The 72,089-nt window shown below is 39.0% G+C and overlaps 1 pseudogene; it reads right to left on the bottom strand.

Annotated features, from left to right (window-relative positions):
* Window positions 1-18,196: 18,196 nt before the first annotated feature.
* On the bottom strand, window positions 18,197-38,053 carry LOC135086395 (uncharacterized; annotated as a pseudogene).
* Between the last annotated feature and the right edge of the window lie 34,036 nt (window positions 38,054-72,089).

Below are 72,089 nucleotides of genomic sequence, written 5' to 3'. Positions count from 1 at the left end.
CTATCGCATGATATAAAATATTTGCCTATTAATGTTAAGCTACCCACGCTTTCACTTGTTTTTTAAAGAAGAGGTGTAAACTAAAAATTAAAAACTTAAATCGATGTAATTTTTCGAGAAATGGGTCAGGCCCCAAATTTGAAGTATTTTCATCGATAAAATTGTCCATAGATTACGCCCTTAAAGTTTGATCACTACATGCCCGGCGGACACACTGTATAGATAGATGATAGCTAGCGGCCGCCCGCGACTTCGTACGCGTGGATCCCGTTTTACCCCCTTCATCTATCTTCAGCGGTTAACTCCAGTTCCCGTAGGAATTTTGCAATATCCTGTTGTAACTAAGCTTTAAGTTTACTAAGGTACCTGCATGCCAAATTTCAAGCGTCTATCTTACGCAGTTTAAATTTTTTCATACATATGTTTTTTCCCGGTAACTCCCGTTACCGTGGGAATTTTACGATATCCTGTTGTACCTAAGCTTTAAATTTACTAAGGTACCTGCACACCAAATTTCAAGCATCTAACTTAAGCGGTTTAGATTTTTCATACAAAAGGATTTTTCCGCTAATTCCCGTTCCCGTGGTAATTTCGGGATTTCCTTTCTTAGTGCACCTCTACAGTACCTAAACTACGTCCCTTCTAAATTTCAAGTGCCTACGTTTAGCCGTTTAGGCTGTGCGTTGATCTGTCAGTCAGTCAGTCAGTTTCTCCTTTTATATATTTAGACTAGCTTTCCGCCCGCGGCTTCGCCCGCGTGGAATTTTGTCTGTCACAGAAAAACAATATCGCGCGCGTATTTACTCACCGTTTAGACCTGGACTACGATAAACATTTTAAAACCAAAATCAGCTCAATCGGCCCAGTCGTTCTCGAGTTATAATCAGACTAACGAACATCAATTCATTTTTATTTATATAGATAGATAGATGATAGCTAGCGGCCGCCCGCGACTTCGTACGCGTGGATCCCGTTTTACCCCCTTCATCATCTATCTTCAGCGGTTAACTCCAGTTTCCGTAGGAATTTTGCAATATCCTGTTGTAACTAAGCTTTAAGTTTACTAAGGTACCTGCATGCCAAATTTCAAGCGTCTATCTTACGCAGTTTAGATTTTTTCATACATATGTTTTTTCCCGCTAACTCCCGTTCCCGTGGGATTTTTACGATATCCTGTTGTACCTAAGCTTTAAATTTACTAAGGTACCTGCACACCAAATTTCAAGCATCTAACTTAAGCGGTTTAGATTTTTCATACAAAAGGATTTTTCCGCTAATTCCCGTTCCCGTGGTGATTTCGGGAATTCCTTTCTTAGTGCACCTCTACGGTACCTAAACTACGTCCCTTCCAAATTTCAAGTGCCTACGTTTAGCCGTTTAGGCTGTGCGTTGATCTGTCAGTCAGTCAGTCAGTTTCTTTTTTATTTATATAGAAAGATAGATGATAGCTAGCGGCCGCCCGCGACTTCGTACGCGTGGATCCCGTTTTACCCCCTTCATCTATCTTCAGCGGTTAACTCCAGTTCCCGTAGGAATTTTGCAATATCCTGTTGTAAGTAAGCTTTAAGTTTACTAAGGTACCTGCATGCCAAATTTCAAGCGTCTATCTTACGCAGTTTAGATTTTTTCATACATATGTTTTTTCCCGCTAACTCCCGTTCCCGTGGGAATTTTACAATATCCTGTTGTACCTAAGCTTTAAATTCACTAAGGTACCTGCACACCAAATTTCAAGCATCTAACTTAAGCGGTTTAGATTTTTCATACAAAAGGATTTTTCCGCTAATTCCCGTTCCCGTGGTAATTTCGGGATTTCCTTTCTTAGTGCACCTCTACGGTACCTAAACTACGTCCCTTCTAAATTTCAAGTGCCTACGTTTAGCCGTTTAGGCTGTGCGTTGATCTGTCAGTCAGTCAGTCAGTTTCTCCTTTTATATATTTAGATTTAGATAGAAGATTAGATGATAGCTAGCGGCCGCCCGCGACTTCGTACGCGTGGATCCCGTTTTACCCCCTTCATCTATCTTAAGCGGTTTAGATTTTTTTCATACAAATCGATGGTGGAAATATCAATTACTGTAAGGGACAAAACACGACTTTTCAGGAGAGCCAAAAAACGATTTTTTTTTCTTTATACCTCAATATCTTTTTATGTGATGTTACGATTTAAATAGTTTCTATGGCAAAGTTTCTTAGAATTTTCTGTTCTTTCATAATATAAACGCCAAATTTTCGAAAAACGGGTAGTTTAAAAGATAGCACGTCCCTTACATTAAAGAAACGAGCTTGACTGTACCTTACAATGTTGAAATTTCATAGTATGGAATGTCATGTATGTTGTAAGGTACATTTAAGAATAAATACGACAGTAATATTATTGTAACTTGACAATTTTAACATTGAAACCTGATGTAAGTAAAGGTTGCATTCGAGTTTTCATTAACAAAACGAAGAGAATAGATAGAAACAAGACAACTTAGTGTTCACAAATGCAGTTGGAGGCATCAAATACACATCACCAACAAAACATTTAGTCACTGATGATGCGTACGTCTGCATTTGTGAACAAGTTGTCTTGTTTCTATCTTTTTCTGTTCATTTTTACGCAGTTAGGTTTTTTTTTCAATCATCGTTCGTTCGTTTTAGCCGAATGACGTCCACTGCTGGACAAAGGTCTTCCCCCAAGGATTTCCACAACAACCGGTCCTGCGCCGCCCGCATCCAGGCACCTCCTACAACCTTCACCAGATCGTCGGTCGACCTAGTGGAGGTCTGCAGCACATTACGTCTTCCAGCTCGTGGTCGCCACTCAAGAATTTGTCTGCCCCAGCGGCCATCAGCTTTGCAAGCTACGAGCTCCATCCACTGCCACTTGATTTTAGCGATTCTGCGGACTATGTCAGTCACTTTGGTTCTCCTGCGGATCACGTCATTTCTGGTTCAATCACTACGAGCATAGCACGCTCCATCGCCTTTGACCTTGAGTCTTCTTATGAGGCCCACAGTAAGCGACCACGTCTCAGATACATAAGTTATCAAAGACTTTTGTCTTGAGACAGTGCGATATTTCAGACGTGAGAATATCGCGAAGCTTCCTGAACGTTGCCAGCCGAGTTGGATTCGACGATTGACCTCTTCCTCGAAGTTGGACCTACCTAAGGCTGGTTTTAGTGTCACGCGGATCGTCAGTGCGGATCGCTCCGCACAGCCAATCTGTATGAACTGCTAGGGAGCGAGCGATTCCTGCGGACCGCATTACTCTAAAACGCTTCCTCGAAGTTTACAGATCGGCTGTGTGAAGCGGAACCGCACTGGACGGTCCGCGTGACACTATAACCAGCCTAACTGGACTGTTTGTACTAGGTATATATAATTGTCAACAACTGCCGAGTGTAGAGTATCCAACCTTTAGAGTGCGAATCGAAGGTGGGTTATTTACTCACCGTTGATATTTATGCCGAATCCGTTCCAGTCCAGAAGCAGTTCTCCAGGTGGTGAACAGTTTCGGAGTTTTCAGTTCCCCCTGTCTGCTGCTGCAACTGGTTTCGAGTCTTGATCCTGAAGACGGAACGACATTGTGGCGTTTTCGTACAAGCCTTTCAACACTTCGATGTATCGATATAGTCAATTTGACACCGTTGGAGAAACTGTAGTAGGTACTGCCCAGGTCTCGATCGAAGCTTTCTCATAGTCCACAAACGCCAGGCAAAGTGACTGACTATACTCCTCGGTCTTCTGTATAATCTGCCGTGGCGTAGGTATGTATGTGGTGTACTAAAGCCTTTTCGGAAACCGGCTTGTTTGAGAGGCTGGAAGTCATCGAGCTTACGAGCGAGACGATTCGTAATGACTCTCGAAAACAGCTTGTAGACATGGCTCAGAAGTGAGATGGGTCTATAATTCTTCAACAAGGTTTTGTCGCCTTTTTTGAAGAAGAGTATCACCACACTTCTGTGCCATACCTTAGGCGTTTTTCCTTCGAGGATGACGGAATTGAACAGCTTCTGAAGGCCCTTCAGCCCCTCGGTCAAAAACCCAACTGCGTAAAAATGAACAGAAAAAAGATAGAGACAAGACAACTTAGTGTTCATAAGTGTAGTAGGAGTAGGAGGCATTAAATGCATATCACCACCAAAAAAAGTAATTGATATCCTATAAGCATATTAACGTAAGGGCCTAATTATTATAAATCTAAAAGTTTAAAATGAAGTAAGGTTCAATGAGTTCAAAAGTTAAAACCAACAGTTTAGGGTAAGGGCTGAATTGTATTATTAAAAGGAATTTCCGTCCTTTAAATCATTTATTTCCCCAAAAGTCGTATCAGACGACTAAAAATGTTTAAGGTAAGGGACATTTTTTTAAAGATATCAACATTTCAAGTATACCAATCGATAGAGCCGAAAATTCTGAATCCGTTGGTATTTATAACTCATTTTGGCCAAAATGTCCCTTACATTAATTGATACTTCCACCATCGAAATGTTTTTCCCGCTAACTCCCGTTCCCGTAGGAATTTTGCAATATCCTGTTGTAACTAAGCTTTAAGTTTACTAAGGTACCTGCATGCGAAATTTCAAGCGTCTATCTTACGCAGTTTAGATTTTTTCATACATGTTTTTTCCCGCCAAATCCCGTTCCTGTGGGAATTTTACGATATCCTGTTGTACCTAAGCTTTAAGTTTACTAAGGTACCTGCACACCAAATTTCAAGCATCTAACTTAAGCGGTTTAGATTTTTCATACAAAAGGATTTTTCCGCTAATTCCCGTTCCCGTGGTAATTTCGGGATTTCCTTTCTTAGTGCACCTCTACGGTACCTAAACTACGTCCCTTCCAAATTTCAAGTGCCTACGTTTAGCCGTTTAGGCTGTGCGTTGATCTGTCAGTCAGTCAGTCAGTTTCTCCTTTTATATATTTAGACAATACAGTTTTATGGCTCTTTATTCAAGTTAGTCGAATAATTCCATCATAAATGGGAATTGGGAAATCCGTAACCCTCTTCCACACATTATTCATCATCCATCATAATTTCAACCTTAGGACGTCCACTGCTGGACATATGCCTCCCCCAATGATTTCCACAATGGCCGCTTGGTGGTGGCCTGCATCCAGGGCCTTCCTGCTACCTTTATGAGGTCGTCGGTCCACCTTGTGGGTGGACGTCCTACGCTGCGCTTTCCGGTACGTGGCCTCCAGAACCTTGCTGCCCCATTGGCCATTACTCTGCGTATTATGCCACTTTAGCTTGCTAATCCGTTGGGCTATGTCAGCGACTTTAGTTCGTTTATGGATCTCCTCCTCATTTCTGATTCGATCTCGTAAATAAACATCGAACAACCTCTCCATAGCACGTGCAATTTTGAGCTTATTTATAAGGCCTATATTGAGAGGTCACGTTTCCGAGCCGTATTGCAGATCCATTATGTTCACATCTACCTATAGTTTTATATGCCAACTAACGTAAACAAAAACTGCTGATACATGGTGCAGATAATGTGATAACATTTTGGTGTACTGCATAACTGCCTATTGGATTCTTTCGGAAAAAGTAAGTATGTGAGTGACTTTGATTATTTTGAACACTCTGTTCAAGATAAGTGAATTAGGCTTAAATATCTTTTTTGATTGTTTTTCGAACGAAGAAAATAATCGAAGACATGAATGGAAGAAGGTGATTAATGTCGGATTTCAGATGATTGGATAAAGGTGTTATATTTCAAACTTTATGTTTGAAAAGAAGGTGACCTACTTGATGAAGGTGTTATGTACGTTATCTTTTTAAAAAGATAAAGGGAAAGGAACTCACACCTCTTTAAAGAAGCCAAAAAAAAAGAATATTTTTGCGAAAGTATAAGACTATTCAACAGAAGAACTGGAAATTATTACAGTTCTATCAAAATTGAAACTATCCCGCTACCTACTGTAATCGATTATGACAGTCAAAATGATTTAAAGATCTATTCAGGACTACTCTAGAAAGTAAAAAAATCTTTCATAACCATTGAAGTCAAGGGTTCTTGCTTGAAGACGTTTTTTAATCATGTCTGTCAGTACTATAAGTGCAAAGAAGTAGGTATTAGCTAGGTAAAGGGTAGATATCTACCTAATCTACCTTACACCATAACCAGTACACCAGTAGTGAATATTATAATGTCAATAATCGACTTAGGCTACCTAGTTCCTACAAATGTAGCTTCTAGTTTGAAAGGTTTTGGCGTGAAATGAGGTAATAGGGGGCTGTAGTAAGTTAGACTAAGTATATTTTTCAATTATTAACCTTTAACCCATTTAGACCGATAATTATTTTTGTAAATAAAAATTGATTTTTCAGCAAAAACTTACAAAGGGAAGCCTAACAATCATGAAAAAAATATTTAAAAAAATAATCCATAAATAGGGGGCCGTGGGGAGCCCGTACCATATAGGGTACAGTAGGTCTATAAGCAAGCAAAACATAGTTGTCGTTCAAAGAAGATTTTTATTTATTTTTGTATGATATAAAATAAAAATAAAATCATATAATCACTAGTATCACACTTGGCATATCTTGTAAGACGTTTTCTGTGATACTAACCACATTTGGTTCTTTTTTCCTAGCCTAACAATCATGAAAAAAATATTTAAAAAAATAATCCATAAATAGGGGGCCGTGGGGAGCCCGTACCATATAGGGTACAGTAGGTCTATAAGCAAGCAAAACATAGTTGTCGTTCAAAGAAGATTTTTATTTATTTTTGTATGATATAAAATAAAAATAAAATCATATAATCACTAGTATCACACTTGGCATATCTTGTAAGACGTTTTCTGTGATACTAACCACATTTGGTTCTTTTTTCCTACCTTCTCCGAAGTTAGTGAGGATAGCTGAAGAAGACCTGGCTTCTTCTGATTTGTTACGTTTAGTGCTATCCATAATCGCATTTAGCAACACGACGCGTCGTACCATCGTCGCGACGATGGAAATTTAGCAAATCCATCGAAGAAAACTCTGAGGGTTATTATTTACATTGACACTATCTTTATCGCCTAAATCTTCGTCAGTCTGATCATCATTAGCGGTCATCTGACAAGACAGCAGTAGAAAAATACCAAAATTGCTTTATGTTTGCTGAAATTATCAAATTTTTCATGATTTGTGGCAATAAAGCGAAGCATCATTTGCCTAAAACAAATAAAAATAATAAAAATTAAATTATATTTTTCGCACGATTTTCTCATGCATAGACCTACTGTACCTTATACGGTACACCTATTTTAGACTGGAATAAACCGTATAAAAATAATCTCAATAATATTTTTTTTGTAGTCATGATATCTATTGTACTCTATTTTTAAAATAAAATTGATAAATAACATAATTTACCATGAATAATAAGAAATTATACCTTCTTAAATACATTGTAAATATTTTTTTTTGTTTTCTGTCGAGGAATTTCATAAATATTTCCGAAACCACTTGTTGAAACATATTTTTAAATATTTTTATGTAAAATAATCACTTTAAGCTTACTGTCACAATCATTTTTACAAATTAATAACAGTTTGGTACTTTGAAATATTTTCAAAAAGATACCTAAAAGGCTAAATGGGTTAAGTGCATTAAAATCAATAATCCTTAAATAAAAATATTTGAAATTTTGCATGTCCATTACTCGCTTGGCCGCGCGTGCCCGCAAAAAGTATTTATGTAGTAATATTCGCCACCATAGGTACCTACTTACGACTACATAAGGTTTGACCGCTACAGTTTGCAACAGTAGCCAGAAAAAAAAAATGATTTTTCTCCATACAAATTTTCTTGTCATATTTTTTTTAAGCATGAAAGGCTCGTTTTATCGAAAAATGCATAATGACAAATGTTGATCAGCATTCAAAATGCTATCCAAAAAAAATTTTGTTTTGGTGAAATTATGACTTTCGATCGTATGTCCACCTATTTTTAAAATCAAACTACTGTGCGTCATCAGGAGCCGAGCAGCATCGCCGTGTCAACATCTGCACGGTAGCAGCGTCTCAACTAACGCAAAACGGTCAGTCGTTCTATTTTTGTTTTGATTCTGGGGCTGAATGTTCTCTGATTAAAGAAAGTGTAGCTAATAAATTTTCTGGAAAGCGTGTAACGTCCATGGTCACCTTATCGGGCATAGGTAATGGGAATGTGAGTAGTACAGTCGACAGCACATAAAGCTATACATTTTCGTTGCAAAGTCGCCCCTATCGCAACTATGTAAGATACCACAGTGTTTACGTTGACGTGCTGTTGACCGTACATATCAGATATTGTCTGAAGTCCGTATTGACACTTATGTGATTGAATTGTTTTTCATGTAGTTCCTGATGGTACTATTAATTATGATGTGATGATAGGGCACGATTTGATTGATCGAGGATTTTCTGTTGAGATGTCTAGTAAGAAATTAACGATAAAAAAAGAACAAATAGTTTATTTGTGTGAAGTAGGTAAGGAAGTCACTAATTTTCAGAATATTAACACTGATGCTACTGACAGCGTACGTAGTGAAATCGCAAAAGTTTTAGATAAATATTCTTATTTATTTGTGAACGGCACACCGACGGGGCGTGCGAAAGTTGGTGAAATAGATATACGTCTTATTGATCCGAATAAAACCGTACAACGTAGGCCTTATAGGTTAAGCCCCGAGGAAAGGCAAATTTGTCGGGATAAAATTGATGAACTATTAAAGGCCAATATTATTCGACCTAGCTGTTCGCCATTCGCCAGTCCCATACTATTGGTAACAAAGAAAGATGGCTCTACTAGACTGTGCGTCGACTACCGTGAGTTAAATCGTAATACAATTCCTGATAGATTTCCTTTGCCATTGATTAGTGATCAGATTCAACGCCTACAAGGAGCAAAATATTTTACAATATTAGACGCAGCTAGTGGTTTTCATCAAATCCCAGTAAAAGAGGATTCTATCGAGCGCACTGCTTTCGTAACGCCGGATGGTCAGTACGAATACTTGACTATGCCGTTCGGATTGCGAAATGCACCTTCTGTGTTTCAAAGAGCGATGTACAAAGCTTTAGGAGATCTTGTTAACACGTTTGTAATCTGTTATCTTGATGACATAATGATTGTCTCAGAATCCGTTAAACAAGGGCTAGAAAGACTCAATATAGTTCTTGAAGCTTTAAAAAAGGCGAAGATTTCTCTAAATTTTAATAAATGTTCGTTTTTGCAATCAAAAGTAGAGTATTTGGGGTTTGAAGTTTCGTGTGGAGAGATTCGACCCAACTCACGAAAGGTTATTGCATTAACTAAATTACCTTCACCTCAAACTGTTACACAGTTGCGTCAATTTTTAGGCCTTGCGTCATATTTTCGCCAATTCATTCCGAAGTTTTCTGAGCTAGCATCTCCACTATATAGATTAACATCGGGCAAAGGTAAAATCGAATGGAAACCCAAATATGAAGAAGTAAGACAGAAAATAATTTCATATTTAACCAAAGAGCCGGTGCTCATGCTTTTTGATCCTAACTATCCTATTAAACTTCACACAGATGCAAGTAGCGACGGCTACGGTGCCATGCTAATACAAAAAAAAAAATGGTAAAGCCCATGTGGTAGCTTATTTTAGCAAAAAAACGACTAAACCAGAATCACGTTATCATTCTTATGAATTGGAAACTCTGGCCGTAGTGAAATCCATTAAGCATTTCCGCCATTTTTTGCAAGGCCGAGCTTTTACAGTAGTGACTGATTGTAACTCTTTACAAGCTTCTCGTAATAAAATTGACCTTACACCTCGAGTTCATAGATGGTGGGCTTTCTTGCAGGCTTTTGATTTCGAAATTATTTATAGAGATGGTAAGAAAATGTCTCACGTTGATTTTTTGTCTAGAAATCCGTTACCTTCTGTAAGCTTTCCCGAAAAGGTACAGGAAAAGCGAGTAAACCTATTAGAAATGTCTAAAACGTGGCTTCAAGCTGAACAACAGCGAGATACTGAGATAATAGATATCATTTCGAAATAAAACAATGATGAAATGAACAGTGACCTATCAAACACATATGAAATAATATCTGGTATTTTGCACCGAAAAATACAACGTAATTTTAAAACAGTGTGCTTACCAATAGTACCTAGAGCTTTCAGATGGTCAGTCATAAACCATGTTCATGAATCAATTATACATTTAGGTTGGGAAAAAACATTGGAGAAAGTTTACAATTTTTATTGGTTTCCAAACATGAGGAAATATGTTCGAAAGTTTGTAGAAAACTGTGTGACGTGCAATCTTTCAAAAGCAAAGTCAGGAAAAATTCAAGCGGAACTTCATCCTATCCCTAAAGTTTCAGTACCTTGGCACACCCTTCACATAGATGTAACTGGTAAACTTAGTGGATCCAATCAAACCAAAGAATACATAATTGTTTTGATAGATGCATTCACTAAATTTGTTATAAACACTCTATTAAAATCGATACGCCGAATGCAATCAAAGCTCTTAAATTTGCAGTTAGTTTATTTGGTGCTCCTACTAGAGTTATTGCAGATCAAGGTAGATGTTTTGCAAATAAAAATTTACGAGATTTTTGTGATACAAATAATATACAGTTACATTTAATAGCAACAGGCACGTGTCGAGCAAACGGCCAGGTTGAGTGTGTCATGGGTACGTTAAAAAATATGCTCACGTCAGTGGAAGTGAAACAAGATAGAACGTGGCAGGATGCGATAGCGGATATTCAACTTGCACTTAACTCAACAGTCAATCGCGTGACTAAATCGAGCCCTTTAGAATTACTGATCGGAAAAATCGCTAGACCACTCTCTTTATTCCCCTTAGGTGATCAAGATGACACTGTAGTTAATTTAGATGAAATCAGAGAACGTTCAACCAAGTCAATCAATTACAATGCAATTAAAGATAAACAAAGGTTCGACAAAACTAAAGCGAATGTTTCTAAATTTGATGTCGGGGATTTTGTTTTAATAGAAAATCATGAAAGAAATCAAACCAAATTAGACCCTAAGTATCGTGGACCGTTTAAGGTCGTTGAGATATTAGATAATGACAGATATGTTTTGAAATCTTTAGATGATAATAGAACTTATAAATATGCTCACGAACGCTTGCGAGCGATGCCAGAATGTTATGTCCCCACAGAGCTAGATAATAATTCAGATGAAGATGACAATGAACAACAGTCAGGTTCGTCCGTTGTCGGCGCTAATGACATTAATGTCAGCGCTAATGAAGTTGATTAAAAGGATACGCTTTTCATAAACGATAATGATGCTTTTAATGTGGTGTCTTTGAAACATTAAAATATTTGAGTTAAGTTATGGCTGGTTAACATGACTAAGTGTACTCAGGGCCTTGTCTTGTTGTCGATCGTAGGTCATATTCCTAACCCAGTTTAGCTGGTCGGAGACTGCGCGGCGATGATGAGTAATGAGGTCATGGGTTTGGCAGTTGATTGAATTTGTTTCGATAGCTGCTGATCGGTCGTGAGTACCGATGGTGATCGGTCGTGAGTACCGATGATGAGGCCATGGGAGTGCCTTTGTGATCGGCCATGAGAGTGCCGTTGTGATCGGCCATGAGAGTGCCGTTGTAATCGGTCATCAATACCGATGGTGAGGCCATGAGAGTGCCTTTGTGATCGGCCATGAGAGTGCCGTTGTGATCGGTCATCAATACCGATGGTGAGGCCATGAGAGTGCCTTTGTGATCGGCCATGAGAGTGCTGTTGTGATCGGTCATCAATACCGATGGTGAGGCCATGAGAGTGCCTTTGTGTTCGGTCGTGAGTACCGATGGTGATTGGCCGTGAGTGCCATTGTGACTGGCCGTGAGTGCTGGTGGTATCGGATGGTGATTCCGATGGTCGGATGCGTTCCGATAGTGCGTGACAGTGTGTCACGGGTATTAGTTACGTTAACCTTGGCCTTAGTTTTGTATGAAATATTACTATAAATACGATGAGTTCTATGATTCTAGTTGAAACTCATGCTGAGAGATTGAGATTTGTTCTTGACTGAGTTGAAAACTGTAGTTTTGATTTGAATCTGTGGAGACCTGACATTTTGGTGTAGATGTACCTATTTAGAGTGGTTATGCAGGATAGCCGAACGGTAATTACATGTAAGATTGTCGTTTTTACAGATGGCAACTAAACTGCTGGTCCACACGAGGACGTGTGAGAGTCAGGATCGCCGTGTCGGCGCATTGTGCGCTATTAATTTATAAGTTAATGTTATAGTTCTCACAGCAATTATGTGAACTTATTTGCTTTAGAATTTTAAATAAAATATTTATTGTAAAAGCTCTTATAGTTAAGAATAAGGTTCGTTCCATGGGAACGATAAAACACTTTGGATACGTTGGCGAGTTTTTACTGCCATCCCATGGAATTTTAAGCAGCGCCAAAAGCTCTTATGTCAAGTGCGCGCCTGGGAACGAAGGTAACATAAATCTGCATGTTGCCTGACGTAGTTGTGAACCCGCTCAAGTGAGGTATTGATGAATTTATTGCTTTACAAAAACTTCAGGTACAGAGCCCTGGAACGTAGAGACTTTCGAGACTGAATGTTAGATTCATTTCCACATTCGGGACTCGGGCGTGCTAGTAATTGAGCGTGGTTCACAAATTCGTCAATCGCTCCCAATTTACTTACTTTAGGAATCTTTATTTCTGCAATTTAGTTTAGTTTAATGATACTTTATTAGTTATTAAAAGTGTTCGTTTGTTATAAGACAATTATAAGTGTTTTCTATCCACTCGCACGTGTTTAATTTAAGCCCACGATTGATAGACACTATGAATCCAATTAGAAACCCTTCTGGTGCCGTCCGAGAGTCCGACGCTCCGACATATATAAAAGGAGAAACTGACTGACTGACTGACATATTAACGCACAGCCTAAACGGCTAAACGTAGGCACTTGAAATTTGGAAGGGACTTAGCTTAGGTACCGTAGAGGTGCACTAAGAAAGGAATTCCCGAAATTTCCACGAGAACGGGAATTAGCGGGAAAATCCTTTTGTATGAAAAATCTAAACCGCTTAAGTTAGACGCTTGAAATTTGGCATGCATGTACCTTAGTAAACTTAAAGCTTAGTTACAACAGGATATTGCAAAATTCCTACGGGAACGGGAGTTAGCGGGAAAAAACATTTCGATGGGTGCCTGGAATAAAGCCGCAATAGCCATAGCAGCAGTTTTCCGATTAAGTGATTTTAGTAAACTGCGGGTCCCTATACACCTTTTGAATTTTTTCCAGAATTTTATCTTTGAAACTGCCTGATTTACCAAAAGCACTATGGATATTGAATCGTTATTCCCATTCATCATTTAAAATTTGTTGACCGGAATAATCGTGCCATATAACTACAATATTAAAACTTTTATTTAAATCTTCTACAAGCAAACGGCTATTACTGTATCCTTCACATCAGCGCCCGAGGCTGCAATACATTATTGCTGTTTGATTAATTGCACACTTTTTACCGGAATAAAACCACAATGGACTCTTACGGAACCGACTTTCAATGTATGAAGCGGCAATATGTATTTCTACCTTTTTTAAAGTATATTCTAAGCACTATAACCTTATGCACATTAAATGTTACTCCAGAAAAAATAACGCATCGTTTGATATACAAACCGTTTTGATACGCCTCGTAGTTTAGAATTATTCAAAATTGACACTAAATCTCTTCTCCTGTAAAATTGTGTTTGTCGATTGTGGCTTTATTCCCGGCACCCATCGATTTGTAGGAAAAAATCTAAACCGCGTAAGATAGATGAAGACGGGTAAAACGGGATCCACGCGTACGAAGTCGCGGGCGGCTGCTAGTGCGTCATAAATTGTAAACCGCTACGTTTGTACGGCGGAACCCTCGGTGTGCGAGTCCGACTCGCACTTGGCCGGTTTTTCCAATGATACATCACATGAAGTAATTAGATATTGGAATTCGTCAAAAACTCACAGTTTATGGAAGAAAATGGAATAATAATACAAAAATTATCAAAGTCAAAGTCAAAATGTGTTTATTGCATTTCATGAATGTTTACAAGATGTGGTTATCATATTATCCAGTACATCATGTTACCCATTTAGGCTTAGCAATTAAATGATTGATTTAGTAATCAACGTGTAACGGATACAAAAATATTTTTAATTTAAGTTTAAGTCACTGAAGTACTCGTTTAGGCTGTAGTAGCATTTTTTTATTAGTAGGTTCTTTAGGTCTCTGAGGAATATTTTTTTATTTGTTTCTTTTCTTAATACTATTGGTAGTTTATTGAATATTCTTATTGCAGTGCAATATGGGCTATCTCTATACATTGTTGTGCGACATTGAGGTATTTTAATTTTGTATTTATTGATAGTTCTAGGGGGACGCAAGATAGGATTCGAATTTTCAAAAATAATCCAATTATCTTTGAAAATTCGAAATATCCATACAAAGTAGATTTTGAATTTTTTTAAACTTTTTTCTTTATAATGTGGTTATTATTTTGAAATTGATTTTGAAACAAAACACACAAAAAAAGTAATGAAAATGAGTGTAGCAGAAAATATAACGATGTTCGAAGAAGCTTTGTATGGATAACTTTTGTATTATTGTTCCATTTTCTTCCTTAAACGTTGAATTTTTGACAAATTTCAATATCTAATTACTACATGTGACATATCATTGGAAAGAAGAGAAGCTAGAGATGTTATTGTCAGAAGACTTATTTGTTATGTTATAATTAATATAGGTAAATAGATTTATTATCACACAGCCTTGGTTTTATTTTATACACACCTGCGATTCATTTCCTTATATCCTATTTGAATTAGTATTAATTACTGTATTAACTTACATTGGCGTTTCTTCCACCACCAGGTGATAACAGACATGTCTCATTATTATTAAGCTTTGAATAAGGTCAAGCTATTTAATAGAAGCGTTTTACCTTACAATAAAACGCATATTAAATACTTACCTTATTCAAAGCTTAAATTTTAATCCTGCCTGCTGGTATAAGTTCGGGATCGCGAACACTGCCTGGTGGGGGGAAACGCCAGATGGCGCTAGTAGCTGTGTGAAACGGAAGGAAAGGAGAAGAAAAAGGTAGGAAATAGCACGAAAAATGGAAACCCTATCTCATTATTATTAAGCTTTGAATAAGGTAAGTATTTAATATGCGTTTTATTGTAAGGTAAAACGCTTCTATTTGATGTGGTAATTAATTTTCAGTATTTACATACAAGTAAGCTGAATTTTAGTATTTACACCAATCATACTTGTGTATTACGTACCTCTAAACTCGGATGTACCTAACTATGATTGAGTTTCAATCGAGTGTTTCAAGTTCAATTCATAACACCATACAGAGACATTACAATATACAGGGTGTCCCGTAATGCAACGTCAAGCCGGAACTGGGTGTTGAGGCAAGTTATGCTGGTTATCAGAAAAATATAAAAAAAAATCTATGTGTCATTTTGTCAAAATAATAGGCATTTAAAAAATAACAAAAAAATCTACTCCCGGTGACGGTCTTTTTACTCATGTTGCCACAAATCTTCATCATCATCATCATCATCATTTCAGCCACAGGACGTCCACTGCTGAACATAGGCCTCCCCCAATGCTTTCCATGTTGATCGATTGGTAGCGGCCTGCGTCCAGCAGCGCTTCCCTGCTACCTTTACGATGTCGTCGGTCCACCTTGTAGGTGGACGTCCCACGCTGCGTTTTCCGGTACGCGGCCTCCATTCCAGAACCTTTCTGCCCCATCGGCCGTCAGTTCTGCGTACTATGTGCCCTGCCCATTGCCACTTCAGCTTGCTAATACGTCGGGCTATGTCAGCGACTTTGGTTCGTTTACGGAACATCTTCACTTTCTCCAAATTTTTTTTTGTCATGTAACCCTGAATAATGCTTCTCTAAATTGTTATGAAAATTACAAAACCAGCTGCTCCAGCTTGGATGAAAAAAATACATTATTCCAAAAAAAAATTTCAAAATAAAAATTTTGCTTAGTTTAAACTGTACTGAAAAAAAATTGTACTACGCGAGTATGGCAAGTGACGTCATAAGTTGGCGCATTTAGTAAGGATTCCAAAATGGTATAACACTTGGTAAATTCTTGCATTGAATTTAGAATAGTTCTTGTTTATTCTGTAACCTATTATTGGTACCGTTTGAAAGAGCTTGTGAAACACTTTTAGGATCAGTAACCAGTTTTTCGACATCTTGTATAGTTTAGAAATAATTGAGTGAGATCACTTATCGTTTCCACCCTGTATGCTTAGAGTCAATAAACATCTCCCGGGGCAGTTAGGAAAACTTATATTTTTTCATATGGAGTGTAAACACTCTTCCAATTGGAGCCGCCATTAGGGATTCCTTGGAGGTGCTCCCCGGCGGCGTAGCGTCTTTCCGTTCTATACATGGCCAGAACGCACCCATAGGAAACTGCTCGTGTGAATTTTGTAGTGCCTGTTTGTAAATCTGTTACCTACTCCAAACTATACACGAATTTTGCGTACTGATCGTGTATAGTTTGGAAGAGCTTAGTAAAAAACGTCATCTCCAAACTATACTCGATTAGTTTCTACTACACCACTTACACTTGACTAGTGTGTTTAGTTGATATTGATTTAGTAAAATTCAGTAAAATATAGAATTATATTTAAAATTACATTTGTTTGACATTAGGATTACATAAAATATTATTATTTTACTGAATCTATAATTTTAGATTTTTAACACTATTGTAAGTGGTTTTTGAAATTAAATAACAATTATTAGTGTAATCATAAATTCATTTAAAATGAGAGAGAGTGAGAGAAGAAAGTTCAACGTGCATTATTAATACATATTATGCGAGACTTTAAATGCTAGGTTTGTATTGTCGGCCGTTTGGTGTAGTGGTTCGAAACGGACTACTATTCCGGAGGTAGCGGGTTCGATTCCCGCACAGTACAAACATTTGTGTGCATGAACATATTTGTTTGTATTGGACTGGGTGTTTTCTATGTATAATAAGTATGTATTATTAAAGGCCGGTCGATCTATTCTCATAAATAAAAGACTGAATACTCAACTTTCACATTATTATTGCCTTAATATAATTACAATTCATCACTTAGCACAAAAGCGCGCGGAGTCATCTCCGCGCGTCCCTCTATTCTGACGTTTGATTCTCGTGTGACATTGACGTATTGTCAATGTCACTATGACAGCATCTCATTGGCTATAACGATACCGCTATTTTAACGTTTTATATTTTTCACAATTAACAGTTCGGCCTTCCTGCAATTCCTTCGCCCTCGAAGGTCTGCTCATGGCACACTTGACGCCTCGTATTGGGTGGGATCCAGCTGAGCACCTGGCTAGATCCACTCTGCCATCTCCACTACCATTCGCACCACACGCTGACCATCTTTGGTTCTGCTGAAACGAGAAATCATCACACAATACATCTATATCATCGTCACACGGTACATCTATATCATCACACAGTACATCTATATCATCATCACATAGTACATTTATGTCATCATTACACAGCACATCCATATCATCTAGAAGCTCAGCAGGCTCAGACTGCATGTTCGTGGGCTAGGAACCGGCATAAATCTTGAAGGCAGAGTACTTGTTGTAAACAGCTTTATTTCTGAGTCTCACTTTTTCTTTTCGACCACTTTGATTTCTTAACTCGCTTCTTATCTGAATTAAACTAGTCAGCTGGAATGCCCTGCTCCTTATTTTATACTCTTCCCTTTCTCTCGCGATATTGCCAACTGTCTCTCATGTTCTGGAATATTCAAAGCGAGAGGTCCGATGTGACCGTCTCGTTATCCTCGATCTTCCCAGTGACGACGTGCAGTGTTGCTCGATTGTCACGTCATCGTCCTTGCCTTCTTGCCGTGGCCATCCAGACTTCGGTCTTCTAAGGAACGACGGCCCTTGGAACAACTCATCCTCTTCCGATGTAGGCACGTATCCCGCTCTCGACGCCACGTCGGCTACGTTCAAGTGAGTGGGTACTCAAACGCTACTCCGACGGCCTTGTCTCCTCGGTGATCTCTTCAAGTCGATGCGCTCCGTAGGATGTATAGCGGCGGCTTCCGTTCCGCAGCCAATGCAGCACAGTTTAGGAGTCACTCCAGTAGATAGTGTCTTCTACAGGCAGCCGATGCACTTCCGTTCATGCTGCTTGTAGCTCCAACCTCGATATCGTTTGTGTCTTCACTGGAGCCACTTTGGCACGCGCAGCTACCAGCACAACTTCCGCGTCCTTCCTGTCGTTGTAAGCGAGGTGCCAATACGCAACGGCGGCGTAGGCTTCCTCGCCTGCATCGCAGAAGATGTGCAGCTCTCGGAGTTTCATTTATCTCCCCCCCGTAGTAGTATCGAGGAATACGCAGTCTCTTCATAATCTGCAGGTCTGACAGCCATTTCTCGAAGTATGCTGCGACGTCTTCCAGCACGGGCTCGTCCCATCCGGTCTTGAGGCGCCACTGCTTTTCAGGAGCTTCTAGGGGAGTCGCTCCTTTCTTCGCGGCGCGCCTGCCGCTCGGGGCGACTGCTAGCAGCCTGTCGTCGTTGCTGTTCCAGTTCCGGACATGGAAGACCGCCTTCCTGTGGTCTTCGTCCACTTGAAAAATCACTTCTTTGCTTGCTCGATGTCATTGAAGCTTTCCACGAAGTCACCACTACAGCGCCCGGCGTATGCCTTTCTCAGTAGGTTCTCCATTTGCTCATGATACTGCCTCTTCTCTTTGGTATTATTCAGAATTAATTTAGAACATTGTGAACTCCTAATGACGTAATTATAATGAAGTTATACAATGCAATACAATTAAAATAAATACTATTGGACCTAAATGATTTATGGGATTGGTTATGGTTCTTTTAACATTTTCTCTTTAAACCCACACAGATTAGGCCATTCCACATAGTTTGCGCCTCGCCACACAGCCCTATGATGTCGCTACACAAGCCAAAACATCATAGTTCATGATGTCTCCCACACAAGACATGACATCTTGACAATTCCTGATGTCACACAGACATCCCACACAGAATGACAATGTCCACACAGTTTCAAGACAATGCCACATGTCCTCCTCACACAGCTATCAGGACATCCATCTCACACAAAATAACAAAGTCCACCCAGTTTCATGACAATGCCCACTGGTGTATGATCCTCACATGGTACATCATACCCCTATTATTATTATTATTTTCAAACCATTCCCATAATCACAACATCATAAGAAATTTGCTAAAATTATCTTTATTTAAATAATAAAATATTTCAATGTAAACTCTAAAATAAGTATTAAGATGAATAACACAACTACATAAATCATCATCAATAATAATGCCAGTAATAAACAGTGAAACAATTTATGCTTAACATTGTGTCTTAGTGAACACAAATTTGCTTCACACACAAATGCAACTTTATCATAATAAACTTACTGTTATTGTTGTGTTGACAGCAATACACTTCCAACTATTATCTTTCCGAAATATCCAAGAACTTTAATTTAACAAGTACAATACTTCTCTTCTCATGCTTGGCCAAAATTCACCCACAATGCAACTGACTTCATATTCAAGTATCTGTTGTTAACCCAGTCATTACAGGGAAGCACACAACACAATCATCACCAATATAAACTTTATTTGATCACTGCTAGTACTTTGCTCCATTGATACCATTATTCAAAAACATAACCCTCTGGCGCAGTCGGGTAAATAGCTAACTTTCGCACAGTACAGCAGTATACCACACAATAGGCCAATGCTTATGACCAATGATAAGCATTTATTTCTATTCAAACACATCACTCTCTTATTCACCATTATTAATAATAACTTTTTGCTTAAGACTGTTAGCGGCAGTTGGGAAGTTCTAAAGTCTAGCAGTAGACTGTAGCCAATTCATTATTACAATCTGTTCACACTCAAGTTAATTGTATGCAATTTCATGCCAATGACAAGAATAAGCACAGTTAAACAACCAAGCCGCAGTGGCACTGCTAGTCTCAGCTCAACCCTTGCAATAAAACATTAATTCAACTCACCAAATATCACAGCTGATTCCTTTTGTATTACATTTTCACTCACCAAATATCACAGCTGATGCCCTTTTGTATTGCATTACCTTCTGTCCAACTCCAAATCACTTATGTGAAGTACCCTTGTTCAGTGTTCAGCTTCCCTCAGGTATTGTGCTTGACTGATTTGCTCACCACAGGGCCAACCCGCAGACAGATAAGTCACCATATTATCTAAAACTCAAGTCAAATCTAAAAATATGCACACACAACATGCTACAACCAGTAACCTTTTTATTAATCAGCTAATAAATAACCTCAAGATTAAAATCATTTTCACCACGTGGGAAGAATAACCAACAATAATGGCTGGTACACAAGAATACTCTTTAAGTTAAATGTACCACATTCTATATCTTTTTTTTAATTATAAAAATTGGATAAATTTTAATCACCCACACTAATTTTCAAATTTAGTGATACAACCCAAATCACTACTGGCAGCAGAAATTAATTGATAAGTTGGAAAAGTTCAATATTAACATTATCTTTACTCAAAATATAGCATCATGTAACATAATAATAATTATGTTTCACAATAATTGTAGTATCAATCACTATAAGAGTACCAAAAATACACCACATGTTCAACGGCATAACTGGCTTCTTTACTTAATTTCAATTTACAAATTAAGCTATTTAATAGATTTTATCTCATCTTATAGTGGTCAACATCAAGAAAGAAACATCATGATACTAAAACTGGTTTACACAACACAGACCTTAGCTTCAATTTACTTTAATAAAACTAATTATTAATTCTTCTCCAAAATAATGCCAAGAGGTTACTCGGGCATGATCACCAAACTTATTTAATTTATCTGACCAAATTCTATCTATTCTTTATAGATTTTAAATCCCAACAATTTATTCTCTACAGAATGTAAACATGAACAAATGAACACCGTTCAATTTAATTTGATTTACTAAAATAGTTTATTAGGCATTGCAATTAAAGTGAGCACATACCATAGCTTTCACACACATTCCTGGCATTATCAGTAAAGACTGACAATACCTATAACATTTGTTGCATAATTCACTTCCATGCATTATTTTACTCAAAAAGGAAATGTGTTAATATTGTTGCTGTTGGAATAATCGATAATAATAATGAATCGTACCTGGTCTGGGGCCATCGTTAATCAAGTTGTTCACCACTTACGTGAACACAAGCCAAGTTACGGAAGGAGCATCTTCATCATTCGAGTCCATCATTTCTCGTACTTAAATAGTTTTCTGCATCTCACATAGTTGTCAGCGTGGTTTCCATGACATTCTCTCTTCATCATATTCCATTATAATCATAGAACCGTGGGCGTTTTGTGTTAATATTCGTGACTAATCACACGAAACATTGGTCACCTGGAACACTTTCAAATCACGTTACAATCATAGGTTTCAGATCTCACTTCTGAACTATTAAAGGCCGGTCGATCTATTCTCATAAATAAAAGACTGAATACGCAACTTTCACATTATATTGCCTTAATATAATTACAATTCATCACTTAGACTTAGCACAAAAGCGCGCGGAGTTATCTCCGCGCGTCCCTCTATTCTGACCATAGAGAAAAGTAAGTAATACATAGGAAATAGAGAGCCCTCTCTGTCAAATTTTTGAACCTACTAATTATTGACAGCCTGGTGTTAAATTCCCTGTACTTAACCTACGTACGTAACGCTCACATACATACATAGTCCACGCACACATACATACATAAAGTCCACGCACACATACACACAGTTCACGCACACATAGGCCCTCATAACTTTCAAAGAATTATTGTTTTTATGATGTACAATGTAGAATTTTTTCAAATCCATTATTTTGAAAATATTTATCTTTATGGTGTACGTATTGTATTATTTTCAAAACAATGGATTTGGAAAAATTCTACATTGCACATGGAAATGCAAATAAACAAAAACTTTTGAATTTAATAATTTTACTTTATTTATGAACACACATAATATTATACACCAAAAGCGTCTTTTCGCAAAGTTTTCAACAACACTAAAAAAGCATTTGCTTGCACATTGAGAAAACTCAGATCACTTGTGAACAACAGAGTTTCTTCGCGATTCACGAAGGAACGAACAAAACTCCGATGAACCAGAACAGCAGCAGGTACGAAAGAATGAACTTGAATTTGACTCGACTCTTCAATACTTTAATAGGGCCACAGAACACTTAAATGATGGCTAAGAAAACAAGAATGCATTTAACATAAACTCTGATTTTTAATTCGACGGAATTTTGACATTTCAGAAGTGTTGTCAACATTGAAACATTCCCATTATGAATGGAGAGCATTTTCACAAATTAAAAAATAACCCTTTCTTGAATTTAAGGTTTCACTTGAAAAACTAAGGCTTAAAAATGTACTGATCATTTCAAAATGGTTATTTGAATTTTTATTATCATATTTTTGAAGTTACAAAAAAAATTGGGAAATTATTTTTCTATTACTGGACTCCCTGGCCAATAATCCATGGGTTACAAACCTTTTTTATGAAAATCCTTTTGTAAATAAAATCTTAGGTTCATAAAATAACCAATTTAACAAGATGCCAATTTTATAATCCAAGTTGATTATAGAGGTAAAAAATGCTATCCTAGGCTTAAAACGAAATAACACTTTTGGCCACGATGAGATTCCGGCTACGCTCCTAGTGCACTGTATTGACGAATTTGTAAAACCCCTAACATTGCTAATTAACCAATCTTATAGTGAGGGTAAATTTCCAGAATCTCTTAAACTAGCTGTTATCAAACCTATATTCAAAAAGGCCGATAAGTCAGATCCTTCAAATTACCGCCCCATCGCACTCCTGTCAGTAATATCAAAGTTATTTGAGAAAATTATATGCCAAAGAATGTATCACTTCTTAGAAAAAAATAACGTTTTCAACAAAAACCAACATGGATTTCGCAAGAACCGCTCGACGACTTCGGCTGTATTTGATATTGTTGTAGAAGTACTCGAAATTCTAAACAAAAATATGTGCGTCGTAGCAATTTTTATGGATTTGTCCAAAGCTTATGACAGGGTCCTCTACAGTGTACTCTTACAAAAGTTACAATCCGTCGGAATTCGTGGGGTAGCAAAATAATGGCTCGCCTCATATTTGGGTGAATATCAACAAACTCGATTTTTTGCCTAATTCCGGTGGCGAATTTTAATTTCAACTTTCCAAAACTATTTTGTGGCAGATTTAATAGTAAATAACTTGTATTATTCAATGATATGGTAGAGATCAAAATATTATTAATACTTCTCGAGATATATTAATTTGAAATTCTCAAGAGCCACCGAAATTGTATTTGAGCCACCGGAATTAAGAACCAATCCACCGAAATTTATTTATACAGCGGAATTCGGAATGTTATGGATGATTGTTTCAAATTTCTTATTTATTTGTAATCAAGTAAGTATTATTATCCAGTAAAGATGTTTATAATTAAAAACAATATTCAGGCCTGTGTTGTGACCCTAAAAAGCATCAGATCTTCCCATGTGAGTCGTAAGAGCCGACTAAGCAATCAAAATACTGGAGGGTGGGCTGCAGCATCTTTCCAGGTATTATACTACCATACTGGAACTACCAACCAGCCTGCTAAGCATGGTGATAACGGCAAAATCCCTCCATAGAGAACAAATTCAAAACTTTCTGGCTCTAGCCGCCAACAGCCCCGTTATTCTAGACTCATCACAAAGACATCATACATGACCCTCAAACCCAGAAACCAACTCTAGTCCCGGGAGGGCGACCAACTGCCCCAGGTTGGTGTTAGGTTTATCTTCCATAAGTAAAAATGTTGGTCCAGGCTAGCCAAGTTTTCATGATGGTATCATACCTATCCTACACTCAGAATTACGCAACTAATTATTCGCTAAAGACCATGCGAACTGGAGATTAAGTATGAAGATATTTCTAGATCTATACCAGCTACTGAACTAACACATTACATATTTGTGAGTTAAATGAAAGTAGTACAATTAAGAAACGGAGGACTAAATCCAGCCAGCCTCATGGAGAGAGAAGGCCTAACAAAACATGCCAGAACTGTAAAAGCGTACTGAGCTGCACCCTAATAGTACTGCAAAAATCAAAATGTAGTAATCATTTTTAGACGAACAGGCAATTTAATCACATGTGCATTATCCCATCACCACACAGCTTATGACCGCAGTCTATGGAGGAACACTATCTGCGGTCGCGATCCTCATCAGTGAGGGACCGAGGAAGAAGAAGAAGTGATCACCGAAATAGAAGAATGCCGAATGCTCAAAAGATGTCGACTGATGAAGTCTAAGCCACGACCAGTGCCAATTCAGCTCCAAAATCCCACGAATTTTCAGCTCGAGTGGCAGAATAGATTGCTACCTACGAGACTAGGGAAATTTTAGCTGTTTCAGAACAATTCTCATCTGTTTTTAAGATTCTGCTTAGTATCGATGTATAAATAGCTATCTAAGTCCTCACGCTGATACAAAGTGTATTATAGAGACGATTTTTTGTAATAAATCGAAAGTATGTATTTGCGAGGACCAAATTGAATATACCAACATGAATAATGAGGATAGCAGAACCATTTTGGTAAATGCCTAAGCTGCTAGGAGAGATTAAGAAGCACTACTAGTAATTAGGCTGAAGATCGAGATTATCCCGACACTTTAGCGAAAATATCCTAGACTTAAGCTTGAGCGAGATTAGAATGCCCTATTAAAAACAACAAGGTATGAACCAGGAGATAATGAAATCACAACTGAGCTTATGAAATCAGTGGTCGCTTACTATGGGCCTCATAAGAAGGCTCACATTCACCCAAAGGGCGATGGAGCGGGCTATGCTCGGAGTTTCCCTGCGTGATCGAATCAGAAATGAGGAGATCCGCAGGAGAACCAAAGTAACCGACATAGCTCGCAGAATTGCTAAAATCAAGTGCCAGTGGGCGGGGTACATAGCTCGTAGAGACGATGGCCGTTAGGGCAGGAAAGTTCTCGAGTGGCGACCACGGGCTGGAAGACGTAGCGTGGGCAGGCCTCCTACTAGGGGAGGCCTGCCCACGCTACGTCTTCCAGCCCGTGGTCGCCACTCGAGAACTTGGACCGACGATCTGGTAAAGGTCGCGGGAAGAGCCTGGATGCGGGCAGCGCAGGATCGTTCATTATGGAAAACCTTGGGGGAGGCCTTTGTCCAGCAGTGGACGTCATTTGGCTGAAACGAACGAACGAACATGCAACTTCTGAAGTATTTGTATGAAAACTTCATCATATCAGCCGTCCCCCAAGATCACAACTCGAAACTTATCTGATTGCTGCGAGGGTTCAGAGTTGGAGACACCATAATCTCTTAAAGTCTTCACTACCTCCCACTTAGAGGTTTTCAAGCTTCTGAGCTAGACCGAGCTCAGTATCAAGATACGGCGAGTACATCACACAACTTCGATTAACTGACGATATTGTAGTTATGACTGATACCTTAGTAGACCTAGGTACAATGCTCCAGAGCCAATAAGACCAATCCTGGCAATAGATTTGCCACCGGAGCCACCGAAATTGCGCCACCGGAATTAAAAAACTGTAACAAAATTCAAATTATAAAGAAAACTATAATTCTGATCAATAATTTCTGATACAACAAAACACCAAACTTTAATCATGTTAAAGAATCGTTTAGCATCTAAGTAAGTAGCTTTCACTCATACACTTGTCAGCGAAATTGAAAAATTTTGTATTCCTGTGCCGCTGATTCAAATATTTACGGGTCTGCTGGAAAAACAATACCACAAGTCGCAAGTCTTTATAGCCCGATCAGGAGGACACAGCTGTGTGATGCAGGGAAGAAGAACTCTACGTCTCTCAAAGCTTCTTTGGAGATGTAAGAGAGTGTCGAAATTGAGCCACTGTAATTGCTTTTTTTCGTGGGACAGTTTTGAAAGGCTATTTAAAACACTTAAATTATGAAATATCACATTTCTTTCATATCATTTGGAAGTCTTATTTAATGTATTTTATGGCTATACTATTCTTAAATTACTAGAATCCCCGAGAAAGAAGGAATAACACAATTTATGAGTAGAATTAATAGAGTTAGGACACGCCACCGCTATTAGATTTTGGGTCTTTGAAATTTTTTTTAGTACATAAAATAACTACCTATTGTCCTGAAGACTTTGCTATCGTGTAAAACGCTGTTTAAACTATATACAGAAAAAAAATCATCGCTCATCGCTCTAGTTACATTTCTCCCATCGATTCTCAGCTCCGCCGCGTAAAAAACGTGCTTGGGATATTCACCCATTTAAGCCAAAGAAAGCAACTTGTTGAAGTGCAACATTATCACGAAACAACGCGCGTTATTAGTCAGGTTCGCTCTCCTGCAGGGCTAGTATCAGGGACTATACCACAAGGAAGCGTGCTCGGATGTTTACTTTTCTTAATTTACATCAATAACCTTCCCTCTGCGGTACGCCACAAAGTGGTACTATTTGCAGACGATGCAACACTCTTGGTCTCTTGCAGTTACGATAATTTGAGCAGTCTGAATAACACATTAACAGAAGCACTTCATGAAATTAAATCACATTTAAAAGATATAGGCTTAACACTAAATATTGAGAAAACCAAATTGATGCAGTTCCGGCCATATCATATTGATATGGCCGGAACTGCATCAATTTGGTTTGGATCGGGAATATCCTTTAATTTAACTCACGATGGACAAAACATCGAGGAAGTCAAAGACTTTAAGCTGCTGGGTATCTCTATAGACGCGACTCTAAGTTGGAAGAATCATGTTGATACTTTAGTGGGTAAACTGAGTCGATTCTCATATGCGCTGCGCGAACTCAGAAAGGGTACAAACGTAGAGTGTGCACTTACCGCGTATCATAGTCATGCCGCAGCCTGGATAAGGTACGGAGTGGTACTGTGGGGCAACGCTACTAACGTACAAACCGTACTAATCCTGCAGAAACGCTGCCTTAGGATCATAACACACACAGCTCCGAGACAATCATGCAGGCAGATATTTGTGCACTTAAAGGTTCTCACTGTGACGTGTATGTATATCTTTGAGTTAGGGCGACTAGTGAAAAAATATCCCCACTATTTAAAAAAAATTGGTGACCTACCTGGAAAAAAAAAACTCTCGACGAAAAAATAATTTAGTAGGGGAGAGGGGGGCAGCTTTGAACAATTTTCATACTTTATTAAATATCTTCCAAATTTGAACGATTTCATTAATTTTTTCTTCCTAGATAGAGGTCATGGTTATCACACAACAAAATAATGATGTTCTTCTTAATTATTCATGAACGCTTATTAAGATATTTAGATTTTTGCACAGACCTGTAAACGTTCAAAACTGCCCCGTAGTCGGGGCAGCCTTGAACACGCCTGGGGCAGTTTTGAATTAATATTTTTTTCAATGAAATAAAACTGAATATTTATGAATGTGTATTTTTAAAATAATTAATAAACAATATTTTAAATGATCAGTGTCATTTGGGATCAATTTAACATGTTTATTTTATTTTACATCACTCTGTACAAAGTAACACAAAACTTAGTGATATTATTTTAAAAAAAGTAAATATAAGATATATCAATTAACTAAATACTAATAAACTTTCTGTTTAATGACACATCAAAGACAAAACTGCATAATTTAAAAAATATCAATCAACTACTAAAACTAGCTTTTGCCCGGACTTCACCCAGCTTGAAATTTTATCTGTCACAGTAAAGCAATCTGCTTATTTTTTATGTAAAAACCTTCTACGAAGTATTAGAAAACTTAAGGTTTCATAATACCACTTAAAAAAGAAAATTTATAAAGTTCAAAGGTGCCCCAACCATTTCGTTCAAAGCTGCCCCATGGGTATATTTCCAGAAAAAAACATAAATTTAATAACGGAACATACTTTTATATCGCAATTTCTTATCAAATCTTCAATGAAACTATTTAAACTTCCATATAGTAAACAAACCACTCACTATTTTATAAAACTACGTCCACAAAATCCTTAGAACCAAAATAAAAAAGTGCGAAATTGGCAGTCAAAAACAAAAAACCACTTTTGCCGGTTAACCTACAGTTAGATATTAAAAATGAGATGTGACGGCTATGCGCATCAGTGCTGGCAATATAAATTATGATTTATACCATTGTAGCCTAAACCAGTGATTTTTAAATTCATTTGTTCTAAGCTGCCCCTGTCCAAAGCTGCCCCCCTCTCCCCTACTGCCTCCATCCCGTTTGACACTGTACACAACAATGGTCCACTATTTATGGCAATTAAAATTTATAACCACTTGCCCAACTCAATCAAAGCCCTCCAAGGTAAAAACTTCGAACAAAGATTAATGTGGGAACCTATAAGTGGTTTACTCGTTGCCTATCTTATGTCATTATTACACACTGTAAAACCCTGGTTTTCCTAAATAAATAAATAAATAAATAAATAAAATTAAAAGAATTGTTATTAAGTAAGGCATATTATTGCTTAAAGCAGTATTATGACGACAAATTGTAACCATTGACTATTAGTGTAATACTATTTTTATTAATATTATTATTTTGAACTTATTATTAACTAGCTTTCCGCCCGCGGCTTCGCCCGCGTGGAATTTTGTCTGTCACAGAAAAACAATATCGCGCGCGTATTTACTCACCGTTTAGACCTGGACTACGACAAACATTTTAAAACCAAAATCAGCTCAATCGGCCCAGTCGTTCTCGAGTTATAATCAGACTAACGAACATCAATTCATTTTTATTTATATAGATAGATAGATGATAGCTAGCGGCCGCCCGCGACTTCGTACGCGTGGATCCCGTTTTACCCCCTTCATCTATCTTCAGCGGTTAACTCCCCTTCCCGTAGGAATTTTGCAATATCCTGTTGTAACTAAGCTTTAAGTTTACTAAGGTACCTGCATGCCAAATTTCAAGCGTCTATCTTACGCAGTTTAGATTTTTTCATACATATGTTTTTTCCCGCTAACTCCCGTTCCCGTGGGAATTTCACGATATCCTGTTGTACCTAAGCTTTAAGTTTACTAAGGTACCTGAACACCAACTTTCAAGCATCTAACTTAAGCGGTTTAGATTTTTCATACAAAAGGATTTTTCCGCTAATTCCCGTTCCTGTGGGAATTTCGGGAATTCCAATCTTAGTGCACCTCTACGGTACCAAAACTACGTCCCTTCCAAATTTCAAGTGCCTACGTTTAGCCGTTTAGGCTGTGCGTTGATCTGTCAGTCAGTCAGTCAGTTTCTCCTTTTATATATTTAGAAGATATATCAGGCCTCCGTCACTCGCCTATGCCGGCCGAGATAATTACCTACAGCGCGCGACAACTTCAAGTTGCAAATCAGTCAGGGCCGCCACGCGCCTGTGAGCACACGCGTATTTCTATACACGCTCGGTCGATCATCGTCGCAATCATGGTTTATTGTTCCAACAGCACTGTTATTCTTCTTTAATGGAAAATCGTAATATTTAGGAATAATAATTAACTGTAGTGATTTAAATAATTAAAAAAAACTACACTTTTTAAATAATTTTGAAATACTTATGACAAAAAACAAAAAGCTAATAAAAACATTAACTTTACTTCACCGTGTCTATTTTCCGACACTACACCTTTTAAAACTGTTTGTCCAATTTCGAATTATCGCAACACTGAAGTTTATTAATAGGTACTTTAGAGATGGTACGATTATACAAACACAACTAGATTAAAGTTTACCAATCGTAAATACAATAATTGCTTCTTAAAATTAAGTTTTTATTTTATTTATTTTACTTTGCTTATACAACCCTGACGCTTGAGCTGTGAGGTAAATCAATTCTGAACACAAAAAAATTGCGCTCTTGTGAGCGTAGTAGTAAGGTGCGATTTCGAATGCACCATGTGCGTTGGATATTTTGCATTATTATTATTACCGTTAAAATGTCGGCATCTGATCCTACACAAAGGAGTGCAATTTCTGTTGCTACTATTATGTATTCTGTGGATATATTTAGATAGATTAGATGATAGCTAGCGGCCGCCCGCGACTTCGTACGCGTGGATCCCGTTTTACCCCCTTCATCTATCTTAAGCGGTTTAGATTTTTTTCATACAAATGTTTTTTCCCGCTAACTCCCGTTTCCGTAGGAATTTTGCAATATCCTGTTGTAACTAAGCTTTAAGTTTACTAAGGTACCTGCATGCCAAATTTCAAGCGTCTATCTTACGCAGTTTAGATTTTTTCATACATGTTTTTTCCCGTTAACTCCCGTTCCCGTGGGAATTTTACGATATCCTGTTGTACCTAAGCTTTAAATTTACTAAGGTACCTGCACACCAAATTTCAAGCATCTAACTTAAGCGGTTTAGATTTTTCATACAAAAGGATTTTTCCGCTAATTCCCGTTCCCGTGGGAATTTCGGGAATTCCTTTCTTAGTGCACCTCTACGGTACCTAAACTACGTCCCTTCCAAATTTCAAGTGCCTACGTTTAGCCGTTTAGGCTGTGCGTTGATCTATCAGTCAGTCAGTCAGTTTCTCCTTTTATATATTTAGACTAGCTTTCCGCCCGCGGCTTCGCCCGCGTGGAATTTTGTCTGTCACAGAAAAACAATATCGCGCGCGTATTTACTCACCGTTTAGACCTGGACTACGATAAACATTTTAAAACCAAAATCAGCTCAATCGGCCCAGTCGTTCTCGAGTTATAATCAGACTAACGAACATCAATTCATTTTTATTTATATAGATAGATAGATGATAGCTAGCGGCCGCCCCCGACTTCGTACGCGTGGATCCCGTTTTACCCCCTTCATCTATCTTCAGCGGTTAACTCCAGTTCCCGTAGGAATTTTGCAATATCCTGTTGTAACTAAGCTTTAAGTTTACTAAGGTACCTGCATGCCAAATTTCAAGCGTCTATCTTACGCAGTTTAGATTTTTTCATACATATGTTTTTTCCCGCTAACTCCCGTTCCCGTGGGAATTTTACGATATCCTGTTGTACCTAAGCTTTAAATTTACTAAGGTACCTGCACACCAAATTTCAAGCATCTAACTTAAGCGGTTTAGATTTTTCATACAAAAGGATTTTTCCGCTAATTCCCGTTCCCGTGGTAATTTCGGGATTTCCTTTCTTAGTGCACCTCTACGGTACCTAAACTACGTCCCTTCTAAATTTCAAGTGCCTACGTTTAGCCGTTTAGGCTGTGCGTTGATCTGTCAGTCAGTCAGTCAGTTTCTCCTTTTATATATTTAGATTTTAACATGATTATTAGTATTGACATTAAATAATGAACTGGAATTTAAATGTTATGAATTGGATTATGAAATTGTTGAGCATGCATAATTTATTTTTAGTATTTCTTTTTAAATTTTAGTGATAATTTTATTAATAACCGAATATTGTAATACCCTGTCAGGGTTAATTTGAGGATGTATACGTATGTATTAGCTCAAGACCTTCTCACCAAATGAAGCAATAAAGTATTATGAATTATTATGAATTATGACAATGCTTCATGCCAAATTTCAAGATTCTGAGTTTACGGGAAGTATCCTGTAGGTTTTCATTCCTTTGCGAGTGTCGAAAATTTGTTGAAAATATCGACATAATCGGCTGTATCTTTTGATTGGCTTGGCTTAGAAGTTTGATATTTTCACAGCTTAAAGGGACAATAGACCTGAGTATTTCATGTGAATTTCAGATTGATACGTCTACGCGTTCTTGAGATAAAGGGTCTTGACAGACAGACAGACGGACAACAAAGTAATCCTATAAGGGTTCCGTTTTTTCCTTTTGAGGTACGGAACCCTAAAAAGACTAAAGCGCCAAAACCGTACTTGTGGGAAATGAGAATCAGTTTTTTTTTACGAAAAAAAATCGTATCTCTTTTAATATTATTGTTAAACAGTTCTTTTAAAATGCAATCGTGTTCTTGATTTTTTGCCTATATTTTAATGAAAACACCAGGTTTGTAGCTCATTTAGATCGTAAAATGGGTGTCGCTTTAGAAAAAGGACCATGAAAATTCATCAAATGTTAGTCAGGGTAAAACTGCTAACCTCCATTATAATAAAATATCCAGCAAGCAATAAGTGCTAAATAGTTTAAACAACCTTTTTGATAAAAGAGAAAAAATACTTAGTGAGATACAGCTTAATAACTGAGTCGAAGATAAAATACTAAACTACAAAACAAGATAGTCGCATGCGCCAGCGAAAAAATGCGTAAGAAGCGATTAATCCATGGAGCCTACATGAATATTTGCTTACTTACGCAGATCCTATAGAACGAATATAAGCAAATGTTACTAAACTCTAACTACATTAAACGTTTTAAGCAATAGTAATGCTTAAAGATTGAATAAGTATTATGTTTGGGGACAAAAAGATGCTTAATTATCCTAACATCATAAATTATTTATTGTCATTACTTCTAATCGGGTACGGGTTAATGATAGGTAATTACTATATTTTGAATTATAGTGAACAAAAGTAGGGACACAACAATTTTTATGACCACCTTCAACCACTGGTGGGAACCTTTGGTGGGATGGACATGGTGGGTGGTGACTTACACGGCCGCCACCATGTCCATCCCACTAAAAAAGCTTGAAGTTTGCTCGAGGCGGGGGCAGTCCACATAGGTCTGGAGATAAGATCGGTAGAAGACCCCACTAGTGAAATGCGCCAATTAAATATCTTTGGACAATAAATAAATATCTTTGGACAATCTCACACAGCGCCATCTAGCCCCAAAGTAAGCAATTAATATGCTTGTGTTATGGGTGCTAGCTTAACGGATATACTACTTATATACTTTTTTTTTTTTAAATACATACATATTATACATAGTAACACCCAGACCCGTCACAGAAATTAAAATTCATCATTTCAATTTCTGCCCGGCCGGGAATCGAACCCGGGACCTCTCGGCATAGTAGTCCGTTCTGAACCACTACACCAAATTGCCTCTGTTTTGGACATACAAAAGCCCTATGCAAAGAGGAAGAGGAACTGCGGCTAAACTGTCCAGCCTGAAAATAAGGCACACCACTATCGTGGAAAAAATGCGAGGGCTAGAACTGACACATCCAACATCCACCACTACATGGAATTCAGTGATAAAGTGATGAATGCCCAGAAAAACAAAAGTAGGACTACTTAGCGCTTTCCAGAATACTGCTAACAGCACCCTAAACATGCAGAGTTCAAATCTCCCAAAATACCGTGTCCGTGGTCTTTTGGGAGATTTGATTTGATTTGTGAAAGCTCAACATCATCTAAGCTAACCTGAGAAGCTCCAAACAAGCCACTGCCGAACTGCTGCAAGTAGCCGAGGACAAGGACATAACCATAGCACTTGTGCAAGAACCCTATATGGGATCCAGTGGAAGGGTTAAGCAATTTCGTGGCATAAAAGTCTTTCAGTGCACCCTCAATCGGCAGAAACCAGTCAAAGCCGCGATTATAGTCTTCGGTGACCAATTGAGTCATTCACGACCCCCAACTGGTCACGGAGACGGAGGCCGCGGTATGGAATGTGGGTTGGAATCTATGGAGTCATCAGAAAAGCTCCAGGACGACAAGAGGACATGCTCCTGAATGGTTTTAACGGCAAGACACTCTGCCCAGAACAATCGGCTGACCTTCTAGCCAACACCTTCTATCCAGATGATTCCGTAACAGTAGACAAACCACACCACACGCGTCTCCGACAACTGATAGAGAGCGAAACTTTAGAGGAGCAAACAGCAAACGATCCCACTTTTACCGAGGCAGGAGTGGAGGCAGTGCTTAACGTGCAAAATTCAAGGAAAGCCCCGGGACCGGATGGTTTCACGCCGATATTTATGTACCAGAGCTATTCGTAGCGAAAGGGCGATATTCATGGAAATTGCAAACAAATGCCTATCTATAGCGTATTTCCCCAAACAATGGAAGACGGCTCACTTCATCCTCAAGAAGCCAGGGACTTATCTTGCCACTAGTTTGGGAACTTTTCTTGATAGAGCACATACTGCAGGCAGGCCAATTAGACAGCGCGGAGCCCATACTATAGTGTTTGTTACCCTTTTTCTTGGCTTGTGGATCTGAGACGTGGTCGCTTATAATAGGCCTGATAAGAAGGCTCAAGGTCACCCAAAGGGCAATGGAGCGTGCTATGCTCGGAGTTTCCCTGCGTGATCAAATCAGAAATGAGGAGATCCGCAGGGGAACTAAAGTGACTGACATAGCCCGCAGAATCGCTAAAATCTAGTGCCAGTGGGCGGGGCAGCTTGCAGAGCTGATGGCTGCTGGGGCAGAAAATTTCTGGAAAAAGAGCGGCAAACTGGCAACCACGAACCGGAAGACGTGGTGTGGGCAGGCCTCCCACTAGGTGGACCGACGATCTGGAGGTGGTGGTGAAGGTTGCGGGAGGTTTTTTTTTATGCTAGACAAGGCAGGTATTTGACCGCAATCGCACCTGGTGTTAAGTGAGATGCAGTCTAGGATGCCTGGATGCAAGCGGCGCAAGCCCGGTCTTTGTAAAAATCCTTGGGGGAGGCCTGGCCTTGGGACATCCAGCAGTGGACATCATTCGGGCTGAAACGAACGAACACTTTTTTCAATGACTGAGGTGCATTGAATCCTCCGGCATAAATGCGTGCCCAGGGAGCTAATTATTTATTTGGATAGTTGCAATATTCTTGCATCTTTGCTGCCTGCAAAGATGCAAGTGAGTGACCCGAGTGCGTTAGTCACAAGTGTGTTTGAGGTGTCTTTGTTAATAATACTTAACTACATAGTTTTTGCTTTGATTAATGCTCTCATTTTCGCTAAAATACTTTAAAGCTTATTAAAAAAAGACTACTTTTTGCTTAAGCGCCAAAATTAATCGAATCTTGTTCACTTACTTTTGCTTACACGCCAAATCATTTTGAACAACAACCATGAATAACTACTAATATACCAATGAACTATAAAACCCAAAAAGCTCTAATTGCTAAAGTAACACGTCATTCGAGTTCTTAAATAACAAAAAAATACTTAATGTTGTGAAAGTAAAAATATTTTGCCAGCAAAAAAACCTTACGCGACACTTGTTGCAAAAACACTGAAAACACGTCGTTTTAGCAGCGACAAGGGCGGTGATTTTAGGAATACTTAAAATTTTCAAAAGGCCAAAAAAGTTGTCGGATTGAGTTGAAACCTAGACAGATCGACGCAGAAAAAAAATCCTATCCAACAATGTATATATAACTCATTTTGGCCAAAATGGCGCTTTAGCATTTTTTCCTTTCCACTGACGATATACAGAACAATATCCGAAATGGTTAAGGAGCAAAAGAATACAGATTGCATTATTGAGCGAGTTAATTCTTCGGAGCCTTTGCCGAAACGTAAGCGGTTAGGACAAAGTTACCAAGAACGCATCTCTCAGCACTTGTCCAAGAAAGATGAGATGGATTTAAAAACGTATTTAGGCGGCTGGGCACACATTTGCCATTTGCAAAAGTGATTCTATTTTGAATAATTAATTATAGTGTCTTGCCGAATTGAAAATGAAAATTATATTTAGTGGAATTTACTTCATTTTATTCTTAAAAAATCTTTTTAATTAGTTTTTTTATTGTTCATCATAACATTATTTGTTATACAATAATATTATTTAATCATTTTTGAATGTAGAAAGTCCTGATTTAGTTGAATCCTATTTGTCTAAAATGTGATTATTTTATTTTAAGGCGATAGGTGAGGCAAAACTGCAAAATAGACCTCTCTTTGAATCCCTACTCCTCCTAAATGGATGATCCAAACAAGAAAAAAAAAATATGTGTGAGATGTATATCTTAAACTAAAAAATTGTTGTTCGTTTTTTTTGATACTGACTTACTTGACTTATGGTCCTATGTCCCCTAGGTGGGGCAGAGGGCGTCCACAACAGTCCTCCATCTGGTTCGGTCTTGAGCTTCTCGCTTGATCTCGCTCCAGGTCTTGCCGATCTTCTTCGCCTCGTCCGCTACAGTGCGCCGCCAAGTTTGCCTGGGTCGACCACGTTTGCGTTTTCCTTGGGGATTCCAATCCAGAGCCTGCTTAGGGATGTGATCGGGGTCCCTTCGGAGAGTGTGGCCAATCCAGTTCCACTTGCGGCGCTTGATCTGTTGGTCGATCGGAATTTCGTGGCAGCGTTCCAATAGCTCGACGTTGGAGATTTTCTCGGGCCAGTATATGCCGAAAATTCGGCGAAGGCAGCGGTTGATGAAGACCTGCAGCTGGTGCGAGATAACCTTGGTGACCTTCCACGTTTCACACCCATAGAGCAGAACGGATTTAACGTTGGACCCGAATATTTTGATCTTGACCCTTCGGGTCAATTTCCGTGACTGCCATATGGGGCATATGGGGCATAAGTGTAGATGGCCTTCAGTCGGTCGATGATTTTCGGCGGGACACCAATGTCAGCGAGTCGCGACCATATACTTGCCCACTTCAGCGTATCAAAGGCTTTTTCAAAGTCTACAAAGGTTAGGTAGACTTCTCTTTGCCATTCTGATGCCTGTTCCAAAATGATACGCAAAGTATTGATCTGGTCGGTACACGAGCGGTTCGGGCGGAAGCCAGCCTGTTCCCTACGCAAAAGAGGTTCAACGGCCCCCGATAACCTATCCAAGATAATCTTGCAGAAAACCTTTGACGGTATCGAGAGCAAAGTGATACCTCTCCAATTGCTACACTGGCTTAGATCCCCTTTCTTTGGCACAGTAATTAAAAGCCCCTTATTCCAGTCGTCTGGGAGTTCCTCTTCCATCCAGATGTTTTCGATGAGAGGTGTCAGAACGTCGGCGGCGGAGTTTACGTCGACTCTCAGCATTTCTGCGGTGATAAGGTCGAGTCCTGGGGCCTTGCCAATCTTGAGGGATAGGATAGCTTTGGTCACTTCGTCGTGTGATGGTGGTTCCACATTGATGTCGAGCAGCCTAGGTGGAGTAGAGGTGTGCTGCGGTGGTTCAGGCGTGGTGGTGGCTGTAGTCAAGGTAGGGCGGAAGACCTCCTGAAAGTGTTCACGCCATCATTGCAGTTGCCCTTCAGACGACACAATAAGCTCTCCATCACTTGACTTAAGAGGCTTCTTCTTTGGTCTGCTTCTTCCTGCCAAGGTTTTCAAGGTTTTTTTTGATACAACTATTAGTTTTGACAGGAAAAAATCTTAACTTTCTTCTAATTTCAACAAAAAAAAATTCTACTACTCCTAAACGGCTGAAGCGATTTTAACGATTCTTGCACTAAATGATAGAAAATTTTATGGTCTAAAAAATTGTTGTTCATTTTTTTTTCAAAAATAATGTATTACGTGTCATACATTCAATATACCCTGTAATTTCCACACGCGGGCCGCGCGATAGCGGGAGCTCAGTCTTTCACCAGCGTTCGCACGGGGAGGCTATGTCGCATTTCGGCCCGCTCCGCTCCTTTGTTTTTCTATAAATAATTTATAGCGCAGATCGTACACTCGGTACTTATAGTAGTTCGGCCGCTGAATAAGTGATCTGAGTACTTATGTCATTTTAAATAAGTAAAGGCATTATTTAAATTTTAAGAAAATTAAAATACATAGGTACACAAGATGCTGATTATCTATTTTTTCTAGATTTATTTGTCTGATTATTTATCTATTTATTCTAAATTTATATACCTCGCGACAGTACATATATTTTTCTTATGTATTAGTAGGTAATAATAATAAAACAACGCACTTAGATATAGGAAATCACAAGACAACAAAAAATACCCACAAAGGATTATTTAAATTCTGTAATTAGCAGAAACGTATTTTATTAATTTCTTGGAAACAATCACATCACTTTTGTGCATTTTTCGTTTCGACTGGTAATTTACAAGGTACCCCGTTGGTCCATTGGTTTTGGTTGGTATGAGTTTTTTTTATCTCATTGGTCCCCACAAAAAATCCCAGGGAATTTTCGATTCATCCAGCTCAATCGTCTCGTCGCAATAAGGTTAGGTAAATTGATACCACCTATTTCGATCCCTGATAATAATATTATAAAAAAAATTTATTATTGAATAAACAAAAAACCCGACTGCGTAAAAATTAACTAAAAAGATACAAACAAGCCTGAGTGTTCACAAATGCAGTCGGAGGCATCAATGACTAATTCTTTTGTTGGTGATAGGTATTTGATGCCTCCGATTTTACTGATATTTTTTGATTTTTTTTCCGAGACCTAATACTACTTTGTTTTTTCTCGCGTGTTTTCAACCGATATTTTTATTTGGTATGAATATCCAATATGTCTTTAGTCTAATAAAAATATTTTATATCTAGATAATGATTGGATAGCTAATTACGAGCCGCTAAAGTTTAACAAAAGTAGGTACAAAACACGATAAAAATCTTAACTAAGAAATTGGTTGAAAAATGAAATGTGTTAGTGGATTGTTTTTAATATAATTTAAAAACATCTCTAGCTTCTAATTATCTCTTCTTTCCAATGATAATAACTATATCACTTGTAGTAATTAGATATTGGATTTTGCCTAAAATTTAAAGTTTAGTGAAGAAAATGGGAAAATAATACAAAAATTATCCATAGAAAGTTTCTTCAAACATAGCCATCTTTTCTGATATACTGCTTTTCATAGTTTTTTTACATGATTTATTTCAAAATCAAATCAAAAATAATAACCGCATAGAAAAAAAATACTTTTTTTTTATGCGGCTTGATTTTTCGGTTGCCTATGATGAAAGAAAGAAAGAAAAAAAAACATTTATTTGGTTCCAACTTAAAATATAACACATAGAATCAGATAACAAAAAACAGATACAAGTTAGAACCAAAACTGGCCGCCGCTCAGCATGTGTCATGCTCTGGAGTGGTAAATAAAACCCAGAACACGACGCTGTTATTCTGCGGTGACCATTTTTGGGGAGAGCTGGGCAAACATGAGACAATACACAAAAACAAACAAAAGAGAAAAAACAAAATAAAAAAAAATACAATATTAAAGGAAAGAAAAAAAAAAGTAAATGGATTATGCCCAACATTATCCGTCATGACGCTGACAGGAGGGCGCTACCATCACGTACGGGTTTTAGTAAAATTTGGCGAAAATGCACAGGTATACCGCCATCAACAAAGAAGAAGAAGTTGTTGTTTATGACATTTGCAAGAGGGCGCCACCATCAATTCGAATACATACTAAAACCACAGAATAATAACAAGTACTATGTACGCTAAAACTTAAATTACATTATTTATAAAAATTAATAAAAAACAACAAGTAGGTACAACTTCACTTTAATTCGGAGATCGCGGCAACAACAGTAAATTTTATTTAAACGAAAAGCAACAACATGGCCGTTGCTATAAGTCACAGTCCACTGAAATAACATTAAAAGTTAAAAAAAAAAAACAATAAAAAAATCAATCAAGTCATGTCAATCATCCGTCAAGTGTCAACATTTTATTTTTACTGCCGTTTGAGTGGGTGATTTTTAGTATTACAATAAATAAAAAAATCATGTGCATGAGCATGCGCTGCCACGCAGATGGAAAGTGACGTGGCAAAAAGTTTGGAGCACAGAACTTCATGGGACAGGGGCACCAAACGTTTTCCCCTCGCCGTAAGCATTCAGGGCCTCCGTCGGTGCTGGAGTTACAATGTTCATACACGTGTCGCGCATAACCTAGACGTGAGTACATTTTGACCATTTGACTTCTGTAACTCTATTATGTGAGTTTTAAGCTTGTTTCTTAATGTACTCTTAATTTTCAGGGCGCGCATTGGCAGTTGTAGGTCATTCCAGCACCGCGTGGCTGCGAATCTAAAGGATCCCCTGAAAGCCACAGTTCGATGTTGAGGAGTGAGAAAGGTGTGTGTGCACATTCTTTTATTATATCTGTTGCTATCCTGTGCCCAAGTCAACTTCTCATACAGATAAATTGGCCTTTTTGTGTTAATGACTCCAAAAAGCATGATGGTCAAGTGCAGCTGCCTGCGCGCTTCCATTCTCATCAAGTTTGCCGAATTTAGAAAAGGGGACACATGTGTCCTCGGGGGAATATGAAAGCAGAAACGCGCACAAGAGTTTTGAACTCTCTGTATGAGTCTTGCAGTCCTTGCATGGAGGCATGGTCCGTAAACCGTGTCACAGTAATTAAGCTTTGACAGTACCAATGCCTCACAAAGTGAAATTCGAAGCCTTTCATACAAGTACGGTCTAATACCATACAACAACCTCAACCGATAGAAGCAGGTCCGAACGCAGTCAGCTATATGGCTCTCGAATCTCAAGTGGCCATCCATAATGAGACCCAGGTTCCTGGCCTTATCCACTATCTCAACTGGCTCCCCGTTTATGTTTATGATGCAGCCGTAATCACAAGCAGACTGGCAGCTGACGGAATCGTCGGTTCGGGTGGGCTTAAATATTTTAAACTACCCTCATATTGTCATAATGTTACACTGTAGTGGCGGTACCTCGACACACAGTATTCGTATCCGTACTTGACATGTAACTCATATAAAAATGTCGCGTTGAGATCCGTGTTTATCTATTTTAGTTGAAATGGAACGCGAAAATTTAAAACCTTATATTTCATCATAATAGCCGAACATAATATCAAAAAATTCATCGATGTTACTAAAAAACAATAACAGAGAAAGTATAGTCTAAAATTGTATACAATGATCAAAAATATTTTATTCAATGTTGATCAATATATTTTACCAATATTTTGAATACCTGCACAGACAGACATTCACATATAGGTAGGTACTCGGACACACACTTAAAAAACTGTTTATAAGCTCACTTAGACACACGAATATCGTCAGCCTAATTTTCAAACTGCTTTATGTCCTTTTTTGCAAACTTTACAAGAGGAAATAACAGTTTATTTTTCATAGTTATGGTACTAATAATTGAAGTATAATGAATGTACTAATTGAAATATAATCATTATATTTCGATCTGCGTAAATTAAAATCGAGTCAACATTCCCGTAGGCAGTTATGTTAGAATTGGCAGCGCTTCGCATCTGTATTCTGAGCGCGCTTTGGTATCGGGCGGCGGGAGGCGCGTTGTCTCGCTCTAATGCTCAAGGTCGTTCGGCCATGTAATCGCCTTAATTTTGTAGTTGAGCACTAGATACTTTAACGTTGTGATTTCAGATAATTACAAATTTGAGGAAATTAAATAGTCTCAATACTCCTTAATTTAAAGTTTGCTATTCATTGTTCACTTGTCCATTAGATTATCTTTTGATCAAGCATAATAATAAGAATATTTATTTTTGGTTAATATTGGCGAACATTTCATGGGTCAAATGTCATTTGGGCGAAAAGTAAGATGTCAAAAGATTCTGTTGGTCAAACGTTCATTGGCGTGCCGTTCTCTTGGCGAACGCTTCATGGGTAAAGTGATCTTTGGGCAAAAAGTTAATGGGTTAAAGATTCTGTTGGCGAGTAGTTCAATGGTCAATCGATTGTTGGTGAACGGTTTCACAATCTCGCATACCTGCGCTCGGCTGTCGCGCTAGGGTTGTTTTGTCATGTGTTGCGTTTATTTCGTTATGATAGAAAAATGTAACTTTTAATACTATGGAAGAAAGACAATAACAGATATCCACATTATCCACGTATAATTTATTATGTAGTTATGTTTAGTACGTTATTATTATAGTAATAGTTTGCAAACAAATACACGAGAAAGAAGTAGTATGACGTAGTATGTAGTTGGGTGGTTGACACTATTATCCAATAATTCCTAAAACCTCTTTAAAACACTTAGATATTCCTCATAATTAAGTTGGTTTTCAATTTGTCAACGTTAAATGAACTATTGAAATACAAATAAATGCCTTACTTACCTCCCGGAATCAATTGGTAGGTAGTTAAAAAAACGAAAATTTAGTTTTTAATGTTGAGTGTAAGCAACCATCTACTTACAAATCTACTTTACAAATTTTGTCTGTAATTCTTTTTATTTGGTAAATAAATGAAAAAAAAAAACAAGTGTTATAATACCCGTTTTTAGGGTTCCGTACCTCAAAAGGAAAAAACGGAACCCTTATAGGATCACTTTGTTGTCCGTCTGTTTGTCTGTCAAGACCCTTTATCTCAAGAACGCGTGGACGTATCAAGCTGAAATTCACATGAAATACTCAAGTCTATTGTCCCTTTAAGCTGTGAAAATATCAAACTTCTAAGCCAAGCCAATCAAAAGATACAGCCGATTATGTCGATATTTTCAACAAATTTTCGACACTCGCAAAGGAATCAAAACCTACAGGATACTTCCCGTAAACTCAGAATCTTGAAATTTGGCATGAAGCATTGTCATATAATGCAAATATAGGAAAAATTGCGAAAATTACATTCTTTTTAGTTATTAATATAATAAAAATATTTTAATAAAATGAAACCTACTACCTTATTTCTCACGAACGAATAAAGGTATCCAATTGAAATTTATACCAAATACCTAGGTCTATTGTCCCTTTAAGCAGTGAAAAAATCAAACTTCTAAGTTAACGCGATCAAAAGATACAGCAGTTTATACCGACACCTTAGACGAATTTCCGTCACACGCTAGGGAATCAAAACCTACAAGGTACTTCCCGTGTACAGTGTCAAACGGGATGGAAACTAAATTATTTTTTCGTCGAGAGTTTTTTTTTCCAGGTAGGTCACCAATTTTTTTAAAATAGTGGGGATATTTTTTCACTAGTCGCCCTAACTCAAAGATATACATACACGTCACAGTGAGAACCTTTAAGTGCACAAATATCTGCCTGCATGATTGTCTCGGAGCTGTGTGTGTTATGATCCTAAGGCAGCGTTTCTGCAGGATTAGTACGGTTTGTACGTTAGTAGCGTTGCCCCACAGTACCACTCCGTACCTTATCCAGGCTGCGGCATGACTATGATACGCGGTAAGTGCACACTCTACGTTTGTACCCTTTCTGAGTTCGCGCAGCGCATATGAGAATCGACTCAGTTTACCCACTAAAGTATCAACATGATTCTTCCAACTTAGAGTCGCGTCTATAGAGATACCCAGCAGCTTAAAGTCTTTGACTTCCTCGATGTTTTGTCCATCGTGAGTTAAATTAAAGGATATTCCCGATCCAAACCAAATTGATGCAGTTCCGGCCATATCAATATGATATGGCCGGAACTGCATCAATTTGGTTTTCTCAATATTTAGTGTTAAGCCTATATCTTTTAAATGTGATTTAATTTCATGAAGTGCTTCTGTTAATGTGTTATTCAGACTGCTCAAATTATCGTAACTGCAAGAGACCAAGAGTGTTGCATCGTCTGCAAATAGTACCACTTTGTGGCGTACCGCAGAGGGAAGGTTATTGATGTAAATTAAGAAAAGTAAACATCCGAGCACGCTTCCTTGTGGTATAGTCCCTGATACTAGCCCTGCAGGAGAGCGAACCTGACTAATAACGCGCGTTGTTTCGTGATAATGTTGCACTTCAACAAGTTGCTTTCTTTGGCTTAAATGGGTGAATATCCCAAGCACGTTTTTTACGCGGCGGAGCTGAGAATCGATGGGAGAAATGTAACTAGAGCGATGAGCGATGATTTTTTTTCTGTATATAGTTTAAACAGCGTTTTACACGATAGCAAAGTCTTCAGGACAATAGGTAGTTATTTTATGTACTAAAAAAAATTTCAAAGACCCAAAATCTAATAGCGGTGGCGTGTCCTAACTCTATTAATTCTACTCATAAATTGTGTTATTCCTTCTTTCTCGGGGATTCTAGTAATTTAAGAATAGTATAGCCATAAAATACATTAAATAAGACTTCCAAATGATATGAAAGAAATGTGATATTTCATAATTTAAGTGTTTTAAATAGCCTTTCAAAACTGTCCCACGAAAAAAAGCAATTACAGTGGCTCAATTTCGACACTCTCTTACATCTCCAAAGAAGCTTTGAGAGACGTAGAGTTCTTCTTCCCTGCATCACACAGCTGTGTCCTCCTGATCGGGCTATAAAGACTTGCGACTTGTGGTATTGTTTTTTCTAGCAGACCCGTAAATATTTGAATCAGCGGCACAGGAATACAAAATTTTTCAATTTCGCTGACAAGTGTATGAGTGAAAGCTACTTACTTAGATGCTAAACGATTCTTTAACATGATTAAAGTTTGGTGTTTTGTTGTATCAGAAATTATTGATCAGAATTATAGTTTTCTTTATAATTTGAATTTTGTTACAGTTTTTTAATTCCGGTGGCGCAATTTCGGTGGCTCCGGTGGCAAATCTATTGCCAGGATTGGTCTTATTGGCTCTGGAGCATTGTACCTAGGTCTACTAAGGTATCAGTCATAACTACAATATCGTCAGTTAATCGAAGTTGTGTGATGTACTCGCCGTATCTTGATACTGAGCTCGGTCTAGCTCAGAAGCTTGAAAACCTCTAAGTGGGAGGTAGTGAAGACTTTAAGAGATTATGGTGTCTCCAACTCTGAACCCTCGCAGCAATCAGATAAGTTTCGAGTTGTGATCTTGGGGGACGGCTGATATGATGAAGTTTTCATACAAATACTTCAGAAGTTGCATGTTCGTTCGTTCGTTTCAGCCAAATGACGTCCACTGCTGGACAAAGGCCTCCCCCAAGGTTTTCCATAATGAACGATCCTGCGCTGCCCGCATCCAGGCTCTTCCCGCGACCTTTACCAGATCGTCGGTCCAAGTTCTCGAGTGGCGACCACGGGCTGGAAGACGTAGCGTGGGCAGGCCTCCCCTAGTAGGAGGCCTGCCCACGCTACGTCTTCCAGCCCGTGGTCGCCACTCGAGAACTTTCCTGCCCTAACGGCCATCGTCTCTACGAGCTATGTACCCCGCCCACTGGCACTTGATTTTAGCAATTCTGCGAGCTATGTCGGTTACTTTGGTTCTCCTGCGGATCTCCTCATTTCTGATTCGATCACGCAGGGAAACTCCGAGCATAGCCCGCTCCATCGCCCTTTGGGTGAATGTGAGCCTTCTTATGAGGCCCATAGTAAGCGACCACTGATTTCATAAGCTCAGTTGTGATTTCATTATCTCCTGGTTCATACCTTGTTGTTTTTAATAGGGCATTCTAATCTCGCTCAAGCTTAAGTCTAGGATATTTTCGCTAAAGTGTCGGGATAATCTCGATCTTCAGCCTAATTACTAGTAGTGCTTCTTAATCTCTCCTAGCAGCTTAGGCATTTACCAAAATGGTTCTGCTATCCTCATTATTCATGTTGGTATATTCAATTTGGTCCTCGCAAATACATACTTTCGATTTATTACAAAAAATCGTCTCTATAATACACTTTGTATCAGCGTGAGGACTTAGATAGCTATTTATACATCGATACTAAGCAGAATCTTAAAAACAGATGAGAATTGTTCTGAAACAGCTAAAATTTCCCTAGTCTCGTAGGTAGCAATCTATTCTGCCACTCGAGCTGAAAATTCGTGGGATTTTGGAGCTGAATTGGCACTGGTCGTGGCTTAGACTTCATCAGTCGACATCTTTTGAGCATTCGGCATTCTTCTATTTCGGTGATCACTTCTTCTTCTTCCTCGGTCCCTCACTGATGAGGATCGCGACCGCAGATAGTGTTCCTCCATAGACTGCGGTCATAAGCTGTGTGGTGATGGGATAATGCACATGTGATTAAATTGCCTGTTCGTCTAAAAATGATTACTACATTTTGATTTTTGCAGTACTATTAGGGTGCAGCTCAGTACGCTTTTACAGTTCTGGCATGTTTTGTTAGGCCTTCTCTCTCCATGAGGCTGGCTGGATTTAGTCCTCCGTTTCTTAATTGTACTACTTTCATTTAACTCACAAATATGTAATGTGTTAGTTCAGTAGCTGGTATAGATCTAGAAATATCTTCATACTTAATCTCCAGTTCGCATGGTCTTTAGCGAATAATTAGTTGCGTAATTCTGAGTGTAGGATAGGTATGATACCATCATGAAAACTTGGCTAGCCTGGACCAACATTTTTACTTATGGAAGATAAACCTAACACCAACCTGGGGCAGTTGGTCGCCCTCCCGGGACTAGAGTTGGTTTCTGGGTTTGAGGGTCATGTATGATGTCTTTGTGATGAGTCTAGAATAACGGGGCTGTTGGCGGCTAGAGCCAGAAAGTTTTGAATTTGTTCTCTATGGAGGGATTTTGCCGTTATCACCATGCTTAGCAGGCTGGTTGGTAGTTCCAGTATGGTAGTATAATACCTGGAAAGATGCTGCAGCCCACCCTCCAGTATTTTGATTGCTTAGTCGGCTCTTACGACTCACATGGGAAGATCTGATGCTTTTTAGGGTCACAACACAGGCCTGAATATTGTTTTTAATTATAAACATCTTTACTGGATAATAATACTTACTTGATTACAAATAAATAAGAAATTTGAAACAATCATCCATAACATTCCGAATTCCGCTGTATAAATAAATTTCGGTGGATTGGTTCTTAATTCCGGTGGCTCAAATACAATTTCGGTGGCTCTTGAGAATTTCAAATTAATATATCTCGAGAAGTATTAATAATATTTTGATCTCTACCATATCATTGAATAATACAAGTTATTTACTATTAAATCTGCCACAAAATAGTTTTGGAAAGTTGAAATTAAAATTCGCCACCGGAATTAGGCAAAAAATCGAGTTTGTTGATATTCACCCAAATATGAGGCGAGCCATTATTTTGCTACCCCACGAATTCCGACGGATTGTAACTTTTGTAAGAGTACACTGTAGAGGACCCTGTCATAAGCTTTGGACAAATCCATAAAAATTGCTACGACGCACATATTTTTGTTTAGAATTTCGAGTACTTCTACAACAATATCAAATACAGCCGAAGTCGTCGAGCGGTTCTTGCGAAATCCATGTTGGTTTTTGTTGAAAACGTTATTTTTTTCTAAGAAGTGATACATTCTTTGGCATATAATTTTCTCAAATAACTTTGATATTACTGACAGGAGTGCGATGGGGCGGTAATTTGAAGGATCTGACTTATCGGCCTTTTTGAATATAGGTTTGATAACAGCTAGTTTAAGAGATTCTGGAAATTTACCCTCACTATAAGATTGGTTAATTAGCAATGTTAGGGGTTTTACAAATTCGTCAATACAGTGCACTAGGAGCGTAGCCGGAATCTCATCGTGGCCAAAAGTGTTATTTCGTTTTAAGCCTAGGATAGCTTTTTTTACCTCTATATTAGATACGCTGCCCAAGTAAAATGAGTTGAGCAAAGAGTTTGCACTGTAGTAGTGTGTTTGATTGTCAACAGGGTTTATAGATCTATAGTAGGTATTAAATATATTTGCAATCTCAGTTAGGCAGGTAGTAATGTTATTATTGACATTCAAAGTAATGTTTTCGTGTTTTTGTTTATTTAATTTTAATTTTTCGTTGATCATACTCCACATTGTTTTATATTTATTCTTAGAGGATTTTATTCTATGTATATTCGATTTTCTTTTTTCTGTACTTATAATTTTCTTTAGTATTTTACAATATAATTTTGAGTAATCAACCAAAATCCTGTAGCGCGAGATGGGCAGCAGCGTCTGCGTGCGAAACATATAAAAAACTGCGCTCGCCAACCCGCCTGCCAAGCGTGGCGAGTACTGGCAATTCCCCCACAATGAAATACACAAAAGCAACCAGGCCCCCAGTCTCCGGTGGCCCCGCTGTTCCTGGCTACGGTAGCGGTCAGGGTGACAGCGGGGCGGGGGGTGCTAAGAATCTCCGGAGGCGGATTGGCTACCCACACCAACGACGACTGGCCCTGGTAACGCATAATATACGCACATTGAGGACTGACGAAAGGCTTATAGAGCTGGAAGATGAAATGAGTAGGTTGCAATGGAGCATCATGGGACTATCGGAAGTCCGACGAGAGGGCGAGGACACGATCACCCTGAAATCCGGCAACCTACTCTACTACCGGGAGGGCGAACAACTGTCCCAAGGTGGTGTCGGGTTTCTCGTCCACAAGTCCCTCACTAACAACATCGTCACCATCGGAAGTGTGTCGAGCAGGGTTGCATACCTGATACTCAGAGTATCTAAAAGATACTTGTTGAAGGTAATTCAGGTATACGCACCGACCTCTACACACCCAGATGAGGAAGTAGAGGCTATGTATGAGGACATAAGTAGGGCCATACATACTACTAAAACCTACTTCAATGTTGTTATGGGGGACTTCAACGCAAAGCTGGGCATGCGAGGTGATGATGAGCTGAGAGTGGGGCAATTTGGATGTGGGCAACGGAACCCCAGGGGACAGAGGCTGGCCGAATTTCTGGAGAAGGAGGACCTCTTTGCCATGAACTCCTTCTTTCAGAAGCCGCCTCACAGGAAGTGGACCTGGATAAGTCCCGATGGTTCCACGAAAAATGAGATTGACTTCATCATGACCACAAAGCGACGAATATTTAGCGATGTCTCCGTGATCAACAGGGTGAAAACCGGAAGTGATCACCGAATGGTCAGAGGCATACTAAATATTAACGTCAAGCTAGAAAGGTCCCGTCTGATGAAGTCTACGCTCCGACCCATAAATTCCCATATTCACTGCCCCGAGAGCTTTCAGCTCGAGTTATCAAATCGCTTTGCATGTCTGGAAAACTGCGAGTCAGTGGACGAGATTAATAACGGGTTCGTTGAAACTGTCCAAGCAGCTGGGTCTAAATTCTTCAGACCTCGTCGCAAAAACAGGCCGCAAAAGTTGACCGACCACACCCTCAACCTCATGCAAGAACGACGCCTAATGACACTGCAGACCTCCGTTGACGCTAAGGCATATAGGCAGCTCAATAGACAGATAAGGAAGTCCTTGCGACACGATATTCGCAACTTTAATACCAACAGTATTAAAGAGGCGATAGAGCGGAACCAAGGCTCCAAAGTGTTCGCAAGAGACAACTCTATTGGGGAAAGCCAGCTGACTAAGCTAACGGCGGCGGACGGTAGTGTAACGTCAACAAAAGCCGAGGTTCTGGGTGAGATCGAGAGGTTTTATGGACAGTTATATACCTCAGTCACCAAACCTGTTGATAGCTCAACCACAGATCCAAGAGCTAAACTAACTCGACACTATACCGAAGATATCCCGGACATCAGCCTATACGAGATTAGGATGGCTCTCAAACAGCTAAAGAACAACAAGGCACCGGGTGATGACGGAATAACATCGGAGCTTCTGAACGCGGGTGGAACACCGATACTGAAAGTCCTTCAGAGACTCTTTAACTCCGTCTTACTCCAGGGAACTACGCCAGAGGCATGGAACAGAAGCGTGGTGGTGCTCTTCTTCAAGAAAGGTGATAAGACCTTGCTGAAGAATTACAGACCCATCTCGCTTCTGAGTCATGTCTACAAACTGTTTTCGAGAGTCATCACGAACCGTCTCGCGCGTAGGTTCGATGACTTCCAGCCTCCCGAACAAGCCGGATTCCGAAAAGGTTATAGTACCATAGACCACATCCATACGCTGCGACAGGTTATACAGAAGACTGAGGAGTATAACTTGCCACTATGCTTGGCGTTCGTGGACTATGAGAAGGCCTTCGATTCGATTGAGACTTGGGCAGTGTTACAATCTCTCCAGCGGTGCCGTATTGACTATCGGTATATCGAGGTGCTGAAGTGCTTGTACAAAAACGCCACCATGTCGGTCCGAGTACAGGAGCAGAGCACGAAGGCGATTCCACTGCAGCGAGGCGTTAGGCAGGGAGATGTTATATCTCCGAAACTGTTCACCGCTGCATTGGAGGACGCTTTCAAGCTCCTGGAATGGAAAGGATTCGGCATAAACATTAATGGCGAGTACATCACTCACCTTCGGTTTGCCGACGATATTGTGGTCATGGCAGAATCGTTGGAAGATCTTGGCACAATGCTCGAAGACCTTAATCGAGTTTCCCAACAGGTAGGCCTGAGGATGAACATGGATAAAATGAAGCTTATGTCGAATATCCATGTTGCGCCCTACCCAGTTTCAGTTGGGAGCTCAATTCTCGAGATTGTCGACAAGTATGTCTACCTCGGACAAACGATCCAGCTAGGTAGGTCCAATTTCGAGAAGGAGGTCAATCGTCGAATCCAACTCGGCTGGGCAGCGTTCGGGAAACTACGTAACATCTTTTCGTCCAAAATACCCCAATGCCTGAAGACGAAAGTCTACAATCAATGTGTGTTACCAGTGATAACTTATGGCTCGGAAACGTGGCCTCTCACTATAGGCCTTATACAGAAGCTCAAAGTTGCACAGCGTGCTATGGAGAGGGCTATGCTTGGTGTTTCTTTGCGAGATCGAATCAGAAATGAGGAAATCCGTAAACGAACTAAAGTCGCTGACATAGCCCGACGGATTAGCAAGCTGAAGTGGCAATGGGCAGGGCACATAGTGCGCAGAACTGACGGCCGATGGGGCAGCAAGGTTCTGGAATGGAGGCCGCGTACCGGAAGGCGCAGCGTGGGACGTCCACCTACAAGGTGGACCGACGACATCGTAAAGGTGGCAGGGAGGCGCTGGATGCAGGCCGCTACCAATCGATCAATGTGGAAAGCATTAGGGGAGGCCTATGTTCAGCAGTGGACGTCCTATGGCTGACATGATGATGAATCAAATCAAATCAAATCAAATCATTTATTTTGCGAAAATGGGTTTACATCAGTAGGTGTTACAATTTTTCAAGTAGGTATCTCCATCTTCCACCTTTAGGCATGCAAAATTATTACTGTAATTGTCATTTACATTCATTAACAAAATATAATTCACATTTATAAAAACTAATGTCAGACAACTCAGGGTCAATAATTACATTAATGTCAAGTCAAAAATAATAAATTAAAAATACTAAAATTACCCATATAATGTCAACTACATTGTACTGGGTATGTCAAAAGAATTAGATTTGGACTACATAGGTACATTACAAACACATGAAACTGTCCAGGAGGAATTCGCTAATCGAATAATACGCCTTATCTACCAACAACTTATGAAGACATTCCCTGAACGAGAATAAGTCCTCCTTATTTCTTATACCCTGTGGCAGTTTATTATAAATACGGGGTGCCATTCCTGAAATATTTTTCGTAAAAAGAGTCGTTTTGTGGATTTGTGCGCATATCCTGTTTTTGTGACGTTTGCTGTTATGAGTAGGAAACATACAACAAACAACATGATGATTTTGAGTATGTTTTTAAGGACTCGTTTTCGAATTTAGTTAAAGAGGTAGCGTAGGATTCGCTTATGATAGCAACTCTTTCTTATACCTTTAGTAATCCATTTTGTTTTTCGTGTACTTTTTATTATAATTGTTTTGTGCGGTATGTATTTGTCTAATAATGCTTTTATTTTGGTATGAAATACATTATAATTTATATTAATATCATTTTTTGGAATTAATAAGTTATGCCAAGGAATTGTTTGCAATTCGGATTTGAAATGAGACATGTAATTATTGCTAAATATCCGTTTTTTTATTTTGTGTCCAATTTTATTATCACATATTTTGCTGTCTAGAGAGATTTTTCCAATCAAGGAGTTATGATCTGATAACTGGATTTTTTTAACCTCTGACTGTATACTTACATTTCTACTAACTATAATCTGATCAATGCACGTTGAGCTATTTGGTGTTTCACGTGTAGGTGTATTAATTAAACATTTCAGACCAAATGAATTCAATATATTAATGAACCGGCACGCGATAGGGGCGTTTTTTGTTATATCTATATTAATGTCTCCAGCTATGATTATTTGTTTTTTAATTGAATGTTTTGTGATGTGGTTTAGCAAAGACTGTATTTGTGTAAAGAACTTTTCTATCTCTCTATCTGTGCGGTAGATGGATATTATTAGAAAATTATATTCCACTAATTCAATGGCACATAATTCTACGACAAATTCTTCCGTAAATGCTTGTATGTCTAATCTTTCTTTAGTTTTAATATTATGGCGTGTAAATATTGCAACTCCACCATGTATATGGTTTTGTCGCAAGTATTTAGCTCGTAAATCATAACCCTCCAATGTATATAATTGATAATTTACAGGTTTTAGCCAATGTTCACTTAGCATAATTATATCAATGTCATCATATTCGTTCAAAAAAATATTTAGATAATCAATTTTATTAGTAAGGCATTGGATGTTTTGGCATAAAATTGTACAATGTTTAGGCACGAAAGGAATGATTTTTTATTATTATCTATAATTTTCTGATCTGTGGTTGCTGAACAGTCAGAAGTGTCACTTAAGTTACAGTCATCTTTTAATGCAGTATCATAATATGATATTGTCAGAATTTGTTCATAAAGGTCATCTACAATTACTTTAATACCCCTATTATTGATTTTACCATATTTTCTTGTGAACATGTCGAATGTATATTCTATATTTTTGTTAGAATCTAGAATAAAACAGTAATGATAAATTAAATTGTCCTGATATAAAAGACTATTGAATCTTTCAATTCGCATGTTGAACATATTATTTGAATGGTAGTTAAGTTTGAATGTTGGCAAGCAAATTATTATATTTGTCTGCTGAACAGTTAAGAGTTTTTGCCTAATTTCATTAACTAAATGTACATAATTTTTTGTAATATTAAAATCTTTTTCTCCTAACATAATAACACAAAAATCGTTTAAGGTAAAATGTTTTAGTTTTTGTTGTAGTCCATTGAGTACCTGACTTATGTCAGCTCCGGGCATACGATAGTGACACATATCCAGGTGTTCTAAACGGCTTCTGACTATTCTTGCGGGTTTGTGTACTTATCACGCACATTTTACTCTTTCTGGAGTCGAGGTTGTTTGGATCCTTCTTGCATTAATGGATTTGGTGATCATGTTCATGGGGTGTGGTGATGTTCTGATTGGGTGAGTTTTCGCAGGCAGTTCCTCAATTTTGCCATTTGAAGAGCTTTTTAAACAGTCTTTGTTAACGCTTTTCTTATTATTTAGCTTGGTGAGTCTTGTGATGGGTGTTGATGCATTAGAAATATTATTTCTCGTGCTATTATTGAGATCATCTATACCAAAAGTCTTGTATAGTTTTATGATTTTATCTCGTTCTTCAATTTTCCTAATTAGTGCCATATTTGTTGTATTCAAGTTGTCAATTTCATTATTTGCTATTATTAATTCAGCTTGCAATCTTTTTATTTCGTCCTTTAAATCAGTGATTTCATTTCTTTCAGCTGTCGCGTCTGGTAGGCTATGCGAAGTTTTGTTAAAGCTTAACGCAGAGGCATCATTTGTAGATAAATACGACGTTGATAAATCAGGCAAAGAAGCCTATTTTCTTGGTTTTCGTAATGTGATAAAGCTTCTTTCAGGGTCTGTATTTTATTCTGTATTTCATATAATGCAAATATAGGAAAAATTGCGAAAATCACATTTTTTTAGTTATATAATATAATAAAAATATTTTAATAAAATGAAACTTACTACCTTATTTCTCACGAACGAATAAAGGTATCAAATTGAAATTTATACCAAATACCTAGGTCTATTGTCCCTTTAAGCAGTGAAAAAATCAAACTTCTAAGTTAACGCGATCAAAAGATACAGCAGTTTATACCGACACCTTAGACGAATTTCCGTCACACGCTAGGGAATCAAAACGTACAAGGTACTTCCCGTGAACTCAGAATCTTGAAATTCGGCACGAAGCAACGTTATATAGTACAGATAAAGGAAAAATTGCGAAAATGATAAATTTGAAGTTACATAAAATATTAAAATATTATTTTTGCTTACATGACATAAAATATTTTTTTAATAATTATAAACTTACTACCTACCCTTTTTCACATGAACGCGTAGAGATATTAAAGTTGAAATTCATATCAAACACTTCTTAAATCTAATTGCCTCTAAACTGTGAAAAATTCTAAATCAACGCAACAATTCAAAACGCTCTAAAACGATGACTATAAAATGTTGTAAATAAATAACTTTAATAAAATAACTTTTACAAGGTACTGGCCTACTATTTTAGTTATATTATAAAATAAAAAATATTAACTATGTTGACTCTCACGAAATTACCATAACTATGATTGTTCTAAACTGAACGGTTTGCGCGAGAGTCACTTCCAAAGTATTAAAATGTGTCCCCTCTCTGTAAGTTCCAAAATAAGATAATATTAAAACTAAAAAAAATATATGATGTGCATTACGCATTACCATGCAATTGGTTTGAACGATATCTAGTAAGTAATTTGATTTAATACGTCATAAATTGTAAACCGCTACGTTTGTACGGCGGAACCCTCGGTGTGCGAGTCCGACTCGCACTTGGCCGGTTTTTTCCTTTCCACTGACGATATGTTACACTTTCTTCGGCCCAACAAAATGTTCCATCTATTATGCCAAGACTCTAGGGAATTTTGAGATAGTGGCACTTCCGATCTATGACTATCAATAACTGACCACATAGATGGTGGGAATTGGGGTGCTTGTCGTGACAATGTCATCTTAGAACTAACCTGTTTTGAAATCCTCGCTGCCCCTCTCACGTTGTGACGCGCCCCGCGACGCATCGACAGCCCTAGCACCGAGCACGGAGATTTTGACAACCCTACGGCTGCGCGGCCGCACGCCGCACGGACCGAGCTAATATAAGAGACGGCGGCGACCGCGGGCGCCTAGCCCCAATCAGCCCCAATCCGTCCCCCGGACACGGCCTGAGCCGAGGTCCGAGCCTACCGTGGCGCCCTCAGGCCGCGTCCGTAGTCCCCCTCGATCGGGCCCACTAGAGTGAGCCCGCCGTAGGCTGGACTTTGGTCCAACACCGCGGTGGGCAACCCTCTAGTTGGGTTCGCCACTGATCGGGCGCCTTATGCGCTCGATACGGCCCGATCGCGAACGTCGGTCTGCGACCGACGCGGACGAGCCTGGGCTTCGCTTCGCGAAGCCCACACTCGGCCTCGTCGGCACGCGCACCGACGATCGCCAAACGGCTAGAGTACCTTCTGTACTCGCCACTCTGCCCGGTGAAGTTGGAAAAGCTCTTCAAGCTACCAGCGCGCGTCCCTTCAAAAAAAAAAAAAAAAAAAAAAGGGCGCCTAGCATTCACTCGGGAGCCATTGCAACAGCCAGACGTTCGCGCGCGCGTCTATCGTTCCCTCGGCTGCATTGCACAGAGTCCCTAGCGAATAGCTATCCACATTGTTCCCACTAACCTTGACTGTTCGACTCTGGCTTGATCCGATACCTCGTCACTAATCCGCGGCGCCATAAAGCGTCGTGTCGAGACGTTCTATCGTTGATAGCCTGCCGGTTCTCGTCCTTACCGAGTAGTGCATGTGATACTCATTCCCGACCTGCGGTAGCAATCCTGCTGCCACCCTTCCTGAACTTCACACCCCCTCACCACGTAGGTCCAACGCCTTTCCCTTTTCATTCCATCTCCTTGGTCCCCACATTACATGGCGACCCTGCCAGTGCTGCCTTAGGGCAGTGCTGTGCACATAATAAGTTATAATGTGAATTTCGTGTAGTTTCGTGTGAAAAATGAAATAACTAAAGTCGGACAATTAATTGAAATGCTGCGTTAAATACTACCATAAAGTTAATCAAGTGCGTTGGAGGAGATATTTTTGTGGCAGCCGGGCGATGATGGTGCTCAAGGATATTCAAAATGAAGATCAAATAATGGAAAAATGGCGAGTTATGCTGGGTGCCGGGCGATGGTAGGAGTCCGATGTCGATGATGTTTGTTGCTGGGCGCTGGGTGTTGTTGGAGCCGTGACGATTGTGGTTCCCGCCGGGAGTGTCATGCGTGTCAATGGATAAGGAGAAGACGCAGTTTCGAAAAAATGGAGAAGACACGGCAATCCCATAGTATATATTTTTTTCTTTTTCCCTTAATGGAATTTTATTAATTTAACTTTTACGTGGCCCCGCTAAGTTACCTAGTATGTACGCTAGATTATTATATTACGGTAAATGAGAATGGACGGATCAATTCTATTTTCATTGTTATGCTATAATTATTACTTAAATTTTGGTAAATACAAACAACGTAAATATTTTTTTGGCTGGAATTAACTAATTTTATCAACATAGATTGCTGCTCAACGACAGTAAAAATACTCAAATTTTATTTCAAAGGTAAGTGATATGATTAATTATTCATTCCATTACTCCATTAATCCTATAAATAACTTTACATACTGTGATTATTGCATTTTGAAGTAGCTCTACACGTCAGGAATAGCGATAGGTTAAAATTGCTGATTGGGTGAAATGTTATTTTTAGATGCCTGTACGAATATTATGATGTTTCAAAGTTCTAAATTTGTTTACTTCTTTAAAAATAATTATTTTGGTAAAGTAATTTACAAATTATTGTATTGCAAAAATAAGCTTTTACTTCTCATTTACATCCTTAATGTTATTTTGTTAATAAACATTTTTCATGATTTTACCCCATTAATAGTACATAATTACATACGACAATTCGTAAAATTGTTTAAAACAGTTACCAGCTGGTAGAGAAAGTTATTTTATTTATTCATTTGAATTATGCTTGATTCACAACAAATCAGTTATAGTTAGTTTGTTTTCATATTTCTAAATAATTCCAAAAGTTACATTGAAATAGAGGTAAAGTCCATTGGCTATTTATTAAAGTATGATGCATTTATTAACTTGATGAAATATGAATTGTTCATAATATTGAAATTATTTAATTCATTTTAATCTATCCTTAGTACACGTTACATGTAGTACACACTTACAAAATAATTATTAAATTTGTGAACATTTCGTGGGTTCAAATCCCGCCTGAGGCAATTAGTTTTTTTTTTCTCAAAGATTTAGGTTAATTTCTCATTTATTTCTTTAACACATTAGGTATTATTTGCACAGTTTGCATACAAAATACATGATGTTACATAAAACTTTTTAATGTGGTTTTCTCAAATTTAAATGTAAAAAATGTATTGGCGTATGTAATTAGGTACAATCAGATTTGGAATTTTATAAGTAACAACTCTTTTTAGGCTTTCAATTATTCAAGATTGTAATATCCAATCATTTTTTTTGCATAATAATAATATTAAGTAAAACATCGTAATCAGTATGTCCGTATACATTTAAATTCTTAATAAAGTTTAAAGTTAAATCATATGATTTCTTATAACAATTTTATTGCGTTAAAATGTTGATAGTTTTATTATTACATCTATAGATTTAAAAAAAATACATTGATTTGTAGAATTAATTGTAAATTACAATAGTTGAATTGCATAATAATTTAAAACATCGTCTTACTTTTGCTAGATAGGTGATTGCATCATTTTGCATCGAACCATATTTGTCGACACGTGTTGTAGCATCAGCATTTTGCGAAATATGAAGCCCTTCTTTATAGAGAAACGAACACTAACATAAACAATGTTTATATCAGGAATTATTTTGCAAATTAGCTCAATCTAATCTTTGTTATTCGATAAGTATCATAACTATCTTATTTGGAATTCTTGTTACTACTCGTAGAATAATAGGATGCAGCAATCCGTTTAACTTGTTATTTTTCTCAACAGTGGGTTATCTAAAAATGTTTAATTTTCATTTTCAAGTTACAAATAAAAAGCATTAGATAAAAAAAAATGAGACATAGATAGGTAGTTGAATAGAATGATGTGTCTAATAATTCACGGAATTGACTTTTACTTATATGCGATGAGGAAACGTAGGAATAATATTGAGAGAGTTATTACTGGAATGGCTATAGGAATGTATTAAAATAGCTTTGCATCAATATAAGTTGCATTAGCTACATTCCAAATAGTGATAGAACGGTGGTAGGTAAATAGCAGGTAGAAGTAGTTAAATGAGTCTAAAAATAATGATTGACAATTAGATGGTGATGAATATGTAAGATGTGGTAGATAATCTAGAAACAGGGAATACTTTAACCATAATGTTTTATTACACTTTTGGACTGATCACCCAAATGTCAACAAAATAATTAGGCTAAAAAATTCGTTTTGATTGGTTTGATAGTTGGTGTTGGTTATGATAGTGGACATGGTTGAAATACGAGAATATTATGTTGAGATTGAATGTTTCAGAGTTTTGTTTATGTAGAGATAGGAAGAAAGGATAAGGTTGCCCTACCTCATAACTAGAGGCACAAACGGTGTCAAATCCTTCAGTTTAATCAGTGTAAACGAGATTTCTCTGTAAAAAAAACCGTTGGAGATCAATAGGATCTTAAAAGTGGACCCGTTTTATGACAATATAAAATAAGTATATAAATAAAATATAATAATGGTACAAGGTACAGTAATAGGGTGTCAGATCCTTCATTTGATCATGGTGTAGACGAGCTTCTCTCCGTGAAAATATTTGGAGATCTTTTAAATAAATGTGATCTTAAAACGTGACCCCATTAAAAAAAAGGCTATGCATAGCAAGTGTTAATGACTAAAATGTCATAATATATTAATTAATAAAAGTCGACTATAAAATAAATATAAAATAAACTGTACCAATAAATGAGTGTTGTATAAATAAAATGAAATAAATAAAAGGGACCGGCCGGCCCAATCAATTGTGACAAATGAAAAAAATGATGAAGTAAATAAATACTTAAAAGTACGTACCTACTTACTTACTTACAAATATGATTATGACGCGTCGTAGGTAATTCATAAAAATTACGAATACACTATGAGAGTTGAAGTTGAAGAAGAGAAATGATGAATGATTTGGACAAAACGTAACGTAATGTTAATTAGGTAATTATGATATTGCCATACATAAATTTTATAACAATTAATTTAGGTGTTTGTGTTGGAAAAACCTTTTAAATAATTTCTGGAAGTGACCTTTTTAATTAAGACAGTAGATACTTGCTGCACTTGCATGTTTTGCTTTATGTTATGAACCTAATAGAGGATACCCACTGAATCACTATTATATTGTGGAATGTTTTACTTATTGTGCATAGAACGAAAATCAGTATATTTAATAATTCATTGTAACTATTATGAGACTGAAAAATAAAAAAATAATTAGAAATTTGATTATTTTAAACTTAATGAATGAATTGACCCGTCTACCGTCAACAAAATGTATCTTGTTTAAATCTTTAGTTTTATAAATACAATAAGTGAGTAAGTGTATTATGCCTTCATTTATTAAGTACATTAATAACGTTTGATGAATATTTACGTGGTAGTCTGCCCAAATGTATGTGTAGGTATACTAAATTGCGGAAACATAAAAAATTGGTTTGTGTGTTATTTAACTGTATCTAACTCTATAAATGGTTTATGATAAAATTTTATAAAAAAAAATAAAACCGACTCCAAAAAACCTACACTAAAAAGTAGAAAAATAATTACTAATTACCTACTTATTTATTGGGACGAATTATTAATATTTATGTAGGCATACCATGATTGATACTTCTGGAGTCGGTGCCAAGGTTATGAAACATATAAAGTTTGCCTGCACCGACTCCAAAAGTATCAATCATGGTATGCCTACATAAATATTAATAATTCGTCCTAATAAATAAGTAGGTAATTAGTAATTATTTTTCTACTTTTTAGTGTAGGTTTTTTGGAGTCGGTTTTATTTTTTTTTATAAATCTTGCTTTTTAGTTAACTAATTATTACCTTGATGTTACCACTGAAGGTAGGCAGTACATTAAAACCATATTCTTCATGTCTAGTGTAAAATAATATTCCCAACAAAATACAGGTTACAATATAGGAAACCTAAAAAGACCTTAAACCGTCAGCCCACCTTAAAAACATGAAAGAATACAACTGTTGGTCCATTTGTACTAATAATATTTAAAGAATTATCCTATACAACTCCTAAGCATTAAGGAGTTGTACCTACCATGACCAGTTTTTCTTCAAATTCGCATGAAACCACCCTTTTGATAATACCTATTCAACAAAAAAATAATCGTTCAAATTGGTTCATACTTAATCGGCGAAGATATTGCGTATAAAAAAGTTCATCCCCAATTTTCCACCCTTGGGGGTGAAATATTTTCTTCAAATTCGCATGAAACCACCCTTTTGATAATACCTATTCAACAAAAAAATAATCGTTCAAATTGGTTTATAATCGGCGGAGATATTGCGTATAAAAAAGTTCATCCCCAATTTTCCACCCTTGGGGGTTGTTTTTTTTATTATTAAATTTAAATGGGACCACCCTTGAGGTATTACCTATACGCCGAAAAAAGATTTGTTCAAATCGGTTCATAATTGGCGGAGTTATCGCGTAACAAACATAGAAAAAAAAAAAAAAAAAAAACATACGGGTCGAATTGAGAACCTCCTCCTTTTTTTGAAGTCGGTTGAAAATGATATCTCTTCAAAATTTATATAAATGAATGAACTTTACACAATAATATTGATTGTAATTCTGTGTGTAAATTAATGGCAACTATTGCTTACATAACTACGAATGTATTTATTTAGATGTGTCTATACTTAATTTTATTGGAATGAAATTGTAAAATGAAATAAGTAAATTTATTTATGATTGATTATCATTAAATGGTAAATTAATATAAAGTTTTTCATAATTTCGGTCAAATAATAAAATTGTGTAATGTCATATTTTTATTTTCTGCATTTGTAGCTATGTATTAATGGTATTTTTTGTTATAATTTGGAATAATTGGAATATTCATAGATATTTGGATAGTCATTATTTTACATTGTATTTTACAAGTACCTAGTTGATTTAAAAATTTTACTCTTTACCAGTCGTTTTTTTGAATCAGGCCATATTTCAATACGATCTACAGATTTATATTTTTTCTAATAGACATAATTTTAGATCTAGTTCTATTAAAAAAAAAAATTGTTACAAAATGTAAAGTGAAATATTTATTTTCAACAGTACATTACTCCGACTTGTCCTATTTAATTGTATTAAATTCAAAATAAAAATGTATACTTAAAACAAACAATTGGAATCAATAACATACCTACTAATAATTTTCTAAATTTTTATTCTATTTGGTTTAACTAATTTAAAAAAAAAATGATAATACATTTTTTTTCTCAAAATTACGGGGGTGGTGTAGTGTATGACACACCTCTAATGCAAGGCATATACTTATAAGTTAGCTGTAAGTCATTTTAGAGCAGTATTAAACCGATCGTCGACGAAGTAACATCTTTTCATTCCATCTCCTTGGTCCCCACATTACACCCCAGTGGTCGCGCTTGTTAGAATTTTGGGCATTAGTCATTTGTAAATTGGGAAATATTAATGTATTAAAGCAGATTCTTTAATTAATAAAGTTACCACAAAAAGAAGAATAATAATAAGCAAAATCTAGCATAAAATACTTTACGTTATATTCCTATCATATCGTATTATACCGTGGAAATATATAGGACTATAATAGATACTGTAGTTTAATAAATAAGCAAGTTCCAAATTAAAAATCCAATTATAAATTCAAATGGTTTATTCAGTATAAAGCCCTTTTCCAGGGCACTTATACACGTCCCAAATATAGCTTGCCCTACCACCACTTCGGGACAAAATGGGCTGGTGCTGAGAAGAAGTGGCGGAAGAAACTCAGTCACCTTTGTCAGCCTCTTTTCCAACCAGTTACAATAATTTATAACTTACATAAAAATGAGTAATCTAGCAGCTGTAATTAAGTCTTATTTATTATTAACATTTGGACGGTATTTTGTATAACCAGTATTTATAATCAAACACACAGAACACAAGTTCTAAGTTAGGTTACGTTAAGACTTAGGTTTAGGTTAGGTTAAGAATTAGGTTTAGGTTAGGTTAAGAATTAGGTTTAGGTTAGGTTACGACTTAGGTTTTGTACCATAACATAACCGGCAACTATAAGCATTGTCCTTCTTTATACTGGTCATCAAACTACCGACCCGACCCCGTGGTATGTCACCATCAATTGGCCAGGTGTCAATATAATAGGCCTGGCGCAGCCACATACCCAGGTGTTAATACAATATCACAATAATACAATACAATTACACAACAAGCATAATAATAGTACCAAATAACAATGTATACTTAACTTTGGTCAGCAATCAGCATCACCTCAAAGATCCGTTCAGACTGCCTCTCAATTTTTTTTTTTTTTTTTTTTGAAGGGACGCGCGCTGGTAGCTTGAGGAGCTTTTCCAGCTTCACCGGGCAGAGTGGCGAGTACAGAAGGTACTCTAGCCGTTTGGCGTTCGTCGGTGCGCGTGCCGACGAGGCCGAGTGTGGGCTTCGCGAAGCGAAGCCCAGGCTCGTCCGCGTCAGTCGCAGACCGACGTTCGCGATCGGGCCGTATCGAGCGCATAAGGCGCCCGATCAGTGGCGAACCCAACTAGAGGGTTGCCCACCGCGGTGTTGGACTAAAGTCCAGCCTACGGCGGGCTCACTCTAGTGGGCCCGATCGAGGGGACTACGGACGCGGCCTGAGGGCGCCACGGTAGGCTCGGACCTCGGCTCAGGCCGTGTCCGGGGGACGGATAGGGGAGAACCGGCCCGGTACATGTCTGTACCGTCCGAAATGGAAAGCAGGGCCTCGTACTCGCCGGCGAGTACGGTGTAACGAGCTACTGTGTTGTGGAGTAGTTGGCGTGCTTAAGGCAGTGATGTCTGTGTTCAGAAATTCGGTAATAGGATCGTCCGGGTCGTCTAGGACATGCCTAGGTCGTCGGTATTGGGCAGCGACATCTTTCTGGGGTGTATACGTGGCGGCGCTAACGATAAGAGGGTTCTTGTGGTTGATCGCTTTATCAAAGTAGCGGCGAGAGGCTTCTTTCATAAAGTGATCAATCGATGGGATCTCGAAATCTCTATGGAGATTCGTATTACGCACGAACCACGGGGCATCCGCGGCTCGGCGTAAGAATTTGTTTTGGAGGGTCTGGAATTTCTTAAGGTCTGTGCAGGAAGTGTGAGCAAACACCGGACTGGCGTAAGTCAACACTGGACGGATGCAGGTTTTGTAAATTGTCAACTTATTTCTAAGTGACAATTTACTTTTCCTTCCAACTAGGTGGTAGAGTCGGTGGATGTAGTGGTTTGCACGGCTCAAGACGCGTCTGAGGTGCGGAGCGAACGTTAATCTCTGGTCGAGGGTGACACCTAAGTATTTGGCCTCACTTTTCCAAGGAATAGTTTGGTCAAATAAGGTGAGATGGGTGGGGGGGGACATTAGGACGAGTGCGAACCGGAGGACGTTTCGCAGACAAAGCCCTAGAAAAGTACACTGCTGCACTTTTTTCGGGATTTACCTCGACACGCCACTTCCTGAACCATTCGCCTAATTGTGTGACTGCGCGTTGGAGCGCCAAGATGACGTAATTCCGATTACGTCCGGACTTGTAGAGTGCGGTGTCGTCCGCAAAGAGGGCTAAATCCGTATTCGGATATTTGGGGATGTCATTGACGTACAATGAAAAGAGGATGGGCGAGAGCACGGAGCCCTGGGGGACTCCGGCTCTTATGGGGCGGGGGGAGGAGAGGGAGCCATCTACTCGGTAACGAAAGGTGCGATTCGATAAAAAGTCACGTAAGATGTGCACGAGACTGTCCGGCACACCGAGTTCGTAAAGCTTGTAAATCAAGCCATTGTGCCAGACTTTATCGAATGCCTTCGCTACGTCGAAGAATAGCACTCCTGTCCCTACGGGTGGCTTAGCAGTGAGGCCGCTAAGTATGTGCTCCGTTAAGCGGTGCACCTGTTGTACGCAGGAATGTGAGGCGCGGAAGCCAAACTGTTCGTTTATTAAGAGATTATTAGAAAAAACATAATCTCTTAATCGAGAGACAATTATACGTTCGTATAACTTACCCATGGTCTTTAAGAGACTGATGGGTCTGTAGCTTGTGGGGTCAGCCAGTTTCTTACCGGGCTTCGGGATGCCAATGACTTCTGCCTCTTTCCACGCGTCGGGAAAGATGCAGTGAGACATGCCCGCGTTGAAAATAGCAACCAAGAGGTATACTAGGGGGGCGGGCAGGGCGCGTAAGACTCTATTAGAGATACGGTCCGGGCCGGGGGCTTTGTTGGGACGGAAACCTTTGATTATCGTTCGCACCTCGTCGACGTTGGTCGGGTCTAGGGTTGTGGTCGGAGGGAGGGCGGCTCTACGTTCGACTTCGCTGTCCACCATGCGGAGGTGGGCAGAGTCTACTGGGAGGGTACTGGGGGAGCACTGTGCTTCTAGACTGTCGGCTAGACATTCGGCTTTGGCGTCGTCGTCAAACGCAAGCGTTTGATCGGGACGTAAAAGCGGTGGCGTGGACGCTACGGTGTCAGACTTAAAGGCTCTCGTCAACTTCCAATAGGCTTGGTGAGATGGCGAGATTTCTTTAAGTAGATCATCCCACTGATTGTTACGGAGTTCCGCGATACGAGCCTTGACAGCGCGCTGTAAGGAACGTAGGCGGACTCTGTTTTCCTCGGTTGGATAAGCGTCATAATCGCGAGTGGCTGCGTTCTTTGCCCTCAATAGTTCTCGCGCGTCGTCCGGCAACCTGAGACGGTGGTTAGCCATCGCAGGCACTTGCCTAGACGAGTCGCCGATGGCGACCGAGATGTGACTAGTGAGCGCATCGATCGCGTGAATAGTTTCGTGAGGCGAAACTATATCGTCGGGGATTGATGACAGTTGTGGGCTCTGACAGTTCCCAAGTTTTACCTTGAGTTTGTCCCAGTCCACAACTGTCTTCATAGTGGGTGTAGACTCAGGAGAGCCTAGTTGTAGTACGACCGGGCGATGGTCAGAAGTGAGCGCGTGCATGGTTTCTATAGAGTGTAGGCGGAGGCCTATATTCTTTAGAATTGCCATGTCCAGAATGTCTGGCCGATGCTCGACATTGTAAGGATAGTGAGTGGGCTTCATAGGGACTAAGATGTCAAAGATGAGTTCCTCAGAGAGTTCGCTTAACATGTTGCCATTGGCAGTGGATGTTACGCAACCCCAATGAGTGTGTTTGCTATTAAAGTCGCCGCCAAGAATGACTGCACTATTCATAGCAAAGAGGGCCTGAAAGTCGCTCCTTAAGGGAGTCTTGTTCGGGGAGAGGTAAACCGAGCCGATGAGGATGGGCTCGTGTCCAGTCATGGCTAGCCGACAGAGTGAGACTTCTAGGTTAGAGAGAGAAGGGGGATCGACTAAAGCACAGTGCAGAGAACGCTTATAGTAAATAAGCGTGCCGCCGCCACGTGTGGGCCTATCGTGTCTAATGATATTGTAGTTCGCTATCCTAGGATTGCGAATAGAGGGTGTTAGGAGGGTCTCTTGAACCAGAAAGATGTCGACCTGGTGCTCGGTAAGGAACTGAGTAACCTCGTCCTAATCCTAAAAGCTAAGGTGATTGACCGGGGTTTGATCCTAGCGGTGGGATTAGCCATTACGGAGCGTGGAAAGAGGAGATAGCGTAGCAAAAGTCTACGTGTTCGGCGAGGATAGATAACCTATCCATAATGTTGCCTTCGCCATTAGTCGCGCGCAGTTTTGCGGCGATCACAAACATCTCGCCGACATTAATTTGGCCAAAGAAGTCTCTGACCAGTTTAATGTCAGCCGCAGGTGAATGTGACGGCTGGGGCTTGGCCTGAGGGGCCGGGACTTTGTGGGCCGGTGCCTTAGGGGCAGGGGGACTTGGGTTAGGCGCCTGATGGGTAGGTGCCTTTGCCGTGGCCTTAGGGGCTGGGTGGGGTGGAGGACCCTGCTGGGGCGCGGGTGGGGCCACAGCTGTTTGGGCGGGTGCGGGAGTAAGGCTGGCTGCCTGGGTGTAGGCCAGAGGCCTAGTCCAAGCATTGGGCCTATTGGGACGGAGGCTAGGAGCCTCATTTGCTACCGCAAAGTTGCGAGTAGCATTGATCTGCCTGGGGGCAGAGGGGATGGGGGCACGCGGCTGAGTGCGTGGGGCCCGGGGACAACCGCGATAATTCGCAGGATGACCCTGGGTACCACACAGTATGCAGCTCGGTGGTTCGGTGGCTGTGGCCTTGTCACGGACACAGTCGGCTGTGCCGTGATCGCCTAGGCACTTAACGCACCTAGGACGGGCGTGACAATTACGGGCAGCGTGCCCGTAATGTTGACAGCGGTGGCACTGGCCGGGAGCGCCGCGCTTACGGGGTGGCTCGACTTTGAGCCCGGAGATAAAGCAAACCGATTTCAAATTGAAAATCGATTTAGCTTCATCGGAATAGTCCAAGACAACTTGGACAAGGTCAAATGGTTCACGAGTACGAGTCCTGTACAGACGATGAACCTGTTTGACAGGGAAGTTTTGGGCCTTGAGGTCGGCCAAGATGGAGGCGGAGTCTAGCTCCTTGGGAAGGCCACGGATAACAACCCGCAGCTCCCTTTCCTCCTCGCGGGGGAAAGTATGATAACCGATACGGTTTTCATCTAGGAATCGTGTTAGGGCTCGGTGCTCGTCCGAGGTGGACAAGGACACCTTAATACCTACGTTGCACGACTTAGCGTGCGAGAAGTTAATGTGACGCTCCTTGAGCGCGCCGGAAATCTTGTTCCAGGACGCCTTGTCCTGGACAAAGACTGGGGGGACTCTGACAGTCCGCCCGGTGCTCGACTGCGAGCCAGAGGGCTGGGAAGATTGCGAGGGCTGAGAGAGGCCTGAGTTGGCCTTCAGCGCCTTCGCAGGGGGGGAAGGAGGGGGAGAGGCCGCGGATTTGCGGGTCCTCTTCGGACGACTGACGGTGGTGAAGCCACCGTCATCGGCGTCTGAGACAGAGTCACATTCCATGTCCCTACTGGGGGCATGGGATTGGTGATCTATCACAATAGAGTGCTCGTTCGTGAGCGGGATTGGTAGCGGGGCCGAGTTAGGATCGCACATGGCGTCCTCGGGACATGACGGGGAAGCAGGCTCCTCATAGACGGAGCTTGCGAGGGATTTTGCCCGTATGTGGGCTTTAAACCCGGAGAGAACCTCCGGGTGAGTGGCCCGGAGGAACTTTAATAGTTCCTCCGTGTCCATGACATGGAGGGTGTATTTGCGACGCGTGAATCTACGCCGGTTCGCAAGTCGCAACCACCGAGAAGAGCCGGCAAGAAACTCGGTGGTTATAGCGGTGTGTAAGTCCCGCACAGTCGGTGTAAACCGAGCGGGGTGTGTCGGAAAAGTGTGCCCTAACCAATGTAACTACGCCGCAACGTAGCAACGCCGCGACGTAGGGTGAGTACCTACTCCTAGCAGTCCTTCAGGAGGGCCCCGGTCGCAGAAACAACCAGGGATACGCTCCTTCAGGGATGGAAAATAGGGAGGGGTAGGGGGGGTCACGCCCGGCAGTGAAAAGACTGTGAAACCGAGTGTCTCAAGGGCGAGGAGGAACGCCTCACCCTCTCAAACGTGCCTTCCAGGAGGCCAAGGTTCACAGCCTAATATACCGGCGGCGGCAGGAAATTTCAGCGCCTTGAAAAAGGCACTGTCGGTCGCTCCCAATCGAACCGAACCGCCTTTAGAAAGGCGTTTAACTACGCTTGTTCGTTATCACCGTTAGGTATCCCAAGCGCAGCCGAGGGCAAGCCACGTAATTGTGACAAAACACCACAGAAACAAGACTCGCAGAGCGAGGGCGATAAGCTCGAGGAATTCGGAGCGCAGCGCATGCGAGCGGGCGGGCGAGGCGGAGCGCACGTCCGTACCGTGCGAGCGATGCGAAGCGAATGACTGCCTCTCAATGAGAAATTCCATCTATTTATACCCACATTCTCCCTATTTTTACTCAACTCCGATTGGTCGGCTTAAGTCGACCAATCAGAGCACAGGATTTTATAACTATTTTTATTCGGAAGCGGAAGTTGGAGTTTCTCATTTTACAATATATCATAAACAGGATTTTAATACTTTTCATATTTAGAATCCGAGATCTAAATTAAATTCTGAATTATTAAGAAACCAGAAACCTCACAATAAATTCTAATTTACGAATTATATAAATCTAAATTTTAATGTCACTTAATATGGCGGCTGTGCAATGTTTTGTGTGTGTAGTGTTTAACAAGTTAAAAAGTGTACCAATTATACATATTTACCATGGAATATTAATATAAATCAGGTATGTAGATATATATATTCTAACACGCTCACTATGAAGGCTTCGGCCTCTGGCTCGAGCTAATCGGACCACATCCTACCCCCCTAGTTATAAGTGTAATGATTTTAGAATTAATATTGTATTTTATACGATTATTAGTTGCTTTTAAATAGTTATTGTAATAATTTTGGTAGAATTTAAAAACCCATTATTAAAATTAAATACTTTACTTGATTACTTCCTGGACATTGTTGCAGATATTAGAATGGTTTTAGAATTTATTCTATATTATATTCAATTACATATTTCATGTTTATTATTTAATGTAATTATTTTAGAATTTTTATTGTATACAATTTAGTATTTTAGATATAAATTGTTATTTAAGTATTGAGTTTGACTACTTCCGGGGCATGCTGTCGATAAGTCGTTTCGAGCCGGTTGACTTTGACGAATGGAAGGGGAAGTTGCCTTATCGCGGGCATGCCGCCGGACAGTCAGTTCGATTGGAGCATTCAAAGCAAGAAGTACTAACTTTAAGGTGTTATAATGTTGGAAATGTATAAATTAGTATCTTGAATAAATAAGTAATTGATCAACAAGTAACTTTTCATTATATATCGGAAGCGGGAATGTGATCCACATCTTCAGCTCACAAACAAAGGTATGTAGCAATATATTTTTAAAAGAACATTTATTTCGTACAAAAGATTACGATAGTATTAAACATTTTTTTTTTTACTGCATGTTCGAATCTTGTGTGCTGTATTGCGTCTCGTATATGGTCGGGGCCATTCTCTGGCGGAACGGACATAATACGGAGCACATTTGTATTCAAATTATTATGTTCGTATATGATGGGGTCTACCCTCTGATGATACTAGCATAATGAAGTGTGTACCTGTAATAATATTTTAAAACCTACTGAAGTGCATGTTCGAATCTTGTGTGCTGTATTGTGTCTCGTATATGGTCGGGGCTATTCTCTGGCGGAACGGACATAATACGGAGCACATTTGTATTCAAATTATTATGTTCGTATTGATGGGGTCTACCCTCTGATGATACTAGCATAATGAAGTGTGTACCTGTAATAATATTTTAAAACCTACTGAAGTGCATGTTCGAATCTTGTGTGCTGTATTGTGTCTCGTATATGGTCGGGGCTATTCCCTGGCGGAACGGACATAATACGGAGCACATTTGTATTCAAATTATTATGTTCGTATATGATGGGGTCTACCCTCTGATGATACTAGCATAATGAAGCGTGTACCTGTAATAATATTTTAAAACCTACTGAAGTGCATGTTCGAATCTTGTGTGCTGTATTGTGTTTCGTATATGGTCGGGGCTATTCTCTGGCGGAACGGACATAATACGGAACACATTAGTATTCAAATTATTATGTTCGTATATGACGGGGCTATCCTCTGATGATACTAACTTAATAAAATTAAATTTTATTTTACTTTTGACCGATTTAGTGTGTAGTCTATTTTCGTTAAGAACTAGTTAAGTGTGCTATGTCCTGATGAAGATAATTCAAAGACTAGTATATAGTTAGAATAATATTAGATTAGTAGTTCGCATAATATTAGAAGTCCCCAATAAAGGTACTCTAAATTTTCATAAATTTACTTCATATATTATAATGCGAAAGTTTGGATGTCTGGATGGATGTTTATTACTCTTTCACGCAAAAATAACTGAACGGATTTTTATAAATTTTCCAGTATTAATCTTTATAACCTAGAATAACATGTAGACTATGATTTATGACGGATCTGTGACAAACTAAATTTCACGCGGGTGGAGCCGCGGGCAAAAGCTAGTGAAATATGGATTGTTAATTGGCTAGTTGCTCCTTCAGTTTATCAGGCTAGATGCGCCTTCAGTTTATCAAGATGCGACTACAAAGTACTCGTACGGTTAGATGCGCCTACAATTACTCGTACAAAGTTAGACACGTTTCTGGTATAAAGCTAGATGCCACTTTTTATATTGTTGTAGAATTGATAAGATCTATCATTAAAGTACATTTAAACTATACATAAGAACAAAGTTATACTAGCACAAAAAAAAAAAAACTTGAATGATTCATTATTTGGTCAAGGTTACTCCTTGATAGTTTATGAAGCGATTCTTGATACGCTTCTTTTACTAAATATTTGTCTCGAAGCACTAGGCTCCTTAAGAACATTTTGACGATTTGTAAGTAACTAATTTAATTAGTCTACACGAATAAAGATAGGTAACTTTGATTTTACGAACCGACGACTGCTTGTGCTAGTGATAAATAAGGTTCATAATTATTGTAGTATGCAGACGACAGACTTGTGTAGTTTTATTAGACGCTATTTTTGCAATGAGTACTCGAGGTATGATGAAAAGACACTTCATTTGTAAAATTCATAAATGCTATGTAGGATTCATTGGAGCTATGTATGTTCCACAACTAGTAGCGACCAGGCGTGGCCAGGTGTGTCTGATTTTTAAGTTAGCGGCCAGGTGTGCCGAAGGGCCAGGTGTGTCCTTGATTTTATATTAACGGCCAGGTGTGCCGATGGGCCAGGTGTCCTTGATTTTAACTTTAGCGGCCAGGTGTGCCGATGGGCCAGGTGTGCCGATGGGCCAGGTGTGTCCATAATTTTTAAGCTAGCGGCCAGGTGTGCCGATGGGCCAAGTGTGTCCTTGATTTTAGTTATGAAGCGTTAGCGTTGTGCCCATAGTGGATAATTGTTTCCATTTTTTTAGCTTTATAGCTAGCTTTTAGCCTTTCCAGTTTCTTTTTCATAATGTATTACCCACCTAATATTGTAGGTTAAGAGACGCACTGGGTGTGCTTGCCGACTTCGGGCAGGATTTTGCTGGTATGTTAAGCGAGCCATCCAGTCGTCGCAGTTGTGTATGAGGGTTGCACTGACTAAAATAGAAACTGAACATCTTTATTTATAAAGCATAAGTAAAATTGTTACATGTAACAGTGGCAAAGCAAAGAAGAGCATACAATATTTGTCAAGCAATATATTTTTAGATTTTATTTTTGGTTTTGAATAGGAAATAAATCAAGAGCTTAATATGATATAAAAATTGAACATAGCCCCATAAAATTTTAAGTTGATGCTTGTCATACACAGTTTATTCCGTCGAGAACTTTATTTCACAGTTGAGGACAATGCCGTCTGAATATAAAGCCGGTACACCACCGAGGACGCCCGTCAGCCAACGATCAAATAAGCGAGCTAAACGGATGAAGTTGTCTTCGTTGTCAAAGTAAGGAGGCGTCACCACGACGGTCTTCTATGGGGTGAAGTTGCAAGAAAAGAATGCAAAGGGGCTCATCTTCTTCCAGCTATACTGAAGAAGCAGGTTAGCAGCTTAGATTCGTAAATACTCTCTAGTGAAGAGATTTTTTGAAATTATTTTATGTCTAGTAGTTATTATTCTTTCAATAACAGCTTTAATAATGTAATCCCTGAATTCAACTCTGCAAATAATTAGAATGAGAAATAAGTAGTACAATTTTCATTGCAAAAGTTAGTTAACCTAGCCAAAAGATAGATTGAGGCTTTGTTGGATTTGATGGTAATCTATGCCTGAAGTGAGTGGCAGTGACTTTTTCCTAGCTAAAAGAATTATGTATGTTACGGTTGAGGAAATGCTGGATCTTGCTTCTTGAAAGGATGAAAACTTACGTGATGATTTTTTATGACGAACTAGGATGGTTAAATAGGCGTGAAATAACAAAACCCAAAGACTTGCCCAGACTTTTGTTCTCATTAAAGCCAGTTTATTTCGCAAATAATCGATCATAGGATCAGATTCATCCAGC

The sequence above is a fragment of the Ostrinia nubilalis genome, chromosome W (assembly GCF_963855985.1).
Source record: "Ostrinia nubilalis chromosome W, ilOstNubi1.1, whole genome shotgun sequence".
NCBI classification, from domain to species: domain Eukaryota; kingdom Metazoa; phylum Arthropoda; class Insecta; order Lepidoptera; family Crambidae; genus Ostrinia; species Ostrinia nubilalis.
Note: the sequence above shows the minus strand (reverse complement) of the source record. Positions and strands in the feature narration are given on the sequence as shown.